This window comes from Carassius auratus, chromosome 10, assembly GCF_003368295.1.
Source record: "Carassius auratus strain Wakin chromosome 10, ASM336829v1, whole genome shotgun sequence".
NCBI lineage: Eukaryota > Metazoa > Chordata > Actinopteri > Cypriniformes > Cyprinidae > Carassius > Carassius auratus.
This window is the reverse complement of record NC_039252.1, coordinates 16972806-17039231: the sequence shown is the minus strand read 5'-3', so window position 1 is coordinate 17039231 and position 66426 is coordinate 16972806. Positions and strand designations below refer to the sequence as shown.

The following is a 66426-nucleotide window of genomic DNA, read 5'->3' as shown; positions in this document are numbered from 1 at the left end:
AAAATTAAACACTATTTATTCTTTTATCATATCTTGGTTTCATTGCAGATGTTTGAGAACAAATTATTTTAGAAATAACATTTTTTTAGAGATAGAGAAAAATAACTCTAAATTTTAGTTTCATAACTTCTTGATCCAAGAGAAGAAAAAGTAAACAAAAGCAAAAGATTGGATATATGTTAAAATAAATGATTTATTTAAAATAAATAACCATTTTTTATTAAGATACTTGACAAGAGCATTAGATCTAGGCAATTATTCTGAATAATATTATTCTGAAATAAACATTCTGAAAATATCTAATCAGAAAAGACACTGAATAAGTATGTTATCAAACAACAGTGGACCAAAAAGTATTTAGAGACTTGTAAGTCACACACATCATTGCACTAGATAAGAAAATATCAAAACAAGAGGAAAGAGTCTTGAATTAAAATGAATAAATGTTCTGATATCTTCACTACACTGAGTGTGTGTGTTGAGGCTGTGTGGATCGTGATGCTTGTGTTCCTTTCCTCAGAGAAAACTCTTCAAAAAACAGTCTTAGAGAAAGTTTAACATTGCTCTTAAAATCCTGCCCATGAAAACATACAGAATGAGGTTCAGACAGCTGTTGAAATACGCCAAAGAGAAGGTCAGCTGATCACTGCCAAAGCCACAGGGGAACTGCATTCCTCTCCTTAAGTTATTTTTCAAATGTACTATATGTCTATCTTTGTGACGAATAGTGAAGAGTGAAAAGGTAGCAAAGAGGTCAGCAATCGTTAGATTGAGAAACTTTACTATATTAAAAGTCCATATATGACAATTCATTTCAGGAACACAGAGGATAAAACGTCAGGTAGAAGAAGACCAGAAAAATCTTCTTCATAGAACTCCTCACTGTTTTGTGAAAACAAATGTTAAGTCTGTCTGGTTCATTCTCTATTATTATCTACTACTGAAGAGTCCAGATTATCCTGCCTAATATACATATTGTCAATGTAAATGTTTTAAATCATATTAAAATGATGTGTCAAATATCTTATTTCTTATTAAACTCGACTTTTGATGATCACGCCTTATTTCTGCTGATGACTATTATGCAACTCTTGCGCAGCATTGAGTGTGCAAGCTTGAAATGAACTAATGTGAATCACTAGAGAAGATATGAAGCAAACATCATACTTTCAATGTTTTCGGCCTGCACATGAAGCTGCTGCTGCTTTGGGTGACACTGCAAACAGATGACAGGAAAGTTATATTAGATAAACTACAGAAAATGAACCAGATAAGGCTGATACTACCCTACACGGAAACGAAAACTAAGTCGATGCTATTGTAGCATTACCCTAGTACATCAAATTAGTGTATACATTATCATTAACTAAACTATAAAAGCAAGGGATTGTTGCATGGGCGTAGGTTTAGGGGGGGACGCTAGGTACTAGTCCCTATCAATATTTTGAGATGACAATTTGTCCCCACCAATTTTTAGCAAGCTCCTTTGAACTGCTATTTGTATCTTTGCACTGCTATTTGGATCGATTCTAACGACCACGACGACAGTACCAGAAATGCTGTAATTTGATTGGCGCCGGGGTATCTGACAGGCTACACGCGCGGGCCGGTACTACTTTTGTGCTTGCACTAGCAGCGAGCCGGTGTGTGTGTGTGTGTGTGTGCGTGCGCGCGCGCATGTTGACGACTGCCGACGGTAAGTTACCAGGGCTGTCTCCACATACAAAGGCCAGTAAAAACATTTTAATATTCAGTTTTATTCTACTGTGGAAAATAGTATTAACTGGTGATAGTATGTGTTACCCAGGATGATAGAATGCTACGTTAGCAAGTAACTGAATGTCAATAGCCGTGTTTCCACTATCGAGCTAGGACCGGGCGTGCTAGTGCGTGCCAGGGCCAGTCGCATTTCCACAGTCACTTCCGGGGCTTGATCGTGCCTCGCCGGGGCTTCCTCGGGCCAACGGCCAGGTTTTTTGGCCCGACGAAAACCTTGGGCTAAAGCGGGCCAGCTGGGGCTAGAGGAGGGGTTATGAACAAAGGCGGAGTTTCTCCATGTCTGGAGAGCGTCAGCGCAGATCATTTCAGAAAGACAACAGCTTTAACACCAGCATTAAAGATGTTTTAAAATAAATTGAGCTTAAAACTCACTCTTAGTTAGCAGCAAGTGTTTGAAATAACTTGATCCGATGTGGATTATAATCACTAAACAAGGCAGAAATATTTATAAGCGATGTAAAAGACTATGCATGCTAAACATTAACGTTACACAGTAAAGATGTTAAATATGACTGCTTGGAGAAATCAGACGTCAGCTTCTTATTCTCTATCACAATTGTGTATTTATTAAGCAACATTTTATCTGTCGTCTCGTTTCAAAAGTTTAGCTTCACGTTGCATATCATCAAAATATAGCCTAGTAATGATTTTTGTTCGGGAGCTTTTATAAAAATAGCGAGACTGCACTGCGGATCATTTCAGAAAGATAACAGCTTTAACACCAGCATTAAACACTTTTTTAAATAAGTCGAGCTCAAAACTCTCTTTCAGTCAGCAGAGAGTGTTTGAAATAACTTGATCCAATGTTGATTAAAATCACCATACAAGGCAGAATTATTTATAAGCCATGAAAAAGATATGCACGCTAAACACATTACCATAGTAAACATGGTAAAATATGACCACTTGAAGAAATCAGACTTCAGCTTCTTATTCTCTATCACAGTCGTGTATTTATTAAGTAACTTATATTATCTGTCACAAGCCTCGTCTCGAGAGTTTTTCTCACATTGCCTATCATAAAAGAATATAGCCTAATAATGTTTTTTGTTCGGGAGTTTTCATAAAAATAGAGATATTATCATTAATTCTAAATGTGACGGCTACTGTGGCTAATAAACAGAAACAGACTCGACTGAATAAGCAGGCTATTTTCATAAGCGTTAAAAATAAATAAATAAATAAAATAGTAATAAGTGTATTTATGTGTGATTAATTATGAGTCCTGATAAATTAAATCAATTCTATAGTTAAAACATCGATGCTTTTGAATTTAAATATATATAACAAAGCATGCAAACAAACGGCCGCTTTTATTATGTTCGTTTTGTGATCGCGCATGTTCCAGTGACTTATTTCTTAGTTTTCTGATAACTTCTCTTTGTTGGTGAAATAATGAGGTTGCATGACGTTGTTCTGAGAGGCGTGTAAAGGGCGTGTTTTAGTGACGTGCAGCGGTGCTTCAAGCTCCACTGTGGAAACCCTGCGCTATTCTGGCCTCGTGCTACTGGCCCGGGGCTATGAGCCCCGCCCGGCCCGCTTTAAGCCCTGGCTCGCAGTGGCCCGACAGTGGAAATGCGGCTAATGAGCCTGTACCTTAACTTGGAATCTTGCAGTCAACATAAACGTGAATGTACTGGAGGGTAAATAGTGTTTATAACAGAAAAAGGGTTATTATATTTATTTATTTAGATTTGTTTCCTTGTGGCAGAGTATTTTTTGTTAGTGTAAATACTAATGTACATAATAATATATGTTAATAAAACGTTTGGTTGTTCAGCATTACACAGTCTCAGGTTTTTATTTGTATTTTTTGAGAGTGTATTTTTGAGATTATACAGTTACACTAGCTCTTTAGGGACAGTATACAGGATGATATATTGGGGTCAGGATACAATATAATGAGATGAAGTAGATGATTCACTTCTGAATTGTGATATTCTGGGGGGGGGGGGGTCTCCCGGGGTTTCCCCACCAAAGCTGAGACCAAACCTACACCCATGGATTGTTGGCATAAAAGAACAATGAGTGATTTCAAAGAAAAGGTTAATATTAGGTGACTTGCATTGTCTGAGTATAACAGTATATTGCCTGTTTCATCAACTAAAATAATTTAAAACAAACTCACAACTGAACTAAATCTACATGTTTAAATGAATCTAGTGAGTCAATTCTATTACCCATTCATAAAGACAATGAATCAGATTCCCTGAATGAATCAGCCATTTGAATGAATCAGTTTAATTAAGGATTCAGTGATAAAGTAATTTTCCGCCATCTACTGGTAGTTTTATTTTTATTTTTAAAGCATCTTTTCAGTTATATAATCATTGAATATTTTTATGTTCAAAATGTTATATTTAAAACATTAATCTAAACATGAATTTCTGAGGTTAATTGCACTCATGCCACCCCTGAGCCTCATTAAATGTCTGTAAATACCTACAAGCCACTTTTGTGTTTTATTTGATAAGTAACTTATTCAATTTGACATAAGAGATAACATATTTTGAATAAAGTTAGAAAAAATATTACCTCTGTAAATCTCCAATATCACGTTGTAATGGGAAGGCTAATTTTTGAATTTTTTTTTTTTTACTGTACTTCTATTTTTATTTTTTAAATTAGCAGAACAATGCTCCTAAAAATAAAAGTAAGTGTAGAGCCCTGTTTAGTGATTGTGGTGGTGGTTATGGGTGTTGCTCTGGGATGGGTGAGTATGAGACAGGGAGGGAAAAGTCACAGTATACTCAAAACTATACTACACCACTGATTAAATGCTACTTTTAGTAGAAAGTATATATAAAAAAAAGAATGTATACGAACATTAGAATAACTATATAAATGATCATAACTCACATCTGTCTGTGATGATTCACAGTTATCCAGCTCACAGTAGAAGGATCTAGTGCAGAATGTTTTATTATCTCATATTTAATACTTCTAATCACTTCATGTCAGAGATTTCACCAACACTCAGTTGAGTTGGGAAACATCATGGTCAACTAAAGGTGGTTGAATCTTGTGATATGACTCATAGGTTCGATTCCCAGTGAATGCATGAATTAAAAAAGAAAACATGTATAACTTGAATCCAATGTAAATTGCTTTAGATAAAAGTGTTTGCCGAATCCATGCATGTATTACATCTAAGAAATAGCATTTCAAAGTGTAAATAAACACATGAACATGAACCATAGTGCTTTTCACAATATTTTGTTGCAATAAAGTGCCAGCTGAAATTAGCAATTCATTCTGTGGTCATTCTGTTGTGGATTTTGAAAGCAGGTCTTCATTTTGAATTTCGAAATTCATTATCTCGACATTGTTGACAGTTTTTGGATGGTTTTTAACAATGTGAGTTAATGGGAGATTTTCAAACACCAATTTTAAAATATATATATATATATATATATATATATATATATATATATATATATATATATATATATATATATATATATATATTTACTTTCAAAACTAATATACATTCGTGTGGTGTCATTTTTGGGTAATGAGGTAACTGGGAAAGCTTCTTGAAGGAGGGAAGAGAGTTGAAGGACATGATCAGGTTGGAGATACTGACCTCTGGTGGTGAGTGGATGGATCAGCAGCATGTATGTGTGTGTCAGTCACATCGAATAGATATTTTACAAAGCATAATGAGATTTGTATAAAGTGGTCAATTGAAAGCAATGTTATTTTTTTATATATATGCTAGGTAGCAATCTTTTGTTACGGTAGGCTTGAACAATGAATTAGGCGCATTTGTCACAATATAAAACAGTGATCACAATCAAGTCACCAAGTCTCTGAAACTATTTTTGCATAGTTTTAATTTTGGTAAATTGGTTTATTCCGACATGCTAAAACCCATCTAATACCATTTTATTAATTTCTTTATAAATATTATGTATTTACCAGCTCATATTACCCTAATTGAAAGACTGTGGTTGGTGCTTTTACACTGCAAGACCATTTAGGTGAATTAGAGATGGCAGAATTGTGATTAAAATTAATTTAATTGAATTGAAATGGTGACCAGTTGCAGGTTGATTAAAACACATTGTGACTCAACCAAACTATTACTGCTGAGAGCGCGGCAGTGGCACTCTTAACTTAGCAAAAAGTGGAATAAATGACTGAGATAAGGGTTTTCTTCTGGAAAAGGAGTTATTTTTGCTCCTGTTCATTTAAAGTCTCATGTTGAATCTCGAATGCAGTGACACAAACTACTTTTAGGTGACTGGTGAAATTAAAAGTTCTAAATCCAAAGTTTTCTCAAATGGTAGAGAAGTCCAATTTCATACAAAATGAAATTTAAAAAAAGTAATTAATCCACATAGGACTCGCGACTTTTTGTTAATTTAATTTTAATACCGTCTGTCACGTTATAGGTTGCTTTTTTTAGCATGGCCAAGCGCACGTGCACCAAAAGGCACAAATTTCCAATAGAGTCTGGCTGCAGACATGATGCACTCTCAGCCGCGCATGTGCACTTAAAGCCGGTGACACTGGCTGTGTGGTGTTTATGCTGCATGTCAAGAGTGTGGCGCCTGCTTCGCGTTCCCTTTCAAGCAGTGCTTTAAGTGGCCCAAAAGAGGTGCCGGTACTCTATTATATATATATATATATATATATATATATATATATATATATATATATATATATATATATATATATATATATATATATATATATATATATAGTGTTTTTTTTTTTTACATATAATTGTGTAGTGGAGTATTTTTTGTACACAGTGCCGCGAACTGTCAATCACTCCTGTACGCGTGCATCACTGTCCTCCTCGCAGCTGCAGCAACTTGCGCTTTCTTCATCAAGCTTTAAAACAAAAAGGGGATAAAAAGGTAGATAAATGAATATCTAAATTCGTGCCTAGCTGCCTACGATATTTTTTTAGAAAAAAGATCCTGCAGCCAATGAGCAGCCGGCGGGGGCTGGTTGCAGAACATTTTTAATGTTTATCAGACAATAACTACTCAAGATTTTGCTTTAGTATAATTTTCGGGACACTTAGGGCCAGATTCGGGACAACAGTTTCGATTTCGGGACTGTCCGGAATTTTTCGGGACATCTGGTCACCCTGCCTGAAAGAGGTACTGCATTACTTTCATGTTCACTGTATTTTATTTTTTGTGCGCGACTGCGCGTTAAGTTGTTCCTGACAGCGACAAAAGCGACGCATGCGATTCTCACTTGTAAAAGTCAGGGGTTTGTGGGTGATGTAGTCTCTGCTCTCGGTGGGATGAATTAGGAAGATTACATTGTGAAGGGCGCTCTGAAAAACGGCAGCACTGGCAAAGGATTAAAACCTCTATTAAAACAGATGTCCAAATGAGCGTTCCGGTAAGCTAAAAGCACGTTCCTGGCGCGCGGAGAGGTGGCGGTACGCTCAAGAGCTATATTTGGAAGTGGCGGTACTGAGTACCGGTGCGTACCGGCCCACTTAAAGCACTGCTTTCAAGGGAACTCCGAACTGCGTCCTCTTAGGGGGTCGCTTTGGGGAACACCTCGTCGTGACCCGTGTATGAAGCATACTTAGAAAAAATGCCAACGCGTTGGCCATCGACAGCCTCTGAAGTCACTACCGGCGCGACTATAAATAAGCGACCGGAGAGCACGTCATTTATCTTCTTGCTATCAGGCTGACCTGTTGAAGGACCTGGATAAAGGCGAGGGCCTTTCAGCTGACCAGGTGGCCAAGCTGCGCCGCACCACAGACCTCTCTCTCCGTGCTACCAAACAGGCCGCCTCCGCCATGGGTAGGTCTATGGCTGCCATGGTAGTCAAGGAGAGACATCTGTGGGTGAACCTGGCAGACATTGGGAAGAAAGAAAGGGGCTTTCTTCCCGATGCTCCGGTCTCGCCTTCTGAGCTTTCCGGTACCTCCGTCGAGACGCTGGTCGAGAAGTTCAGGGAGGCAAGGGCGCGCTCAGCTGCCTTTAAATCCTTCATTCCACGAAGATTCAGGTCCGAGCCCGAACAACATAGGGGTCCTGGCCCGTCTCGTTCTGAGGATCAAAGACGGGCACAGAAGGCTAGTGTCGCAGCTCGCGCTCCTCCCCCACCTGTGAGCAGGGGCAAGAGGAATCGTGGGTCACGAGGAGGTAAGCAGGACCTGAGGGATGTGATTCAGACGAGGCAACGTTTTCGTCCGAATCAGAGCGATACCTAGGTAGCTACTCATTCCCTTTGGATGTTTTTAACTTCTGCTCTTATCCTCCCTTGCCTAATCGCCCTGTAACCACCAGCTCTCCACCTGATCAAGGTTAGGTGAGAAAATATTTTCTCTCATAACAGTCTCATATGCTGGACAATGTTTTTGGTTGGTTCTATATTCATAATAACCACCTTACAGATGGTCCAGACTATAAGGAGGCGCCCTGTGAGCGGGGTTCCAGTACAGGAGGGTGGGTGAGTATGTAACCCTTTTATGTATATATTATGGGTTAAATTGCTGGTGGTTATGTGTCTACTAAGATTCTGTGATTCTCTTTTACAGTGCTCAGTCGTGGCATCTACTAAACACCCGTCAGCACCGACCTTCCGGCCTCGTGTCCTCGGTATTAGGCGGCCGAGATAACGGGCTTCTGCGGGAGCCTCGCTGATCATCAGAACTGGCACGGCACTGCAGGAGATTTCATGAATGTCTGGCCAGGTCACCCTGAGGGGCCTCCTGGACGCTTATATGCGCTGTCACGTCCAGTGGGAAGGTGGAGGTGGTAGTTACAGAATTCTTCCTGTATATACTGCCTCAGGTGATGCTCCCCTTGCCAGAGGTTTGTAAAATTGGAGCCAGGGGATTTAAATCCTGCCATGATTCAAAACTGAAAATAAAGTTCTGAAAGGTTGAAACTAAGTGTTCGAAAACTCAAAATCTTACAAATAGAAGTTTTGCAAGATCTAAAAAAATAAGATTTGCAAGCTTGCACAAAGTAAAAAAATAAAAATATCTCTGCAAACATTATGTTGTTTTCGAGATTTCCTTCTTCAGAACTACAACATTCTTTTTATGATGTTGCGCAAAGAATTTTCCAGAATTTCACATTTGTCAGTGTTCTCCCACTGTAATAGATTGTTTTCCAGGTTTGAAACCTTGTAAATGGTGATCTGAAAACTGGTGTGCGAATGTGTGAAAACATTTTTTGAAACTCAGAAAACAGAGCTTTGCAGGCTTGCAAAGTGGTAAAAAAATTTAATCTCTTCAAACATAATTTTGTTTTTGAGTTTTCCTTTTTCTGAAGTGCAATACTCTTTGTAATGGTGTTGTGCAATAATTTTTTCAGAGTTTCGAATTTGTCACTGTTCTCCCAGTGTATAGTTTGCTTTCAAGATTTGAAACTTGTAAATAGTTAAAACTGGTGTGCAAATAGGTGAAAAAAAGTTTTGAAACTATGAAAACTGAGGTTCGAAAGGGCGAAACTTATTACATTCCATTACATTTGCACTCCTATTGCAGACAATTTTTTCAGAGCTGAGTTTACAACACCCACTTTGCGGAGATACACCCACACAGTTGCGAGCTTGCGACTCACGTGATTTGTGGCAGCGTTGTCACGCAGCTCTGCTCTGAAACTCAAACTCTGATTGAGCGAAAATGAAGCTTCGCAACCTCGCAACTTAAAAAAAGCCTGGAGGGAGGGCCTTCTGCTCTTGGCCAAAGCTTTGCTGTCTGCCGACATACAGTCCAATCACAAGTCGTATTTACTGGAAAGGTGGGATTGACTGGCTGCTCCGCCAATTACCAAAGAGCACAGGATATGCAAAATAAACGGTCCTAAAATTTAAAAAAGGTTACCGACTTGTCGCTGGACTTCACCATACAATTGCCAGCAGCCACTGAGTTTACCACTGATAGGCCGGCGGTGCATCAGTATACACACTCACCTCACGCAGCGAACTACTCACTTTCCTCAACTCAGTTTCTTTTTCGGGGGGCGGGGGGTTGGTCCTTTAGCTAATTTCACATAATGATTACAAATTACAAAACCTTGTCATGGATAAATAATGATGACAATAAAACTGCCAGTAGGTGACAGCAAAACTATGATTTAAGTATTTATTGAATCGTTCAAATCAAACTTTTCTTTCAAAATGAAGCAGTGTTGTTTTTGGCAGCCCTTTTAGTTTTAGTCTTAGTCTTTTGGACAAAAATGCTTTTTAGTTTTAGTCACATTTTAGTCACTTATAAACTTCATAGTTTTAGTCAAGTTTTAGTCAACGAAAACACAAAAAGGTTTTAGTCAAGTTTTAGTCGACGAAAACGCAAAAGGTTTTAGTCAAGTTTTAGTCAATTTTAGTAAAAACAAAAAAGTAGTCTTTAACAAATTAATTTAGATTAAAAAGTATTGGAAATGGACTTAGATTTGACAGGTTGTAACGAGTGTTGCAATTCATAAAACAACAGTTAACCTTGAAAGCTTTGCATAATAAACTAGACTTTCTCATTGATGGAGATGCAGTGCTGTCAAGCTGTACTTCATGGTCGCATTGGGCAGAAACCTTTTATCCACATATTTCAAGTTATTTTTCCATGAATTGATGCTCTTCTAAAATTTCAACACATTGCCTATTTTCACCAGTAATCACAGTTATAAAGGAATGGTTTTTACACACAGATAAAGTGGTAACAGTGGAATCACTGTTTTAATCCAAAAAAAGCCAGGAATAAAAACATTCTTACTTTGGCAATTGTGGCTTTATTTGAGAAATTGCTAAAGTGCAATGAACAACATGCCCAAAATATAAGCTATTGAGGAACACATACTTATGCTCTACAACTTGTGCTTCAACTTGTCTGCCAGTGCAACAACAAGATGCATAATATTTGTAAACACAAACATCATACAACCCTGTCTAATAAAAGTCACACAAACATTCAGGGATGCAAACACATGTATGGTCAAAAAAGAGAGAGTTATCGAAGCCCTCACCCCACAGCAAATATCACAATTTTATATTTATATATGGATGTCAAGAGCTAAGAAGTGAATGTATTTATATAGCCTACACTACACACAAATAATATACAATTAAATTATGCTCATTTTAAATATATTGTGTAGGCTAGGTATAAAAATATAGGCTTTTAATAATCTTTCAGTGCGCAAAACCATGATAATATTAAACGCTTCAAAACAGAGCGCACAAAGCGCGTATGCACATTGCGGGTGCAAAATGATGTGCTCAAAGCAACATGGAGTCACAGTGTGCTGTGCTGCTGAAGTGTGCATTTAAAAGTACGTGCAGCCCCGCCTTGATCTGCAGGCTGCAGCCGGGTGTTTCTCCAAAACAGGCAGAAATGATATGCATTGTGAACGTCAGACTTATAATCATTTTCGTCTCGTCTCGTCTTGTCAACGAAAACTCGAAAACGTCTCGTCATGTTTTAGTCACATTAGAGCCATTTTTAGCAATTCATCGTCGCTTTACCGTCATAAAAAAAGTGCGTTGACGAAATCATTTCATTGTCTTCATCATTGACGAAAACAACATTGAAACGAAGTGATAACATAGATTTCATTTTTAAACAGAATAAAAAAATTATATATATATATATATATATTAGTGGTGGGCCATTATCGGCGTTAACATGCTGCTTTAACTTGAGACTCTTATCGGGCGATAAAACAAATATTGCTGAACAGAGCTGCTGGTTACACGCGCGCTGTGTTTTAACATATGCAAACTGATCCATGATCCCTGGTATGCGATAAATAGGCCCAACACCATAGTAGGAGAAACATGCCCATATCATGATGCTTGCACCTCCATGCTTCACTGTCTTCACTGTGTACTGTGGCTTGAATTCAGAGTTTGGGGGTCGTCTCACAAACTGCCTGTGGCCCTTGGACCCAAAAAGAACAATTTTACTCTCATCAGTCCACAAAATGTTCCTCCATTTCTCTTTAGGCCAGTTGATGTGTTCTTTGGCAAATTGTAACCTCTTCTGCACATGCCTTTTTTTTAACAGAGGGACTTTGCGGGGGATTCTTGAAAATAGATTAGCTTCACACAGACGTCTTCTAACTGTCACAGTACTTACAGGTAACTCCAGACTGTCTTTGATCATCCTGGAGGTGATCATTGGCTGAGCCTTTGCCATTCTGGTTATTCTTCTATCCATTTTGATGGTTGTCTTCCGTTTTCTTCCACGTCTCTCTGGTTTTGCTCTCCATTTTAAGGCATTGGAGATCATTTTAGCTGAACAGCCTATCATTTTTTGCACCTCTTTATAGGTTTTCCCCTCTCTAATCAACTTTTTAATCAAAGTACGCTGTTCTTCTGAACAATGTCTTGAACGACCCATTTTCCTCAGCTTTCAAATGCATGTTCAACAAGTGTTGGCTTCATCCTTAAATAGGGGCCACCTGATTCACACCTGTTTCTTCACAAAATTGATGACCTCAGTGATTGAATGCCACACTGCTATTTTTTTGAACACACCCCTTTCAACTAATTCAACTAATTGCCCAATTGCACAGCCTTAAGAGCGTGCATATCATGAATGCTGGGTCTCATTTGTTTTCTGAGAATCTACTGAACCTACTGGTAACTTGTTTGCCACGTAGCAATAAAAAAATATACGAAAAACCTTGATTATTCTGGTTAGTCACATTGTACTGCTATTATTTTGAACGATACTGTATATATATATATATATATATATATATATATATATATGTATATGTATATGTATATATATATATATATATTAGTGCTGTCAAAATTAGCGCGTTAACGCATTTGATTAATTTGAAATATTTAACGCGTTAAAAAAAAATAACGCAATTAACACGGTTGCAGTTTTTTTTATTTCCGGTTGTGGCCTATGTGTGTTCAACGTGCAAAGAAATATGGATAAGACCAAGGAAGGACTTTTAGACGGAAAGTTTCAGTATAAAACTCTGCCGGATTACTCTTCAGTCTGCCACAAGAAACATTACTCTTCATTTAGTCTGCCACAAGAAACAGCAACATTAATATCATGAACTCAAATGTCATTGTTTAAAAATGACACCCATCTGGGTGGGATGAATTAGGAAGCTTGCATTGTGAAGGGCGCTCTGAAAATCAGCAGTGCAGGTAAAATATTAAAACCTCTATTAAAACAGATGTCCAAATGTGCGTACCGGTACGCTACAAGCACGTTCTGGGCGCACAGAGAGGTGGCGGTACGCTCAAGAGCTATATTTGGAAGTGGCGGTACTGAGTACTGGTGCGTACTGGCCCACTTAAAGCACTGGCAATGACTATACTTTGCAGCCCACTTAGAATTCAACATGGAAATCATTTTTGTTTTTTATTGACATTGATTGTTTTGAAATTCAAATGGTACTTACATGCCTGTGTTTTTATTTCTGTAATAAATATGGCTTTCAAGCCAACAGTTAATTTGGAGGATATTGATGGTTTATTGCAGGTATGTTGTTTACATGAGAAAATCTGTGTTACAAGTTAAACAAAAATTCCATTAAACAATCATATTTTGAATTTAAATAGTTTCTTTGTCTTGAGTTTACATTAATTATTTACATTTTACATTTACATATCCAAAAAGTTTCAGTCTTTTAATTGTGATTAATCGCGATTAATCGCGATTAATTTTAAAAAATTGTGCGATTAATTAGTTAATTTTTTTTAATCGATTGACAGCACTAATATATATATATATATATATATATATATATATATATATATATATATATATAAGACAATTATTTACATCAGCAACTAACCAAGCCAATGAAGAGATAAATAATTTTATGTTATCTGAAATTAATAAAATCAAACAGGCATTCATTAATGTTAAGAAAATACTATCTGAACACGATGACTAAATCTAACGGAGTAATAAAAAATCATTTACAAATCAACAATAAAAAAAATACTTTAACAATTGTATTCTGAATTCTATATGCATTGTAAAAAAAAATCTTGCTATACTCTCTTTCTTAGTGATTTGGTCGCTTGAATATGCAAAAGGTTATGGATCAAATTTATCTACACAAGAGTGTGGAAACTTTAACATGCTCAAACTTAAACGAGTGTGCAGCTTTCAGTGGAACCGTTTGATTTGTTTTGGTTGTAATAGTTTTAAGTGTAAAACAGCTAGACTTCATTTTTGTGTTGATGCTTCATGTGATCACACTTTTTGGACAGACACAAAGTTGCACTAAAATAAATATCTCAAAGGGAAAAACGGTAACTTAATTTCTTAATTTTCATTTATTCCTGTTATGATGACAGCTCACAAAGAGATGTCTTCACCTAAACACTTACAGTCCAACAAACTAATTGTGAACGGACGTCCAAAATCTTGATATGGCTAAATCTTGAGGTGTAAGAAAAATTTCATTTACAAAACATTGTGATTCTTAGATGTGAAACACCCTTGACATAATCTGTTGGTATGCAAAAATAGTCATAAATGTTTTAGCACAGCTATTTACACAAATAGTATGAGAACTGTATATTGTGTCACTTGCATAGAATCTCATTACCAGTTTATCAGAGTCAAAAGGAAATGATGATAGTTGAAACATCCTTAGCTTGTACATTTCTTTCAATTTGAAAATCACAGCTGCTGGTGCTTTAATTTTTTTAGTAAACCATTTAACATTACATGATGCCTACAAAATAGTCAAATAGTCAAAGTCTATGTTTTCTGTTCTAGGTAAGAACATTTACACCACGTGTTATAGGCCGGGTAAATAATTAGAAAATAGTATTTCTGTCGAATGAGAAAAGTTCAGTCATACATTTAAGATGTAGAAATGATGTGTTTGTCAAACACATCCAAAGAGTTTTGTACTCGTGTGAGAAAAGCACTTGTGTGCATAAATGATCCAAAGAAACAATGCTGGTCATTAGGTTATTTAAAAAAAAAAATAAGACAATAGACAGTGTGCCTTGCTTTAGTGACACACAATGTGTTTAAACGTTTAAAATTGTAAGTGTAGTTATTTTACTGACTTTAAGCAAAATGTATATTTGTTCATTTACAGTACACATACTATCTACAGATTAGATTATTAAATGAAAACATTTCTTACATAACAACACAAAGTAAAACAACAAATACAATTTTGCTCATAATTCACATTTAGTTTACTCAGTTTTACTGTGTGTGTGTGTGTGTGTGGTTCAGGTATACCCTCTGTTATGGGGAACAATGACGGCAATATCCAAAATCCTTGGGGATTATTTTTGTCCCCATGAGGAAACAAGTTTATAAATCATACAGAATGAAGTGTTTTTGAAAATCTTACAATGAACTACATTTTCTGTAAGGGGTAGGTTTATGTGTAAGGTTGGTGTATTGTGATGCAAAATACAATTTGTACAGTATAAAAAACCATTACGTCTACGGCATGTCCAATAGAACATGGAAACCCAGTGTGTGTGTGTGTGTGTGTGTGTGTGTGTGTGTTTTAAAGTTGGTTTTAAAATTAACATGAGATTTCAACTCCTTTTACACATCACATATTATGGATAGTATTTTCTTAACATTAATGAATGCCTGTTTGATTTTATTAATTTCAGATAACATAAAATTATTTATCTCTTCACTGGCTTGGTTAGTTGCTGATGTAAATAATTGTCTCTCTCACTCTCATCTCTCTCTCTTTGACTTGTCATAGAAGTCATAAAACCTAGTGTCCCACATAAAAGAACACATTGATGTTTCTAAGATGTTAAGTCGGTACTTCCTTTTTTCCTGTTGCATTTCCTAAAATAAAAATAAAACTCTCACCTGGAAAGACTCCAGACATTCTCCTCCTTTTCAGAGGTGGATGTAGACGGGGAGCATGTGGCCTGTAGGTGTCTAGGTATCAACATATACCATCAGAGGTGTCAAGTAACGAAGTACAAATACTTCGTTACTGTACTTAAGTAGAAATTTGGGGTATCAATACTTTACTTGAGTAATTATTTTTCAGCCGACTTTTTACTTCTACTCCTTACATTTTCACGCAATTATCTGTACTTTCTACTCCTTACATTTTAAAAATAGCTTCGTTACTGCTATTTTATTTCGGCTTGTTTTCATTCTGGCTTGTCATAATTGAGAAAAAAAAAATATCCAGATAAATCGCGCCATCCGGATGGAGTGAATTTGATTGTGGTTGGATGAGAAGTATAAACATATACCATTCCGACACCCACCCTATTGGTCTGTAGGCGATCCATCCATCGCACCTGCACATGACACAAATCACATCACACTCCAGCAAGGACATAGCCGGTTTTGGGTTCGTTTATCAAAAATTATATTTCTTAAAAGTAGGGTGGAACTGGCTTCCGATCGCCTCAGAGTCAGTCCCCTTAAATTTCATATGAATCCGGCGTCAGACCGCGGTCTCCTCTCTGTCTTTCAGCGCGCTCTGCAATCCGAGCTCAGTGATCAGCCGTGAAACAGTGATTCAATGCGAGCTCAAACAGACACAGAGGACACAAGGTGTGTGTTTCTCGATAGATTGTTAGAATATCTGTATCCGTGCAGTTCTTTGTCATAAATACAGTTTACAAAAGGTCACGAGTGAGCAGTCGGTTTCTCATGATGAGAATCTCATCTAGTACTATAAAGTTTTCGCTTGTCACCGCGCGCTCATCACAGCCGTTTCCTCCAGCGAAAATCTAGCCCTTAACACATATGAACGAACGCATACTTTAATTACTCTTATTTAAATATACTTAATACACTACTGTGCAAAAGTCTTAGGCACGTTAGTATTTTCACTTAAAAGAATGGTGTTCGTCATGATGGTGTGTCAGTATAAAATATCAGTTTATATTTCCTAACATCCATTTTGCCGTCGTCAAACTGCTTGTGCATTTAAAATCGCACTAGATTATTATTAAAATTAATGGCAAACTGATTTTTCCTAAGGACACACTACAGCAAAATATATAAATAACTGACTTAAAACACTCTTTTTGGGGTTAAAATACTATATTTTCTTTTCCATAAAACTTTTGCACAGTACTGTATTTTAAAAACGACATTGTTGCTACTTTATAAAGAATGAGCATACAGTAATTCACAGGACTGATTAAAGACAGTGACAGACAGCACTCATCTTAACTAAATATCAGAGTGAGTGACAGAGATACAGTAGAAACATTATGTGTGCTTTTGTATTAAATAATGACCCAGATTGTGAAATACATTTATTAGCCTTATTAAGGGAAGCACAACTTGGGAAATGAGAGCATCCAAGGTGAAAGCTATGGATTTATTTTAAATATTTATAATATTCTCTAATGTTATCCATAGTTTTTTTAGGTTTTTTTTTTTTTTAAGTATCGTTTAAGGCACCGTTTAGGCGCCGGTACCGTTTTAAAAGTATCAAAAAAGGCACTGGACCCTTCTTAAAAGTTATTATTTCTCACTGGCTCATTTACCAAATGGGGGCTTTCTCTTCATCCTCCACAAATTAAGCTACTGTACGTAGTTCGGTGGCGAGACGTTTTAATAAATTATCGTTTGCGAATGACGACGCGATTGACAATTTTGTGATAACTAGGCTTTACCAACTTTGTAACCCCGAACACTGGACATAGCAGACATATGTACCGAATACAGGAAGCTATCGATCAAGAAGGTATCAGGATTATGAGTTATTTTTAGTTTTTGATTAACAATGTGGATTAATCATTAATTTTGACAGCACTATAATATTTATTGTATATAGACAACCATACAAGGGTAATTGTTACTAAGCCTGCACCAATGTTCTTGTCCATTGCCCTCGCAGATTCATGCAGCTAAGCTTGGATGTACATTTACATTCCATTAAAAGTTATTGATGACATGCCTCTGAAGTTTGACTTTTTACCATAACAATAGTTATTGGCAACTAGTAATCATATCTCTAGCTCTTTAATGTATTTGCATTGTACTAAAATGCGTTCATTTTCAGTGGGCATATATGCGGCTGAAAAAAGGTAGCCTAGCCCTAGTGCATCACAAATATTTCAACATGAACATTTTAATATAACATTATAGTCATTATGGCCTTTAGAAAAAATTTTTTTTTTTTTGAGAGGTGGGGTAGTGCACAATAGGCCCCTCTGGCACGGCCCAAGCTTTTGTTCTTAATGGCATTTTTTCTTACATTACTTTTACTTTTATACTTTAAGTAGTTTTTTAAACCAGTACTTTTACACTTTTACTTGAGTAACAAGCTTGAGTTGATACTTCAACTTCTACAAAAGTATTTTTAAACCCTAGTATCTATACTTCTACTTGAGTAATGAATGCCAATACTTTTGACACCACTGGTAGTATTATAATAGAAGTAATAGTATAAATGTATAAACCTGGTGCGGGTACAAAACCAGTGTTACTGTAAGTGTTTGTTTTCCAGGCGGATGGAGATATGATTGTCACATTGGATGCAAACTTTGGCCTTGTGAGGAATCAAAGCTCTGGGACAAGTGCGGTTGATCCATTACACAGAACCCGCGTGTTTGTTGATGAAAAGGATGTAGAGGAATACCTGCTATCACATCTTGACAGCTCAAAGCCTCAAGAGGTTAATCATTGTTGCAGAATTTCATGGCCTGTGTCCATGAAATATTAATTAAACTTGTGAAAAAAGATCACTATTCCTCTCATAAATATATGTTTTCCTTAAATCTTTAGGACTGCAGTAAGCTGCTCTCATTCAAGGTATCCAACAGATATATAATATAATATAATATAATTTAATTACTTTACTGCGTTACTTGTGCAGACATGTTGTTTTACTAGGTCTGATCTATTTTAAAGCTTAGGCCCTGTATTTTAGCATACATATCCCCACTAGTCTGTCTGTATGAGTACAAAATTAAAAAATAAACTGTCTATAATTGTTACTGTACAAGCACAGTAAAATATTTCTATAAAAAATATTGCACTACTGTTATTTTGCATAGAATACATTGTTCAACAATATTTTTGCACACTCATCCAACTGCATTTATTACCACTGTTCTCACGTTCCTGCTGTTCATAACATATATATAATCCTTCATTGCTCTGTTCATAATGTACATACAATCCCTACATTGCATTCATATTTATATTCTGTATATACTCCGATCAATATTGTATATAGCAACTCCACTGTACTTTCTGTATATCATAGCTTTACTTACTCTGCACTTTTATGTATATAAAACACTGTATTCTTGCACTTCTGGTTAGATGCTAACTGCATTTCATAAGCTCTGTACTGTACTCTGCATAATGACAATAAAGTTGAATCTAATCTAATCTAAAAAAAAAATGTGTTTACCATAATGTAATATGTTATTTACTGTAATGTACAAATGTGGTCAATGTGTGGGAGGTGTTTTGTTTTTTGTGAGCTCACCATCAAAATCCCCTTCGACTGAGTTGAAATGACAATACATTATTGGATCTTGAATCCTCTGAAGCAACTATGAGTTTGTAAAAAAATAAAATAAAAAGGGAACATAGTATTGACTCTACGAGTTACAGCCATGTTTTTGGCCATGGTGCTCTGCACTTATTCACAGCACATTTAAAGTCAATGAAAAGTAATTTACTTAATAAATAACATACAATGAATTTACAGACAAAATCCGTATGTGACAGTGTGCCACATACAGTAGGTTCCTACATAACTGTTATTGGCTTGAAATTCTCCAGATCCAAGCCTATGTAATTTAACACATTTTTTCTCTTCTTCCCATTGGCTGTTTTCGTTTTATTTTCACATTCTTCTTTCATTGAATGTATATTACATTTAGGTTGTTCGTTGCCATGGTGGTTACGCTGCTATCGCTGAAACCACGTGGCTTGCATAACGTACTTCCGCCCAAAAGTATTTTATTCACAAGACACTTTTTTTTAAATGATGAATTCAACATTTGTCCACGAAAAAAACAACAACAAACACATAACTCAACGATACGATATGTTAATATAACTTTTGCACATTTCTCCTTCGATTCAGAGAAACACATTTTTGGTAGCAGAAGGTTGCGGAAGTGCATTGTGTTGTGGGCGGGGTTTGCGGGTTCTACGTTTCGGCTAAAAAGTCTTAAATAAACAAATATATTTAGATTTTCTTAACGTAAATCATCTAGATGCAGTGTAATTAATAGATTGGTTGTACTAGATATTTGATATATTCAGTAGATATATCTTTTTACAACCCTAATTTCCAACCCTAATTCGCAAACCAGATACTACAACTGCAGTGCTTGATTTGTATCAAGCTGCACTGAGTAGCTATAGGGAATTGTAGTTTTTAACAAAATTGTGTATTTCTTAGAATTGGATATTGCAAATAGTGAGTTGAGAGTACAGTGTGGAGTTAAATTTTAAATGGGTTCAAATTACTTTTAACCCGATTTGACAATATCCCAAGCTGTTGATTATAGTCACATCATAAATGAGGACAAGAGCTCTCTATAACAGTTAGTCCCATGTGTGTAGCCCTTTTTATTGCTTAATTACAAGCCTTCAAATATGCACCAAGGTGATGTTTCAAAGGTCAGTATTTCAAAACAGGAGCCATGTAGAATCTTCATACTTACATATGTTACTCTCTGGGTCAAGACCTTTCTAACAATGTATGTGGTTTAGCTCTTCGACAAAGTTTAAATTTTCTCATTTCACATGCACAAGCCATCTCAGGTGTAGTTTCACATAGCTATTTGAAGGCTCAATAGCCATAGCCTATATAAAAAGAAGCTATTTGCTTGTTTGTTTGTTTCTGACTTTGTAAACAGATTTATGAACCCACAACATGACAAATATCCTGTCCGCACACACACACACACACACACACACACACAGAGAGACTCATTTTGCATTTCTGTTTGGTACACACATGGCTTATATATATATGCTATCTAATTATGGGATGGTTCACCCAAAAATGAAAATTCTGTCATCATTTACTCACCCTCATGTCATTCCAAACCTGTATGAGTTGCTTTCTTATGTTGAACATAAAATAAGATAATTTGAAGATTGCTGGTAATGGCTGGTAAAAGTTAAAGTTTTTACAAGGTTTCTGAGCAGAAGATCATTAAATGTTTTCTCTGTCCATGTTACCAAAACTCATGTGTCATTTAAAAAGCATGTTTGAAAGCATGTCAATTAATTTCTTTGCATTCATCTAGAGGCAATGTAATTAATAGTTTGGCTCGACTAGATATTTTATATGTTCAGTAAATATATAATTTTACAACCCTAATTTGCAAACCAGATAAACTAAACAGATTTTAAATGTATAATTAATTATATATAATAAATATAATTGACCGACAGCACTTTGAATTGAAATGTAGTCTACCAACCGCAGACAACTGCAAACAAAAGTGGAACACACCAGTCCTCCCTCACATAAACTGACAATAAACTTTATTTATCTGAATCCAAGGAGAAACAATTGATATCCTTAACACAGATAAAATGATACCCTTCACATTTTCTCTTAAATGTTTATCATTAAAATAAAACCATAACAGTAATTGTGAAGAATATGCTTCATATATATATATATATATATATATAAACATGTAGACTCAATTCAGTACAATATAACTTTATTGGTCCCCACATAAGTCCTATATAAAGGAGAACACATTGATGGTGCCAACAAACAACAATAAATAAAAATTGGGGTGAATGAAAATAACAAATGAATCCTGTTTCCAAACCTCTAACTTCAGCTTCTTTAAGTGCATTGTAATTCGGGCATCCCTCACCTCAGGGTTTAGGTCCTGTGCCTACCCATGTGCCCTCAGTGCTGCTGCCTCTTGAATGTATTTTTGCTTTGCATCTTCCTTAATATCATTCATTGTGCCTGAAGAAAAAATAGATGCACAGAAAACTTAACGCATTAGTCAGCATCTCCTTTTTAAAGTAAATTCATACAACGACAATCAGTACTTGGGTTGTGAAAACCATTTATCTGTAACAACTCTGTAAAAACAAGATAACGTGTAAAGTAGATGACCTGATGATTCTTTTCAATACACTCAGCATTCTTAAGCTGATGAATGCAATTTGCGTGAGTGAAGTACTTCCCAAATACAATCATGAAAATCTGTTTCATGACGCTTCATGACCCTCATAAACCTTGTCAAAAAGGCCATCATGTATGGAAAGAAACAATTTAGTATAAAAAAATAAAAACAGTCTTTAAATTTTGTTTCTCACCTTTGTTTTTGAATATGTCCCTATAAAAAAGATTGTAAGGCGACAGCTCTCTAATGTGAACTTTGGCCTTTGATGACCGGGGCTCAGACGAAGCATTAGTCATTTGTGATCTTTTGTAATTACCTATCCAGTTCTGAAAAACAAAAAAATAGCAAAAGGGTATTACACCAATTAAACCGAATGTTAACAAAACACATCATTTATACAAGCAGTGCAGCAGAATGATTTATTTATTTGACATGATGTTTGTTAGTGTGGCACAAAAGTAAACCTTATTTCTACGACACTGGTGTCCAAACCAGTAGCTGATGCAGCTCTTGGTAATAATTCTGAACCAACTCGTGTCATTCCATCCTCAAAACATGATTTCAGGGATTCCTTTTGATTCCCATTAATGGGAGTTCTCTCTTGTTGAATAACAACAAAGAAAGAAATAGATAGTCAGTAATAAATCAGTAATAAAAAAAGACAGTGTTGCAGATCACACCATCGTTCTCAGACACTCTTGCCTAATGCTTCTAGATCAGTAACTGTACGGCTTACCTCTCTCGGCCATCTTCAACCTAAAACACAGACAGAGAGAAACTTGCACAAGACAGATTTGTGAACAATAAATTCTAAACAGCCCAAAACCAAATTTTGGATAGTTGAACAAAGACATAGAGCATGGAAGTAATAAAACAAACTTGCCACAGAAGTCCTTGCAACCAGCTGGAAATGTATGCTGTAAAGGGAGACAAAAAAGTTAGGTAAAAAGACATTAATGTAACACAGGCAGAGAGACAGCTAATCAGAAAGACAGACCTTTGGGTTTTATTTTTCAAGTTCAAGTTCAAGATAGATAGATAGATAGATAGATAGATGATAGCTAAATATATATATATAGATAAATTATATAAATATATACACAGCTAGCAAGCTTTAGAGAGTGAGAGAGAAAGAGAGAGACAGACAGATAGACACAGACAGACAACTAAATATATATATAGATAAATTATATAAATATATACACAGCTAGCTAGCTAGCACAGACAGACAGACAGATCCAAAGATCGATATGGGTTACATTAAGCCTATGATCTGGCTTCAGTGAGGAGTTATCGAGCATACACAATAGCAAAAGTCATTTTGACAGTTTAACTAGAAACTTAATTCCCCCATTAGCTTCAGGCGTAAATACACACTCATATTAGCAACGTTAATGCTCACATAAAGCATGCAACGTTAACATAACGACACGCTAATAACGTAATATTGTCTAGCGATATCGTTTGCCGACACATCGCAATACGGTTATCTCATGTCAACAATCATGACACGCAATACGAGTGAATGTATTGTTTTCCGTTACAGTTTAAATGCTGAGTTTTATCATTTTAATAGTCTTACCTGAAAATATTAAGCAGGAAATATCGCAACGTTGCCGCATTCGTCCAGTAGACTTCCGATTACCGGTGAGCAGGAATTCTGGGATTGGATCTGGAGTCTTCTCTTGTATATTTGTGGGTGATCAACCATTTGGATGGATGATCACGGCCTTCTGAGCCTACTAGTAGGTGCAGGAGGCCCCTCCTGGCCCATAGCTATGGGCTGATAACCGCTGATAACGCCCCATTCAATCGAGTGATAACGTTCGAATCGGGTGGTGGACCACGGAAGATGAGTGTCATTGACTTGCGTTAGAGTTATCCGTGATCTCAGCACAGACTCACTCCGTGCTCCTATCACAGATTTTAGTTCTGACTATAGCCAAAATGTGTGTAAAACGCCATCAAACTGGATTGTATGATGACAGGACGAGAAAAAATGCCAAGTTAATTACTTGCCATTGCAACAGAGTCGACGAAAAGCTTATAAATTCCTAAACAAGTGAGTGAGGTCAGGTTGTGGAGGTCCGTGCCATCACGGGACTTTCTAACTGAAACAAACTGAAATTTTTATGATGACAGGACAATGCAATAACTACAACAGCTGTCTGGTTAACGTAATTATGGCATTTGATGTTGGAAGAAACAAACACTTCAAATGTTGCGTTTCCAAATGAGAAAGCACGTCCGTTCAGCGAGTTCTGTACTCCGTCATTGAAACGGGTATCCGTGTGTGGACCACGGAAGGTCAGTGTCATTGACTTGCGTTGGAGAAATATCCGTGGCCGCGGCACGGAATTTGGGGCAATTCCGTGATGGCTTCACGGGTTTTGAGTTAAGGGACCGTGGACATTTCACGGAATTCTGTGAGACCCGGTTGGATCGAGAGCATGAGAGAGCAACAAATAAGAAGAACTCAGAGGGTTCAAGAGATTTTGAAAGTTTAGACGGCTTGAATGATTTTAAACCAAAAGCACTTCTCTAATGGATTTCCTAAGAATGCCTGACATTATATATCAGTATGAAAGTCTAGTTCTTTAACTTGAGTTATAGAGTTTTTTGATGCAGCCTTTGGGACAGAAAGACGCTGTTACAGACATACAACATTAAACTCAATCTGATCCTGCATTCAAGCATCTGTCTTTCAGATAAGACTCATTGGGTTACATAGAATAAAGTCTTGTTTTAAATTAAAGTTTAATATCACATATTTACTGGGCTTTTAATGATTTATGCTTTTTCTGAGAAAGACACTATTCACAATTAGTCATGGTTGCTCACTTGCTGTTAAACTCTGTTTTACGACATGTCCCTCTTTAAGAATATCCTATTAATTTGCTATTTTGCCATCATATGAGACATAATGTGATAAATCATTTGCACCTCATGGGTCAAACACATGTAGGTTCTCAGTATTTTAGACTTAGCAAACTCAAAATACAAATATGAATAAACTACTCTCACTATTTATACAACAAAAGACGTGCAGAATTAATACTGCTGAACACTGATCCAGAATCAGGTCACTTTTCAGGTCAAGTTTTATAAAGAAAACATTTTCACATTTATTTTATTTGATAATGCATTTGGCATGCAGACCTTTCAGTCTGTCATCTGTCATTTATTTGACCAGTTTCTCCAGAATAAAAAAGGAAAAAGAGGAACTTCATGTTAAGTTTCTTAGCAGTTGCTGGTTTTAGTAATTGCAGTTAAATGTGTGTCACACTGATGTAATGTTCATATACATTTACAGCAAAGTATTTGGAATCTTAAAATCTGTTATCTGTCATTTAATTTAACACATGTCTCCTTGTCACTTTCCTGTCGTGATGAAAAGGAGGAAGTTGTTTTGTTGCAGCCTCCAAACGTGTCCTCATTTTCAATAAAACCAAAAATTTAAATACAAGTGAATTGAAGGTTCAGTGAACATTACAATAATGATAACATTTTACATTTTGCATTTTATATTTAAATTCAATGTTTATACATCATACACTTTGCTTCTGAGTAATCAACTACATAACTCCATAACACTAAAGTAGAAAAACACCAAAATGACTAAATCACTGAGATAAGGCAGAGTAAAATAAAAGCTGTTTTTGATATATTCACAATTAAAAGCTTTAAATTATTTTTGTTCTTCATGAATTCAGCATAGAAACCAAATGCCATTATTGGTGAAATATTACAAGCTTTTTAGCGACCAAAAAGTGAATCAAGCACCAGTATTCAATCACTGTGATGTTAAGCTTTGACGATAGTTCACAAATCACCAATCACTGAAAATACATCAACAATACAGAGAGAAACACAGGAATAATGAATAAGAGTTAGATGACTTGCTGATTTCAAGTTGATGAATTAAAAATGAAATAATTAGAACAACATTAATAGAATAGTAATAAAAATAAACCAGAAATCTCTGAATAAATGTTCTGATATCTTCACTACACTGAGTGTGTGTGTTGTGGCTGTGTGGATTGTGATGCTTGTGTTCCCTCCTCAGAGAAAACTCTTTCAAAAACACGTCTTAGAGAAAGTTTAACATTGCTCTTAAAATCCTGCCCCATGAAAACATACAGAATGGGGTTCAGACAGCTGTTGAAATACGCCAAAGAGAAGGTCAACGGAAACACTGCCCAAGCCACAGAGGAACTGGATTTCTCTCCATAGATTTTTAACAAAACTACTATGTGATATGGCAGCCAGCACAGAAAAAAGGCCACGATTACAGCAGACATGATACGAAACGCTCGTCCAGAGTGAAATTGACTCCTGCCTAACTTGTGAGCGATGAATCCGTAACATGTTGTGATGCATATGAGAGGAACTAAAAAGCCAAACACAAATCTGATGATGCTAAAACTTCTATGCAAGTCAATCCTGCCAACATACATGCAGTATGTTTTGTTATCAAATGTGAAAGTATTAGTGAACATAAAAGGCACACAAAGAATTGAAGCCAGAATCCAAGCTGTTGCACAGGACAGTCGTGCGATGAACAAGCTGCGATGATTCTGAGCCCAAACCGGTGTGATCACCAGAGTAAACCGATCCAGACTAATAAAGCTCAGTGTGAAAACGCTGGCAAACATGGTGATGTACATAAAGAAGGGGAAAATCTTACACATTACGGATCCAAATGGCCAGTTGCCGATAGCCCTGTTGGTAATATGAAGAAGAGTGGAAAGGCAGCACAAGAGGTCAGCAATCGCTAGATTAAGAAACCCTGCTGTAGTAACAGTCCTCTTCATCTTCAATCCAGCAACATACACGACAAATGCATTTCCAGGAACACCGAGGATCAAGGTCAGGTAGAAGAAGACCAGAGAAATCTTGTTCACAGCATTGCTCATCATATTAAAACATTCTGGACAAAAAACTTCATACAAATTATTATATTCGTTATCAGTATATGTCTGGTTGATTCTGCTTGAGTTGCTGCTGTCCACAGTGCTCTGCTTGCCCTGTAAATATAATATATTATCAATTAGCAGATTATTTTATACAAAGTGACTTACAAACAATGTTCCCTCTGAGCTGTGCAGTCGTGACAGAAGAAATAATGTGACTGGTGCAAAAATGAATTGGAAAAGCCATTTAACTGAATTCTAGTAAATGCAAAATAATTGCAAACCACTATAGAGATGTGTTGCTATAGAGTTAGAACTGGCGAATACGGTTTACAGGTTTCATGGAAAGACAAGAGCTGCGCCAAATCAGTCACTGTAGAAAACTAAGTACTGGAAATAGCAGGTGATGTGCACAGAACAGTAACAAAACTCTAACACATTTACAGGTGTAGCAGTGTGCAAACTCTAATATACTTTTGTTTTAAATATTTATAAAAAATATATATTTCCAATAGTTTATAGGATTAATAAATAGTTGATCTCAAAAAGGGAATTCTGCTTCATATTTTCATATTAGCTATATATTAATTATATTATATTACATTATTATAAATAATTTAACTGTTCTGTGTACGTTTTATTATTATTATTATTATTATTATTATTATTATTATTTATTGGTGGCACTGAACTGTAAAAAGTGCTTTCTCAAAGATTTGTCAATCAAATATAAAAAGCACATTAACGTTTAAAGTTACGCACTTTATCTGTGTGTGTGCTGTACAGATATAAAGGTATAAAGAATGTTTTTGCTCAGGTTGCCAAAATATCTGACCAACAGAGAAATCTTTTGCCCAGCAAGAAAAAAAGGAGGAATAGAAGGAACATTGCTTACATGTGTGGAAAATAAGCGATTTGACAAAGGAACTCATTATTATTAACCAATTAAAATTATTTTTAAATAAACATTACTTGAGACATTTAATTTAAATCATTAACTATGCAGTCACTTGTATGTCAGTGATCATATGTTTATATAGTTTTAAATCACACTTGAGTTTTACAGATCAAATAATGCCTTACAAACTTGTACTCACCTCACCAGCTGATCTGTACTAACTAGTGGTATTTGCCACTTCTTATACTTAAAGCAATTTTAAATTAAAAGAACGTCAGATACTTTGATCTTTCGAGAAACAGCCAACACAATCATACACAGACACCCCCACAGAGTGAAGGTGCAGGAAACGCCTCTCTCATATATGCATCAGTTCCTTCTCATCCCCTTCCTTCCGCTTACCCATCCTCCCTTTACTTGGTTCACTTAGAATGTTCAGTAGTATTATGTTCTACATGGATGCAAGTTATAGTTACAGTCCAGGTTTACCATCATTTGAATTGTCTCAGGGTGAGTGGTACGATGGTCTCAATCTTACAGAAGTAGACTAAAAGATGATACAGTTATTTTTATAGTTTTCTACAAAGTCACTCCTCCCGACAAGCGCAGTTTGCTCCAAGTGGTATATATATATCCGGGATAAAGATTTTTTTTAAAAATTATCTTCAAACTACGCAGAATAATAATAAATAATAATTATTTCGACATTTATTCATACACTGAACCGAGAACCGTTTCTGTCAGACGCGTCTGATTCGAGAACCGAAGAGCTGATGATACTGCGCATGTGTGATTCAGCATGAAGCAGACCGACACACAGAGCGTCTGAACCGAACTGATTCTTTTGGTGATTGATTCTGAACTGATTCTGTGCTAGTGTTATAAGCGCGGGTAAACCGAAGGCTTGAATTAAATGCCCTTTTGTCAAAGCAAAATTTCCTCAAATTTTTTTTGTAATAAAAAAATACCCTTTTGTGAATGCCTGCCCACACCCAATCATAATATTATTACAATTTATTAATAATAATTTAGCCGTAAATAAAATGACCAACAAAATTCCTCACGCCACACGCGCATTTTTTAATTGCTAAAAGATATTTTCAACACCGTGGCAGCTGGTAAGTGGTGTTTCATTCTCAGCAAAGTGATTTTGATGTTTATATACTTATTATTATTTTACAAGAACGATGTGATGTGAGAACATGCAGATATGTTGCTGTGTGTAGCCTGTAGCGTAGAAGTAACGCTAGCGTGCTGTTTGAGGGAGAAAAGTTTCACAGGCATCGAAGGGTCTGGTCTTTTTTATGTTATTTGACTAAACTTTTATTATATTACAGTACTTATTCATTTTTTAACACGCTGAGTGCCTTAAAAATAAGTATCACAACACTGGTAAGGCTTATTCAGATTTTCTCATTCTCTGAATTATCATTATAAAAATAAAAACTATTCAGAAATCAATTATATAATTATATTTTAAATGTGACGCAAATATATATTTTTTCTACAATAGCAACAGTGTTTACAACAGCAAGACCACTTTAGCCTGTAAACTCAATAATATATCTCTGGAAATAAATGTAAAAATATCAATGTCAATAAAAAATGCATAATATACCTGACATCAAAGTGCAGTGTGAAGGATATGAATAACAAATGTAGCCTGTCATTTGTTTACATTGCAAAGGTGTTCAATATTAGACAATAACCACTACAACAGTAATAATAATATTAAATCACTATATTCCAGTGTATCAATTTTTTTATGTTTTATATCAATATATAAGGTGGACTTATTGATTAGGTGCAAGAGTAGTAGTGATGGTTAGAATAATAGATTAATGCTGAAACAGAGAAGAAAAAGCCATCAGGTTGGGACAATTTAAGACATTTCAGTTTTTAATCCCAGAGCTATTATTATTTTAAACTTAAAATTATCTTCTCTATTGTTTCTTTTTCAAAACTGCATCAAAGCATTTGCTGCTGTATCAATACATAACCATCCATATCGATACGTGAATCAGCAAGGAATGCATCACAATATATTGCTGTATTGATATTTTGAACAGAACCATTTAAAGCCTTTTTCCATGTGCTCCTTTAATACCCCTCCAAAGGTCTCTGCACAGCCCTGTTCAGAGGGAGTGTCAGCCACGTTAAAGGGGGGGTGAAATGCTTGTTTTCACTCAATATCCTGTTAATCTTGAGTACCTATAGTGTAGTACTGCATCCTTCATAACTCCAAAAAGTCTTTATTTTTATTATATTTATAAGAGAAAGATAGTCTGTACTGATTTTTCCTGGAAAAACATGAGCGCCTAGAGGCGTGACATGTGGGCGGAGCTAAAGAATCACGAGCGCGAGTAAGCTTTTGCGTTGAGAGCATTTGGAAGCTGTGACACAAATCCAGAGGCTGAAATTTAACAAGAGCAGCATCAGCAAAGGCGGTATGCTATGTGGTATGTTTTTTTTTTTTAAGCTGTACATGTGGAAAGTGCAGTTTGATGACAACATCGCATGTTGTTTACTTTATGTGCTTACGCGCTGATAGCTAAGATAACAACACAGAGATATTTGAAGCAGTTTTACTCACCGCCTGCGGTTCCGGCACACGATCGTGACCCTTTTTCGTTGTGACTGCATCATCCTTAAGAAATAAACGATACGCAAATCCGGCATCAAACTGGGCCTTGTTTTTAAAACAAGCATCTTCGAAATGCAGGGAACAAACAAAAACACTTGCACAACTCCGTTGATGCTCTGTAAAAATAAACTCCATCCACTGGTCGCTTAATGCTGTTTCTCTTTTGGTAATCTGCGCAGGGTTGTCTTGCCCCGGCAACCAAAAACACACTTCTTTTGTGACATTTCGCGACGCTCTCGCTCTGATCAGTGAAGTCTTTTGTGCTCTCAGTGCTCTGCTATACAGGAGCGCGCGCTCTTCCGGCAGAAGTGCCTTAGGACCCATATAAGGAAATTCCGCTCCATTTAACGTCACACAAAGCCATACTCGAAAAAAACTTTCCGAAACTTGTGACAAACCGGAAGAGGTTTTTTTGGAACAAAAATACTCCTTCAAACGTACAACTTAATTTTTGAAACTTTGTCCATGTTTAGCATGGGAATCCAACTCTTTAACAGTGTAAAAAACTCAGTATGCATGAAATAGCATTTCACCCCCCCTTTAAAAAAGTTAACCGCTTAAGTCATTTGTGGATTAATGCTTATTGGAGACTTGAAATGACCAGGACCCCCCATTGCCCCCACCAATCAAAATTGTCTGGAGCCGCCACTGGCAAAGCCAAAATAACCTCCTCTCTTAGGTTGTTGAAACAGTCATCCAAAAAATGCATTGCTGTTCTGTTGTAAGTAATCTTAAAGATACCTAAATGCATCTACTTTCAGAAGGCCAAATAAAGTGCTTTTGCTTTCACCTAGATACACACACATCTCCCTGACCTAGCTGCTTCAACACTAACTGCGTTACTGAAACCATGCCTTCTTTCTTTGCATGAACATTTGGGTGGCATTATCCAAATATTTCCACATAGTGATGTAGACGTGTGGGGGTGTGTTTAAACAAGGTGTTTTAGGGGGCGTGGCAGAGTCTTAACTTTGATAAAGAATATCTCTTTGGATTTTAGACTTTGCAACTTTACAGATCTTCTTCATGCACCAAGAGCTTGTAAAACTAAAAAGAGAAAGGAAAAATTTTAATTGCAACATATGACCCCTTTAAGAGACTTTTTGCTAACTGCAATGGGAGAGCTCTTTCCCAAGGCCTTCTATGTAAATTACTTTCTGTTCCCATTGAGGTGTAAACCTGGCTTAATGCAAATTCTATTTTTTTTTTTTTTGTACATGCCTCCATTTTGGGGATGTTTTATCTTGGTGTTGTATTTAAAAGATTGCCGCCAAAGGATCTGGGCTTTCTGTAGCCAGAATGAGCCCATAGTATAAAGTGTGTCCACACACTTCATTCTATGTATTTTCCTAAAAGCCAGATATGAATCTTACTCTTAGATTTATCTTTGATTATTTTATGTCTTTTATTTATTTGATATCTTTGAATTGGTTTTCTAATTGCCATAATTCATGGTTACCTAAATGATAATAAATTGTTACATTTGATTCTATTCTTTTTTACTCTGTAATCACTGACTCTAGTAGATTACGCTTTATCCTTGCTACCACATTTCCTGTGGACTAAAATTCAGTTGAGATGGAGCATAGGGCACACCAACTGCATCTTTAGAAACCAGGCTAACACTTGGTTTTAGTTCAAGTGTACTTAGATTGTAAGGGCTTATAGGGAATTTCCATTTAGGTAAATTGGATGTTTTTCGACCCAATGCTTATCAGCCTGCCACACTCCTGAAGCCGCCCATCAGCCTGCAGCACCCGTAGCCAGTTACCCAGTACCAGATCCCTGCAGGTGAACTTCATAAGGCTCTCTCCATCTGAACATGCTCGTCGCCTGGAGGCAGGTCTCTGCCTCTACTGCGCGGCCACCGACTATTACATCGGAACCTGCCTTGTCCAACCCACATGTCCTGTGGTGAGTACACTTTAGTTTAAGTGTACTGGCCCCTGGCTCATTCTCCAATCTCCAGAAATCAGATGAGACTCGTGTGAGGTAACACACTGGAGCAAGTAATGTCTACAACACTGTATCTCAGCCATTCCCAAGCCTAATCAAAGTGCTTGCACCGCTCTATTATCCTCCACTCACATCGAAAGTTCTGTTTTATTGGAAGTACCCACTATCCCATCTGATTATGTGCCATTCCAGGATGTTTTCAGCAAGCAGACTGCCACTCACATACTACCTCACTGGCTGTGGGACCGCACCATCGACCTGCTGTCTGGAAATAAACTCCCCAAAGGTTGAATATATCCCCTGTCCATCCCGGAGCACAAAGCTATGGAGGAATTAATTCAGGAGGCTCTTTCCAAAGGTTTCATTCGTCCCTCCACATCACCGGCTGCATCCAGCTTCTTCTTCATGGTAAAGAAGGACAGGGGATTGAGGCCATGTATCGATTACCAGGTACTAAATTCCCAGACTGTGAAAGTGAAAGTGACATGACATACAGCCAAGTATGGTGACCCATACTCGGAACTCGTGCTCTGCATTTTACCCATCCAAAGTGCACACACACCGTGAACACACACCTGGAGCAGTGGGCAGCCATTTATGCTGTGGGACCCGGGGAGCAGTTGGGGGTTCAGTGCCTAGCTCGAGGGCACCTCAGTCATGGTACTGAGAGTGGAGAGAGTGCTGTACATTCATTCTCCCACCTACAAACCCGTCAGGCAATGAGTGGAAGACGGCCTTCATTACCCCATCTGCCCTCTAGGAATACCTTGTCATGCCATATGGCCTTTCCAACACCCCGTCCGTCTTCAAGGAGCTTTTAAATGAGGTGTTCTGGTAGTTCCTTAATAAATTTGTTATTGTCTACATCAATGACATACTCATCTACTCCCAGAATCTAGCCAACCATTGCAGTCACATGAAGCAGGTCTTCAAGAAGATTCATCAACTCCACCTCTTTCCTGAAGCTGCAGAAGTGAAAGTTCCATTGCCCCACCGTGCAGTTCCTTGGGTTTGTTCTCGTCCAAGATTGAATTCAAATGGACTAGGGAAAGGTAAAAGCCATTACAAAAGGGAATCGTCCCCAGTCGGTGGAAGAGCTCCAGAGCTTCTTAGGATTTGCTAACTTTAATCGATGTTTCATTGCAACAAGGATTTCAGATGGCTCTCAGCTCCATTAACTTTTTTGCTCTGAGGTAAGCACATGTCCCTGTCATGGAACCCCAAAACTGGCCCTGGAAGAGTGGTGGCATTGGCTGAAGGGAGCTAATCATACTTTTACTGGTGTCACAAATTACAAGAACCTTCAACATAGTTATATAACCTTCGTGATAGTTATAGGCTCAATCCCTGTCAAGCCCGCTGTGCGCTATTATTCATTATGTTTCAATTCACCATTACTTATTGGCCAGGAAACCAAAACTGTAAGGCTGATGCATTGTCACACATGCACTAACCAGATGCACCCACTGAACCAGAACCTATTCATTAATTTTCTGTAATTCCTGTCAATAAACCTCCTTACCCTTAACTACCTGTTGTCTCTGGCTTTAGCTGTGACAAGTATAGGGACAAATTCTCACTATCAACCAGTTGCTTATTAAATTAAATTAAATCAAAATGTATGCATTTAGCAGAAGCTTTTATCCAAAGTGACTTGCACTTGACACCATGGTATAATGAGCATACTCTCACCCTAAAGAGAGCATCCTGAAAAATGGAGCACAACTGGAGGAAAACAAAACTAGAGGTATTTCGTATTGCTTGGTGGGAAAGTAACCTATCCTACAGAAAAGCATTAAAAACTTACTTTTCTTTTCTTTTAGAAGAAAACAAACATAACCCCAGGTATTTATTCAATACAGTGGCTAAATTAAGCCTCAACAAGTTTTGACATTTCCCAACACCAGAGCAGTAATGACTTTACGAACTACTTTACTTCTAAAATCGATACTATGTAAGGGAAACAGGTCAATTTAGCTCAAAGGGAATCATTTAAGATTTTAAAGGGAATTTGAACAGGATCACTGTTTCACGGCTGATCACTGAGACGCCCTGCGATTCATTGAACGAGCCGTTTAACATCAAATCTGCGCTGGATATTAATATCCAAACTATAGTGAAAACAATATCAATTAGCAGTAACAAGATCGGCAGTTTAAGACATTAACTTGTAAGCACAAAACACAAGATACTTCTCTTTGGATATTAATATCCAAACTATAGTGAAAACAATATCAATTAGCAGTAACAAGATCGGCAGTTTAAGACATTAACTTGTAAGCACAAAACACAAGATACTTCTCTTTTCAATATGAATAAGGCTTTATTAGATTAATCTAAGACATATAAACTAATCTAACACATGAACGCACTCACTCACACATTCACACAAGTTGCAGGAAGGTCGAAAGTTAGGGAAAGATGAGTTTAAGAGAATGGAAATGTGGAATCCCAAGTTTACAGCAATACGTTAAATTGCATAGACATGAACAGCCATCAATCACTTGAGTTCCTCAATGAGGTTAAAATTATATTAGATACACCAGTACAAATGTCTGAAGGTACATTGCCTGTGTAAACAAAGTTGTCCCTTTGTTGTCGTTGAAACTGGGTTTCCGATGTTGCTGATTGGCTGGAAGTTCAGTAGTCGCTGAAGTGACATCTTGGGAAGCCCGTGGTTGGGCGTTGGCTGAAGATGCAGAGTTGTGTGGCTGGTTGAAGTTGAACTCGACGTTACAAAACTTAACTCAGAACACGAAATTCTCAAACGGAAAATAAAAAAAGTAAAGTTTGAAAGAGACTAGGCGGTGTTTCTTCTCATCGTGGCTAAGTAGCAGCAGGCAGGCCGAAGCACGCTGGAACCGCACTCAAAGAATAGTGATGACTAACAGCATGGCTAAAAGCTAAAGCTAAGAAGCAAAGCTAAAAGCAGGCATGACTAATAGCAGAAGCATAGCTAAAAACTAAAAGCAAAGATTTTATGGTGTCCTAAGTATTTAAACTGGCCTGTTGGCCACACCTCAAATGTTGTCTTGACCAATCAGATATTGTCTTTGCTCGGGGGTATCATAAATCATATGTTATCTTATCAAGCATGTGGTCCGAATTTTCCCGCTCTTGCAGTGTATAATTTTGGACATGATTCCTATAACAAGAATATGATACATTTGACAAATAACTGATGGTCAGGACTATTTCAGGCAAGCAGATTCAATCACACACATACAAAATATAATTATGAATCCTTAAGCTACCCAATAGTTATTAAAAGACATACACAATAAGTGATTATAACATGATAGTCAAATGTGTGGGTTACATAGAAATGAATATGATACATTTGACAAATAACTGATTGTCAGGACTATTTCAAGCAAGCAGATTCAATCACACACATACAAAATATAATTATGAATCCTTAAGCTACCCAATAGTTATTAAAAGACATACACAATAAGTGATTATAACATGATAGTCAAATGTGTGGGTTACATAGAATTGAATATGGAGTGAAGCGATGGACTGATATTCATTTATAAGTCTTTTTGAGTTCATTTTGGTCCATATATGTATATGTAGAAAAGACAGTTTCTTTGCCATTCTCTTGACAAAGATTTCTGTGGAGACCAGAGGTTCAAAGCCCCCCCACCCCCACCCCCCCCAGGAAGTTCGTGTTTCAACCACAGTCCCGATCGACTCTTTAATTTGTCTGGTTCGACTCATTTCTGCTACCAGAAGCGTAGCAAGCTTTTCAAAAGTGCGGGGGATGGATGTGGTTTGATTATAAACAATAAAAACTGTGCCGGATTTCCGGCTTGCAGCGTTTGGCTGGGGAAAAAAAATAATCCTACATTAAAAAAAAAAAAAAAATAGAATAGGGGAGAAAAAAACACCCGCATAAAGCGTTTTCTCTGGTGGTATAAATAATGTAACAATTTACTGTTTTTAAACATTAAAATAATATACACTTTTCTTTCCTAGTTCTTCAACAGGTATCCAAACAATGTCATCATTTCTTACTTTTTTCTCCTCAACAGGTAACGTTACAAAAAAACAAAACAGGTATCCACAAAATAGGGGTGTAACGGTTCACAAAATTCACGGTTCGGTTCGATACGATACACTGATGTCACGGTTCGGTTCGGTTCGGTTCGATACGTTTTAGATACAGCAAAATGTAAAAACATCTCAACTTTTCAGAATGCCGCAAGCGCACCGCGGGTCATGTGACAAGAACTAACCAATCAGCTTCATCCTTTCCCGTAACAACGTTGAGAGCTCAGCCAAGATGAAGGATCAGCTGATCATAGTTGTATATGGATTGCAATTTTGAAATAAATTTAGTAGCAGAGCTACTGCAAGCGATTTTTAGAGCTGCAAATCCATTTATCCTTCGCTGAAATTTCCGCGTCTCATGGAGAGAGCACGTCATTGTTGCTTAGCAAAGACAGACGCCTCATGAGCGCTTCTGCCCAAGCGCTTTGGAAAGGAGGAGAAAGACGCGCTTAGCGTTTTCCATGCGTTTTTAGGCACGATATGTGAACGGCCCCTAAGGCGCTCGCTCACTCAGCACGCGCTGAAGGCTCGTTGCAAAATGTCGAATGCCTTTAACAGACCAGAAATATAAGATCCTAAAATAACCAACAGGTCTGGTGTTTGGGTTGGATTCCCTGTAAGCTATAGTTTCTAAATGCTGCAGGGATAGTTTGCTGCGTGCATGTTTCTCCTTTTTTTCGTCTTTTCCCAGATAGTACTGACGCATATATCCCAGATATTCCCGCTGGTGTTTTTTTTTTTTTTTTTTTTATTCCCGCTGGTGTACCCTGTCATGTTGCAGATGCGACATACCGTTGTTTTTTTATCCACCACTCTCTTGCCATCACCATTATAGCTTAAAGGGAATCCAAAGTGCACCCAAACACCAGACCTGTTGGTTATTGGAGGATCTTCTCATTTCTAGTCTGTTAAACGCATTGGCTATTTTGCAACGAGCCTTCAGCGCGTACTGAGTGAGCGAGCGCCTGCTGAGTAGCCTAACATAAACATATAAGATGGTGTTTTTTTCTTCTTCGGGAGTGTCAGGGGCGTTGCCTGTTACGTTGTTTGGGTTATTGGGCTACCTTGTTGAACGCATATCATTATATTTCTCTCTCTCTCTTTTTTTTTTTTTTCAAATATAATTAATTAGTCCAACGAACCGTTCGGTATACATAATGCGTACCGCGTACCGAACCGAAAGCGTCGTACCGAACGGTTCAATACGAATACGCGTATCGTTACACCCCTACCACAAAAGTATTCAGCTAATCAACAAACAATGCTCAAATATCAAAATCAGTCGCACTGGCAATAAACCCATAAATACACTGCTTAACAATGGCAGTTTGTCCCCCCTCCTCATCAATTCCCTTCTTCATCACAGTTATGTTGTACATTGCATGCCACATAACGTTACATAACCAAATTTAGCTAGCTGCTGAACAATATCCCAGTAATAGCAATTAGCATTAGTCTAAAAAACGAAATATAATACCGAAAACACTCGACATGTCAACAAAACGATAACAGAACATCTTCTCAAACTAATATCAAGCTTATTTGAAAAACCTCGAAAGCATAAACACTCGTTCAAAGTACCTGGAAAAGGGAGATGTAAATAACCATAACTATAAGTTCCCACCTCCTCAGCACGAGCTGACCGATAACACTCCAAGAGAGGCGGGACTTAAGGCAGAACAGCCAATTATCAGCCGGTCACACTCACAGCAGGTGTCATGTTTGAGAGGGAGGGGGGAGGAGGCAGCAGCAGCGAACGCGGACACAGAGCGGCCAGAAAAAATGGAGGAGCGACTGTAGTAAGGCATTTGTGCAAAACTGCGGAAAAACTGCAGAAAATGTGCGGGTGTTGAACCCTCTCACCGGAAAAAGTCGGGTGCGACGCCCCTGTCTGCTACAACTATTAGAGATAGAATTGCAACCATTCAGCTGTCAGCTACAGTATCGCATCAGACAGTGCACTATAGACCCCCTGAGGAACAGTTCCACTCATTTTCTACTATAGGAGAGGAAGAATTGTATAAACTTGTTAAATCATCTAAACCAACAACATGTATGTTAGAACCTATACCATCTAAGCTCCTAAAAGAGGTGCTTCCAGAAGTCAAAGTTCTCTTCTGACTATTATTAATTGGTCATTGTCATTAGGATATGTCCCCAAAACCTTAAAACTGGCTGTTATTAAGCCTCTAATCAAAAAACCACAACTTGACCCCAAAGAACTAGTTAGTTATAGACCAATGTCGAATCTCCCTTTTCTGTCCAAGATACTAGAAAAGGTGGTGTCCTCACAATTAAATTCTTTCTTAGAGAAAAATGGTATATGTGAGGATTTCCAGTCAGGATTTAGACCATATCATAGTACTGAGACTGCTCTCCTTAAAGTTACAAATGATCTACTCTTATCATCTGATCGTGGGTGTATCTCTCTATTAGTTTTATTGGATCTTAGTGCTGACACAATTGACCACAACATTCTTTTGCATAGACTTGAACACTTTGTTGGCATTAATGGAAGTGCATCAGCATGGTTTAAATCGTACTTACATGACCGCCATCAGTTAGTAGCAGTGAATGAAGATGTATCATATCGATCACAAGTGCAGTATGGAGTACCTCAAGGCTCAGTACTAGGGCCGCTACTCTCCACGCTTTATATGTTACCCTTGGGAGATATCATCAGGAAACATGGTGTTAGCTTTCACTGTTATGCTGATGATACTCAGCTCTATATTTCTTCACGGCCCCGTGAAACACACCAATTTGAAAAAATAATGGAATGCATAGTCGATGTAAAAAACTGGATGACGAGTAATTTCTCACTGCAAAACTCTGAAAAAAACGAGGTGTTAATTAAAGGACCTGAAAACTCTGCTTGTAATAACCTAGAACACTGTCTAAGACTTGATGGTTGCTCTGTCAATTCGTTGTCATCAGTTAGGAACCTAGGTGTGCTATTTGATTGGAATCTTTCATTAGAAAGCTACGTTTCTAGCATTTGTAAAACTGCATTTTTCCATTTCAAAAATATATCTAAATTACAGTCTATTCTCTGAATGTCAAATGCAGAAATGTTGATCCATGCATTTATGACCTCAAGGTTAGATTATTGTAATGTTTTATTGGGTGGTTGTTCTGCACGCTTAGTAAACAAACTACAGCTAGTCCACAATACAGCAGCAAGAGTTCTTACTAGAACCAGGAAGTATGACCATATTAGCCCGGTCCTGTCAACACTGCACTGGCTCCCTATCAAACATCGTATAGATTTTAAAATATTTCTTATTACTTTTAAAGCCCTGAATGGTTTAGCACCACAGTATTTGATTGAGCTCCTTTTACATTATAATTCTCTACGTCCGCTACGTTCTCAAAACTTTGATTAGAATATCAAAATCAACTGCGGGCGGCAGATCCTTTTCCTATTTGGCACCAAAAACCCTGGAATAACCTACGTAACATTGTTCGGCAGGCAGACACACTCTTGCAGTTTAAATCTAGATTAAAGACCCATCTCTTTAACCTGGCTTACACATTACATACTAATATGCTTTTAATATCCAAATCCATTAAAGGATTTTTAGGCTGCATTAATTAGGTAAACCGGAACCGGGAACACTTCACATAACACCCTATGGACTTGTTACATCATTAGAAGACTGGCATCTATGCTAATATTTGTCTGTTACTCTCTTATTCTCAGGTCACCATAGCCATCAGATCCAGTCTGTATCCAAATCAGAGAGTCTCTGCAGTCAGATGGTGGATCAGCACCTAGAAAGGACTTCTATTGCCCTGAAAGACAGCGGAGACCAGGACAACTAGAGCCCCAGATACAGATCCCCTGTAAAGACCTTGTCTCAGAGGACCACCAGGACAAGACCTGAGGAAACAGTTGATTCTTCTGCACAATCTGACTTTGCTGCAGCCTGGAATTGAACTACTGGTTTCGTCTGGTCAGAGGAGAACTGGCCCCCCAACTGAGCCTGGTTTCTCCCAAGGTTTTTTTCTCCATTCTGTCACCGATGGAGTTTCGGTTCCTTGCCGCTGTTGCCTCTGGCTTGCTTAGTTGGGGTCACTTCATCTACAGCGATATTGTTGACTTGATTGCAAATAAATGCACAGACACTATTCAAACTGAACAGAGATGACATCACTGAATTCAATGATGAACTGCCTTTAACTATCATTTTGCATTATTGACACACTGTTCTCCTAATGAATGTTGTTCAGTTGCTTTGACGCAATGTATTTTGTTTAAAGCGCTATATAAATAAAGGTGACTTGACTTGACTTACAGTGCATTCAGGCTATCAATTTTTACCTACCATGTGTCCCCGGGGAAACGAACCCCCAACCTTGACAACGCAATGCTCTACCTCTTGAGCTACAGGAACACTATTAGCATGCATATAGGCTGTTTATTACAAACCTGATTCCAATAAAAGTTGGGTCACTGTACAAATTGTGAGTTAAAAAGGAATGGAATAATTTACAAATCTCATAAACTTTCTCATAGTGATATTTTAATCACTATAGAATATAGATAACATGTCAAATGTTGAAAGTGAGACATTTTGAAATGTCATGTCAAATATTGGCTCATTTTGGATTTCATGAGAGCTACACATTCCAAAAAAGTTGGGACTGGTAGTGATAAGAGGCCAGGGCCGTTTGAAGGAATTTGGGGGCCCCAAGCAAAATGGACATAGAGGCCCCCGACCCCCGCACGCACGCAAAGCCTACAGGAACCAAAGCATAGCCATGAAGTTTAAGTTCACCCACACTTTAAATAAATAAAAAAGGTTTACAGTGCAAATACTGCTTGAAAAAATAGTTTGGTGGGAATTCAATAGTGATTTGCACTGTTTTTGTTTTCTAATAATATGACAGCACACACTTGTCAGTTTAAACTCTGGGCTGTGCAGGATATCAAGGTACATGTGGTACCTTGGCTATATAGAGGAAACATCAGCACTGAGAAGTGATGCATCTGTTGATGTTGAGGATGAAGTTGATGGTGTAGCTGGGAAAATAATTGAAAAAACAATTCTGAAATTACCTGTGAAGTACGTTTTACCATTTCACTGTTAGCATATTGTCAGAGGTCACTATTAACAGCTCAGGGGTGCGTTTCCCAAAACCATAGTGGATGAGTTAGATGGTACTAGACACTTTGTAATAACAACCATTAATGGTAGATGGTAAATTGCTAGTTAATTAATCTTTAATCTTTGTCATTTAACTGTTAGCAAAAAGTATTTTTACTTATTATAAAGTTTACCGAAAAATTTAAGATATGTTAACATTTCCATATTTTGATATTAGAAGGTAAGGGATGCAGGCAGCTAGCCTGACTACGTCAGACTTTCTACTTCCGCTCAATTTCATTCCGCTTCTGTACTCAGTCTGATACAGCGTCAGAGCTTTCTGTTTGCCACCGGTCTGGAAACAGCCGGGCCAATCAACGAACAGAGGGCGGGCTGAGAGCCGTGACGTAGATGCTAATCGCCGAGTTTTATATTGTAGGTTAGAGAAATCGAAAACCGAAACGACCGCGGAAATGGGAAACGAGACACGGGATGCAATTCGCTCTGTTATGGAGAACATTCAACTCTTTTTCAAACTGAAGCCAGAACAAGAAGAGTGTTTAACAACAGGTTTACAGTGGAAGTTCAATCATAGATTTGAGTTCGATGCATGATGTCTGTGCTTCGATGCGGCTGTACAGGCGCATAATAGTATAGCATGCTATTTGCTATGCCACTTTCATATAGGGCTGTAGCTATCAAATTTGTTAGTAATCGAGTATTCTACCAAAAATTCCATCGAGTAATCGGATAAAATGTGTTTTTGCTTATTAATATTAATTATGCAAGAGAAAATAACACTCCTGGGTCTCTTAAAATTAACAACTAAGTTTCCTTTTTTAGAAAATTTATATATTTTTTTTATTTTTAAAGGCATAGAATGCAATGCATACATCAAAAATAAACATTTAATTATTATCCATTGTTTCTCTGTATGTACTTGTACTGTGAACAATCACAATAAAGTTGACAGATTAATTAAGTGCATTTAAGTGCCATTCAGTTGGGGTTTTAAATAAAACATTTTCTGAGATGCACATTAACATAAACACAAAACATTAATTTAATTTATATTTTAATTATTGAAAATTAAGCAAACTTAGCTTTTTGGTAAACAATGGGGATTTACTATTAAAAATAAAACATGGAAGAAATTTTGTGTGATTAAACCTTAAAAAAAAAACGTTAGATTTTTTTTTTAGTAGTACTATGTACATTCTGCTGAACAATAGTAATACATCTCTGGCAAATACTTGTCCAAAACAGGACTTTTATTTAGACGGGTTGACGTACCTTTACAGTTCTGTATTTGTGATGTGACGCTAGTTTTACTTAAATCAAACGGTCAAATGCTCATGAAGTGACTGTCAGAGCAGTTCTGGAGATCTTGTTCATGTGTTCTCGTCTTATTTAGCGAGACAGCAGACGCTGAAATTACCGCGAGCCTCACGTGCGCTTCAGTGTGTGTTAATAAAGGAAGTCGCGCTTCTGCTCCATTCATTAACAGAGACACGCAGAACATGCAGGATTCATATTTAAATAGACTGTTATGGCTTAATATTTACAGATATTAGTCCATCACGTGAGATCATGTGGTTGGCTGGCTGCTATCAGTGACTACTGAGAGGGGCCCCCTTGAGGGGGATCCCGATAACAGTGTCATTACACATTACTGCATTGACGATCAAAGAGGCGCTCACACAGTGTCTTTGCATTTTATTCTTAACCAGTCGTTGTCTTGGGGCCCCAGGCCAGCTCGGGGCCCCAAGCAATTGCTTGCAATTGCCTTGTTGCGACGGGCCTGTAAGAGGCCAGAAAAGTTAAATCTACAGAAACAGCTAGAGGACCAATCTGCAACTTGTTAGGTCAATTGGCGGCATAACTGGGTATAAAAAGAGCCTTTCAGAGTGGCAGTGTCTCTCAGAAGTCAAGATGGGCAGAGAATCCAATTCCCCCAATGTTGCGGCGAAAAATAATGGAGCAATATCAGAAAGGAGTTTCTCAGAGAAAAATTACAAAAAGTTATCATCATCTACAGTCCATAATATCATGCAAAGATTCAGAGAATCTGGAACAATCGCTGTGCATAAGGATCAAAGCCGGAAAACCATACTGGATGCCAATGATCTACGGGCCTTTAGATGGCACTGCATCACATAAAGGAATGCTACTGTAATGGATATCACAACATGGGTTTAGGAATACTTCCAGAAAACATTGTCAGTGAACACAATCCACCGTGCCATTCACCGCTGCCGGCTAAACTCTATAGGTCAAAAAAGAAGCCATATCTAAACATGATCCAGAAGCACAGGCGTTTTCTCTGGGCCAAGGCTCATTTAAAATGGACTGTGGCTAAGTGGAAAACTGTTCTGTGGTCAGACGAATCAAAATTTGAAGTTCTTTTTGGAAAACTGGGACACCATGCCATCCGGACTAAAGAGAACAAGAACAACCCAAATTGTTATCAGTGCTCAGTTCAGAAGCCTGCATCTCTGATGATATGGGGCTGCATGGTATGGGCAGCTTACACATCTGGAAAAGCACCATCAATGCTGAAAGGTATATCCAAGTTCTAGAACAACATATGCTCTCATCCAAACGTTGTCTCTTTCAGGGAAGACCTTGCTTTTTTAAACATGACAATACCAGACCACATACTGCATCAATTACAACCTCATGGCTACATAGAAGAAGGATCCAGGTACTGAAATGAAACATTTGGCGCATCATAAAGAGAAATATGCGACAAAGAAGACCTAAGACAGTTGAGCAACTAGAAGCCTGTATTAGACAAGAACGGGACAACATTCCTATTCCTAAACTTGAGCAGCTTGTCTCCTCAGTCCCCAGACGTTTATAGACTGTCTTAAAAAGAAGAGGGCATGACACACAGTGGTAAACATGGCCTTGTCCCAACTTTTTTGAGATGTGTTGATGCCATGAAATTTAAAATCAACTTATTTTTCTCTTAAAATTATACATTTTATGTTATGTCATCTATGTTGTATTCTGAATCAAATATTGAAATTTGAAACTTCCCCATCATTGCATTCTGTTTTTATTCATAATTTGTACAGTGACCCAACGTTTTGGGAATTGGGTTTGTAGTTAATCAGTTGTTAATAGCGAGAATTGAACCTTAAAATAAAGTGTGACCAAATTTTCTACTGTATATATTATTGGTTAAATGAGCATGTAAGCAGGAAAGTTGTGTATATGTATTTAATAGCAAATTTCACAGCAAATTAAATGAAACAAATTAAAGGATGCAGCATCTAGTTGACAAGCTAATTACTTTATAATGATATAAAAAAAAGTCACTGTATTTTAAATAAATAATTATTTCAAGACCACTTAAAGAGTATGTTTTATGTACTTTTAATGTGTGTTGTATGGATGTAATCTGGACAGACTACATTTACATATTATATTGCGATAGGTATTCTTCTGTGTTAATGTTGAATCAAGACTAGTTAATGCATAATTTACAATTGAAATGAGTTTAATAACAGTATTTTGTTATGGTTACACTTAAATTGGTTACAAAATAGATGATGGATGGTAAAACATAGTTAATTGTACCCAGCATATACAGTATGTTAAATGTAACTTGAGAAAGAAAGAGAGCGAGAGAGCCCAGAGCCCCAACAAAGATAGATCGAAGCAAGAAAGAAAAGAGAAAGAGCAAAAATTATAATTTTATCCCTTTCTAGACCATGCGTCTAAAACCAAATCTGATATGTTCAAACCGACCAATCAGCAGATTACATCTTCGCCGAGGGTCTAAAGGTGTGACAATTAATGTATGTCATGTATACAACAGGCCTTGATCACTAACAGCAGCACATCTTTGCCTTCAGTAATGCCAAATGGCCCTTTTTTACTCAAGATAGGTTTGTTACAGGAAAGAAGAAGTCTTTAATCATTTTCAATATTAAAAAAAAAGAAAAAAAGAGGTACATGTTGGCACGAAGTTTCTTAGTAACTGCCTGTAAATATGTGTGTCTAAAGATAAGAAGCAATTAGTCAGCAGAGAAAGCAGTAGCGCATAAGTGCTTGCTTAATACTTAGTTTTTCTGTTGTTTATTGTTGCAACATAGGCTCATTGGAAATACATGCCTCTACATCAATGGTTTTCAAGTTTTTTAATAGCGATCCTATTTTTTTATTTTTAAATTGACCCAACCTATACAAGTAGCATGCAAAAGTTTGGAAACCCATTGCAGAATCTGTGAAAATGTGAAGAATTTGTACAAAAAAAGAGAGATCATACACTATACATGTTATTTTTTATTTAGTACTGTCCTGAGTAATATATTTTACATGAAAGATGTTTACATTTAGCCCACAAGACTCTTTTTTAAATTATTAAAATAACCCCATTCAAAATTTTGGACACCCTTAGTTATTAATACAGTGTGTGGTTACCCGGGTGATCCACAATTGTTTTTTGTTGTTGTTGTTGTTGTTGTGTTTTGTGATGGTTGTTCATGAGTCCCTTGTTTGATCCTAACAGCAAAACTGAGCTCTGTTCTTCAGAAAAATCATCACGTCCTGCAGATTCTTCAGTTTTCCAGCATCTTTTGCATATTGAACCCTTTCCACCAATGACTTTTGAGATCTAGCAACAAGGATGGCAGTATTAAATGGAAAAATATATTTATAGTATATCAACAAAATAAGAAAAAATGACATCTCAACCCTTTTCTTAGGAAGCAAATTAATCTACTTGCATGTTTACTGGAAGACAAATTAAGTACAATTTACCTTGATCTTCAAATTCCAAAAGTTTTCACACCCACTCTTAATCCATGGTGTTTCCTTCTGGAGCATCAGTGAATGTTTGAACCTTTTTTAATAGTTGTGTTTGAGTCCCTCAGTTGTCCTCAGTGTGAAAAGATGGATCTCAAAATCAAACAGTCACTGATGGAAGGGGTTTAAATATGCAAAGATGCTGGAAAACTGAAGAAGGAGCTGGAGGATGTTTCAGAAGAACAGTTCTCAGTTTAACTGTTCAGAACAAACAAGGGACTCATGCACAACCATCACAAAACAGAAAGACAGTCATGAATCATCCAGGTAACCACACACAGTATTAAGAACCAAGGTTTCCCAAACTTTTGAATGAGGTTCTTTTAATAATTTCAGATATTGTTTTTTCTTGTGGACTAAATATAAACATGTTTTATGTAAAATATATTACTCAGGACAGTACTAATTAAAAAATAACATGCAATTTGTATGATCTCCCTTATTTTTTTAAAAATACTAAAATGTTCATAGATTCTGCAAGGTGTTCCCAAACTTTCACATGCCACTGTACACACATGGATATACACAAACACACACACAAATTCACACTATATATATATATATATATATATATATATATATATATATATATATATATATATATATAAGGGCTGGTAAGAGATTAAATTACATGATGTGTTGATTAATTAATCAAATTAATCGCACATCAATTTTGGAGAAATTACTCCCAAAAGATCATTTTAAGTCATTGTTGTGTAAAGCATCAAACAGGCATTACAAGAAACGGGGTTCAGCAATAAATATTTTGATTGATAAAATTTATTACATATAGTCTATTCTTTTGGACCATGTGAGTAAATGATGACAGAATTGTCATTTTTGGTCGGATGAACTATAACTTTAGTAATTTATTTTCTTAATTTTATTATTATTACTATGAAATTATTTCTTTAATGAAATGATACTCTATATCAGTGGTTCTCAACCCGCGGCCCGCGGGCCACGTGTCCCATCACGAATTCAAATGCGGCCCGCCATATGCTGTATAAAAAATAAAAATAAACTTTCAGTTTTACAATTAATTTTATTTTTTACATTAATTAAAAAATGTAGGCTACTATTGAAATATAAGCTATATCCTAATGTTTTTATGTGAAATTATTTTGTTTTTCATATATTATTTTCAGACATGAGCAGACCTACTCACATAACATTACGCATTTAAGGAACACATACAAGCGCGCACTTTGGCAGAATTCAATTCAAATAGTCATCAACAGCCATCAGTTAAGGTACAATTGAGCATCAGAATGGTCAAATTTGTTTTTAAGGGAGAAAAAAAGAAATGAGAAAAATGCCAGCGAATGAACACGTACAAACAACAATGGTCGCAGTAGTGAAGGAGAAGTGCTGGATTTTCGGTTTGCCCCGCAACTCACTTGAAGTTGTTCAGGCAAATAACACCATATACTACGTAGCAATCCTTAATTGAAGAAATATGGCAAAACATCTCTGGAGAGAACCTCATATTATTAAATTCGAAAGTGATTTACATATTTGGATCAACATAGGCTACATTTGTGAATGCACATTTTCTGCAATGTTGCGCGTCAAAGTCATGCTCCCGTGCGCGTCTTACAGACTGCATCTTAAAGCCTCTGTTAAACTTTCTGCGTCCCTGAGTCTGCTATGGACCGCTAGGTAGGTATGACGTAAAAATCGCCATCGGAGAGTGTGTGCCGAGGCTCTGAGCAGATGACGTGCGCGTGGTCAGTAGGCTTCAAAAGCACAATTGCACTGTGCAGGCAGAGTGAAGAAGACCATTGCTATTCGAACCTGTGCAATTCGTCAATAAATAAATTTAAAGACAGCGATGTGCAATAATTCTGGGCAATTGTTTGATAACCCTTTTTTTTTGCAGAGCGAACCATCAGCCTGCGCATTCAGAAGAAGTCTGCGTCCGGAATGCTCATCCGGAAAGTATAACACAGGCTTTACAATCGCAACTTCTTTGTGCTGTTACTCCTTTCGAGCTGAACCTCACATAACTGGTTAGCTCCCGACAGCATCAGGTGCTTTATTTATGGGGAGTAGAATTATTTATTTATTTCAATGAATGTAATAGATTAGACAGGGCCGTGCACAGACCTTTTGAGGGGCATGTGCTGAAACCAAAAAAGGGCACCCCCCTCCCTTTTTATTATATCAAGATTATTTAGTAAGCCAGCATAAAAGGAAGAAATGGTCACATCTTCATGACAAATTCAATAACACAAAATAATAGTCTCAAAAGCTTTAGATTTATTCAAGATAATAACAACCATAATAATAATATAAGATAATTAGATAATATATATTATCTATAGATAATATAGACTCCCTCTTTTTTTAAATTGCATTTATATAGATATAAAATACTTGACTCATACATAAACATGTTAACCAAATAATACAAATTAGCTTATAAAACCAAACAGAAACCAAAATCTTTTTTTATTGAACTTTATCCACTTTTTTTATGAACTTTGCAAAGAAAAAAAATTATATATTCTCTTTTTTAGCTATTCTGTTTGGTTTTATAAGCTAATTTGTATTATTTGGTTAACATGATTATGAATGACATTGAGAAGAGGGGAAGGTGAGCAATGAATTAAGTATTTTTGACAAACTTTTTTGAAATATAATTTAAGTAATTATGTCCAACTCAATTCCAGATTACAAGAAACTATAGCCATACCGTTACTATAACATATCCAATATGTATCCGCCTAACTGGCAAAAATTTGATACTGTGGTGGACCAGGGATGTTGGTCTCTTGAAGGTCTCTTAACCACTACACTTTCCCTAAAATAAGCCAGCAATGAAAAAATAAATAAAAACAGTGTGAAAAGTACAGTTGCAGTGAAAAGCATTTCTGAAGGATCACGTGACACTGAAGAGTACTGATGTAATGATGCTGAAAATTCAGCTTTGATCACAAAAATAAATTACATTTTAAAATATATTCAAATAGAAAATAGTTATTTAAAATTTTTAAAATATTAAACAATATAAGTGTTTTTGCTGTATTTTGGATCAAATAAATGAAGCCTTGGAATGAATCATGAATTACATTCTGCATGATAAACTATAAAGATTTCACAGTGATCTTCTGTCATTTTTTTTTAGTTACTACTACATTACTGTAGTAAAAACATGTTTTACTACATTTTATACATGTGAGGACGAGCGGAGAGTATACCATAACATGATTAGCCTAAATGTTAATAAATTAAGTGTATCAGCAATCATAAATCAAAGAAGAAATTTCTTAGAAATATGTTATCTAGGTGACGAGGATCACTCGTCGCTTTGTGTAAGTTCCAGTTCGAAACAGCGCAGGGGCGCACCTGTTATGATTTTCCGATGGTAAAAACAAATTATATGTTGTTGTATCACTTACCAATATATTTAGTTTTTGACCAGCAAATGTGTGCAAATGTGAATTTTTTTTTTTTCGTCATTAAAACGGCGATGGCACCTGCCGCTGCCGGTGTCCTGACATTTTATCCTACCCTGTCAGATTTTCCTACCCTGGTTTACTGCGCACGCGCACATCAATATCGCGTCCTTTGTCACATCACATTTTCATCTACATGTTACAAACTAGTTTTTGTAGCTATATAGACGGAGCGCTCGGTTTTTCCTGTGGTAAAATGCATTTGGCCAAAATCGCATTTTATAAAAGATGAAATGCTACTGTACGCACAGGCTATTTAAGTGTTGGCTATCTATTGGCTATGACTAGATGGCAAATGTTAGCCCTCTCTCTCAGGCGATGTCCCACATGTCTCAGTCAGTCAGACAGACATCCAATAAATAAAATATGAGCCTTTATAGACAAGTGTTTAGTAGTACTTATTCAAACAAGAAGATATTTATTTACCCTTCGCAAAACTGTTCAGCTCAGCTGGTGTCTACTGTGCGGCTGCTGTAAAACTTCAGTTGATTCAATGAATATAGAGGGGGCGGAGTTATCAGCTTACTGACAGCTTGAGGATCGAAAAAGATTTACACAAGCTCGTTTTAAGAACTTTCATTTGCGAAATATTTGTACAACAGAAAGACAGACGTAAAAGGTTACCAATAGCATTGATTTAAAAAAATAAATCAATAATAATAAAAAAAAAAATTAAAATAAAGGGCACTTCGGAGTGTAAGGGCAAAAAGGGCATGTGCTCTGCACAGGTTGAGCCCTACCTGTGCACGTGCCTGAGATTAGATATCATAATATTTAGGCTATAATATTATAAATCAGGTCGATTTGTATTGGTGACGTAATATGTAAATTATATGCGAGACTTGCACTGGACCATCGTGCGGCCTGCTGGAAAAAAAAGGTTGAGAACCACTGCTCTAAATCATGGGCCGGCAACCTACGGTGCTAGTGCCAACAGTGGCACGCAGAGGAATAATCACTGGCACGCGAGCCATAGGAAAACAGCATACTCATGTACATTTTGAGGTAATAACTTCTCATAATCACACAGCCTGTTAGGAGCTATAAATACTATTAAAGTGTGAGAATTAACTTGCGCTAGTCTACGGATGCGCGCATGAACGCTGCACGTACTATAGGCACTTCAGGAAAAAGTTTCAGCGGTCTAACAGCGCTCGTCAGTGTCAAAATGACTGAGGTGGCTCTTTACTACTAGCCCTGTGTAAATTGCTAGAATTATTTTATGGTGTGCTTCAGACTTATCCCTTGATAAAACATGAACAAATACATGGTGAACTACTGTATCTATTACAGCATTTGTATTATCTGGCATGAATTTGACAGTAATATTATTTTCTTAAGCGAAAAAGAACTTCAAATGCAGCCAAAAATCTAACACCACAAACTAAAAAAGGTATTTTAGGTTTACAATATAACTGTATAAAAAACTGCAACAAATAAGTCTAGGAATATAAAAAATTCTATATTAATCAGATAATCTCTTTACAACAATACAAGTAAAAAAATAAGCAACCGTCTAGGCATAATTATTATTATTAATAGAGACGTATTATTACTACATAGAGACGTAGCTAAATCTACTGTAGGCTACAACAGTAGCTTAATATATTGTCAATTTACTCGCCATGAAGATCTTTGAGTGTCTGTGTTTATGATATGACAGTTTTCTCAAATGAAACGGTAAATTCTCATGAAGTGACTGTTTATGTGTTCGTGTCCTCATATAGTGACACACGGCAGAGACTGCAAAACAGCGAGCTCCCGCGCATCTGCGGCCGTCTCCCACAGAGATGTAGAATTTGCAGGAGTAATATTTAAATAGTATTTTGTAGTTTAATATTCACAGACACTAGTATATATTCGGCTTCAGTCTGGAGCCCTGCTCTTAGACTAACACGGAAGTGACTGAACGCAACTGCGGGGATCGAGTGTACTCGGGAGTCGGTAACTTACTACTGGTACTACAGAGATGCTGCTATCATCACATTTTTACATTTTCAGCACCGATTTGATAGAGAAGTGCCAGTACTTGTGGCATCCCTAGTCGCCGTTTTACTGTCTGGTTGGTCCAGTCTGAAATACTGCTAAACAGCGGACATACTGCTAAATACTGAACTATAATATAGAAGCGGCTTTACTGTCTGTTGGTAGTTTAGAACGCGATGAGCGATCCAGTCATAGATCAGTGCTGCTAACACGTTTTCATTTCTTCTTCGCTGCTCTAAACAGGGGTTGCTTGTGGCAACACAGCACAACTTCCTGTGTTTGCAATGCATTCTGAGCAGCGAAGAAGAACCGTGCAGCGGTTAGGCAAAGCTAGCAGTCATAACTAGGTCTTGAAAATGGTATCGGATCGGTATATGGGTTAATTTACTTGCCAATGCCGATGCCAGAATTTGTTATGGTATCGGTGATATTTCTGATACTAGAATCGGAATCAGAACAACTCTAAAGATAAGTATCACATTTATCACTTCCGGTTACTTTTAGGGGAATCCTACGCTTCCTGGATGTGAATGCAGCACCTAAAACTTTATGCTCTATCCTTAACTTCTTGTCTAGGTGATATATGTCCTTTCTCTTCCAGGCCAGCATGTGCTGCCTCTTCTTACCCCTGGTTATCTGATGTTCTTCGTGAGCATCGGTCCAAACTCAGGGCAGCAGAAAGAAAATGGCACAAATCAAAAGATCCGTCAGACCTGATTATGTATCAGTTTTTGCATTCATCTTTCTCTGCTGAAGTCCATATACTGCCAAATCTTCATACTACAGACACACGTAACCTCTTCAAAACATTCAATTCTCTTCTCTGTTCCCTCCATCACCTCTTTAACAGCTGATGATTTTGCCACATTCTTCACAGACAAAACTAGAACAATTAGCAGGCAGTTCTCCACTCAACGCACATATGAACTTTAGCAGTTTAGTGCAGGGCAACAATATATACTGTATATATATATATATATATATAAAGAGAGAGAGAGTACACTCTTAAAAATAAAGGTTACAAAAGGAAGTTTGACCATTGTGAAGAACATTTTTTTAAATCTGAAAAAAAAAAAAAAAATTCACTAAAAAGAACATTTTCTGCATTTGAAAGGTTCCATTGATTTTTACGTTTCTTCATACAACCATTGATGTCAATATAAAGCTTTATTTTTAAGAGGTACAGTATGTCGTGAGGAAAAAGAGGAAGTTGTTTTGGTAGAAAATTACAAGTCAGTTTTATCAGCAAACGTGCATGTGTTTAAAGATTTAACTGATTATTTTTTTACTCTTGAGTTTAAAGCATATCTGTTTTTGTTGTTGTTGTTTTTAAGAGGTTTAGAATTGAAAACATTAGGCTTGACCCAGAGAAAACTGTTGTTAGCAACTATTTGCACTAATTATAATAATTTTCACTCAAAATTAATTGAATGTTTATTGTACAGTCCAATGAACTTACATTTAAACATTATTATCTTTGCACTTTATATGCAAAACACCATTTATACATAACAGACTTTGGTTGTAATTTATGACCATATGACACAAAAGTGAGAGAAAAAAAACATAACTGGAATATGAAAAATTTAAATGTGTTTTAGGCTGATGATACACAGGCAACATTTTGAGGACATTTTGCCAGGCAACTTTTTTTTGAACAACATTGCTAGAGCACTTCCCATTGAGAATGGGTAATATTTCTATCTGGATATTTTAGATCAGTTGTGAGCCCTGTGTCTAACATGGTTGCCTGTTGACAGCAACATTTCCCAAGTTATCCTGTGTATCATAAACCTTAGTTTTTTTCATAAATGCAAGCTTTAAATTATGTATATACATCTATTCTTCTTAATCCATTCATTATAGAAACCACAAGCCATTATTAGTGAAATATTTCAAATTTCATCTAAGCTGACAGCAAACAAAATACACTATAGCATAATATTCTATTACTATAGTTCATCAAAAAACACTGAAAATATATGAACAATACAGAAAAAGAAATCATGAATAAATGTTAGATGACTTGCTAAGTTTGACTTGATGAATTTTGATGAGAAATAGTTCAATAGTTTTAGAATAATAACACAAATCAATCAGAAAATAATAAATTAGTCGATATCTTCACTAAAGTGAATGCAAATTCTGTATATATATTTTTTTTCTTAATGAATTCAGCATAGAAACCACATGCCATTATTATGAATTAATATTACAAGCTTTTTCTAAGCTGATAGCAACCAAAAAAGTTAATCAAGCATCAGTATTCTATCGTTGTAAGATTAAGCTTTGACGATAGTTCACAAATCACCAATCACTGAAAATACATCAACAATACAGAGAGAAACACACAGGAATGATGAATAAGAGTTAGATGACTTGCTGACTTCAAGTTGATGAATTTAGAGAAGAAATAATTAAAACATCATCAAAATAGTAATACAAATCAATCAGAAAACAGAAAACAGTATATATAGTATAAATGAGCTGATATCTTCACTACACTGAGTGTGTGTGTTGAAGCTGTGTGGATTGTGATGCTTGTGTTCCCTCCTCAGTAAAAACTCTTTCAAAAACACGTCTTAGAGAAAGTTTAACATTGCTCTTAAAATCCTGCCCCATGAAAACATACAGAATGGGGTTCAGACAGCTGTTGAAATACGCAAAAGAGATGGGCAACATATTCACTGCCAAAGCCACCGGGCGACTTGATTTATCTCCGTACATTATTATCAAACGCAATATGTGATACGGCAACCAGCAAAGAAAAAAGGACACAATTACAGCCAACATGATACGAAACGCTCGTCCAGAGTGAAAATGACTCCTGCCTAACTTCTGTGCGATGAATCCGTAGCATGTTGTGATGCATATGAGAGGAACCAAAAAGCCAAACACAAATCTGATGATGCTCAACCTTCCATACAATTCATAATTGTCTTTATCAGGTTGATAAAGCCGGCAGTGTGTTTTATTATTTTTTGTGTAAGTCTCTCTTAACATCGTAAAAGGCAGACTGAGAATTGAAGCCAGAATCCAAGCCGATACACAGGACAGTCGTGCGATGAACAAGCTGCGATGATTCTGAGCCCAAACCGGTGTGATCACCTGAGTAAACCGATCCAGACTAATAAAGCTCAGTGTGAAAACGCTGGCAAACCTGCTGATGTGCATAATGAAGGGGAAAATCTTGCACATTATGGATCCATACACCCAGTGTTCATTAAAACTCCTCTCGGTCACATAGTAAAGAGTGAAAAGGCAGCACAAGAGGTCAGCAATCGCTAGATTGAGAAACCCTACTGTATTAACAGTCCTCTTCATCTTCAATCCAGCAACATACACGACAAATGCATTTCCAGGAACTCCGAGGATAAAAGTCAGGTAGAAGAAGACCTGAGAAATCACACTCGTCCAATTTCTCAAAATTTCATGATAATCCTCCATTGCTGTGATTGAGTGGAAGGGTCCAGTTTACCCTGCTAATATCACATATTGTCAATGTAAAATCATGAATCATATTTAAAGTGTTGTGTCATAAGAAACTTTAAGAAATTAATATATGATCAGCATAGATTAATTATTATAACAAATATGCATTTACCATTACTTTAAAGTACATTCAAATGTTTAAAAATCATATCAATAGCTCTACATAAGTAATCATGACTCACAGTGTTATGATTCGATTCACAGTTATCCTGGCAAATGATTTCTTCTCTAATGTTCAAGACTTTATACCACTTCTTCAAATTTATCACGTCATCAGGCTTTACCAACATTTCAAACATGGTTAAGCTGTGAAACATCATGACCAACTTTATGGCACTTGGTATGTGAACACACATACACACAAAAATTGAGGGCAAGATTCGAAAAAGCTAAGTGACCATACAAAAGTAGTTACACTTATTGTCTTCTGTCAAAAGTGGAAATGAATGGGAAATGGGGAAAATACAGAATATTTTGTGTGTACAATCTACAAATCCCCCACAACGCAAACAAAAATTGCAGTGCAATGAAGGGGTGAAACTCTAAAATATGAGTGCAAGATCAACACACCAACTCACACATGCGCTCACACACACTTACACACACTCACAGACACACACATACAGAATTATACATACTCAAATGAATTGGTAGGGCTATAACCATATAGACAAAATGATCCAGAAGACTGGAATAAGAAGTTAAAATCAGATCAGACCCAGAAGGATTAACCTCTGATTTGGCATAATTTTTGTTACATTTTATACATTTGTAATGTATTGTGTAACAAAATGCTTCCTGTGTTCAGGCTTGACTGTAATTATGTAGTAAAACAAATACAAAGACCCATACTCAGAATTCAGAGCATGAATTCTGAGTATGGGTCACCATACTTGGCAGTATGTCACATCACTTTTTTACTTTAAATATCGATTAATAAAAGTCGCGTGGCAGCTATGACAAGATTATGAGCTTCTGAATGTTACTTTTTGCACAGCATGATCTCGGTGTGCGAGGTGAGTGTGTGAGTGAGTGTGTGTGTATTTGTGCACATGTATCAATTATTAAAGCAGCACATTAACAGTGATTAAACTGATTTTTAATGGATTGACCTTGTCACACACACATATAGCACATTGTGTATCTGTTATTAAAACAATTTATACAAAAATATTCAGAAAGTATTTGCATCAAATAGTTTTTTTTTATCATATTTAAAAATGTCTATGTACCGTTTAAATACAGAATACATTAAAACAGGGGGTGGGGTGGGTTGTATTGGCACTGTCACCAGAAAAATTTAAAATGGCAAGCCATTCCAAAATGTTTGGCGACCCCTGCTCTAAATAATAAACTAAAGCTGCCATTGGGTGTTGGTAAATGTCTTAATGATTAAGTCAACAAGTCATTTATTCATTTATTTGATTCGTTTAAATAGCTGATTCATTCAGGAGTGAAGTAAATGCTTCTTTATGAATGGTTCATTGAATCCTTCGACTTGTTTGACTTGAAGTGGGTCATCACCATCAGACTGAAGGGTGTGTGACATCAAAGTAGCGCAAGAGCTTAGAGACCAGACGACTCCTTGTGCTTTTGAATCGCTCTCGCGGTCCTTTGATGTCAGGCACCAATTGGTCTGTGCAGCACCACTTTTAAAAGCCTTCGAACTTCATTCAAAATGTGTATTAAGAAATTAAATGCTGCTGAGGGTTGCTTGGAGATCTTCTGTTCTTAAATAACAATAATACATTCTAAATTAATTGTTGTACAAGATAAGTAGAGATGTTCTGATACCCTTTTACTCTTCCCGATACCGATTCCGATACCTGGGCTCAGGGTGTCGGCCGATACCGAGTACTGATCCGATACCTGGGTGTGTATCTGTATATACAGCTGTATATACTACTAGCCCTGTGTAAATTGCTAGAATTATTTTATGGTGTGCTTCAGACTTATCCCTTGATAAAACATGAACAAATACATGGTAAACTACTGTATTTATTACAGCATTTGTATTATCTGACATGAATTTGACAGTAATATTATTTTCTTAAGCGAAAAAGAACTTCAAATGCAGCCAAAAATCTAACACCACAAACTAAAAAAGGTATTTTAGGTTTACAATATAACTGTAGAAAAAAACTGCAACATAAGTCTAGGAATATAAAAAAAATCTATACTAATCAGATAATCAGATAAAACAAGTAAAAAACAAGCAACCGTCTAGGCATAATTATTATTATTAATAGAGACGTATTACTACATTGAGACGTAGCTAAATATACTGTGGGCTACAACAGTAGCTTAATATATTGTCAATTTACTCACCATGAAGATCTTTGAGTGTCTGTGTTTATGATATGACAGTTTTCTCAAATGAAATGGTAAATTCTCATTAAGTGACTGTTTATGTGTTCGTGTCCTCATATAGTAACACACGGCATCCCTAGTCGCCGTTTTACTGTCTGGTTGGTCCAGTCTGAAATACTGCTAAACAGCGGAAATACTGCTAAACAGCGGACATACTGCTAACCACTGAACTATAATCAGTGTTGGGCAAGGTACTTGGAAAATGTAGTGAGCTAAGCTACCAGTTACTCTACAGTAAATGAAGCTTCACTACACTGAAGCTACCCCCCTGGGAAATGTAGCAAGCTAAGCTACATTAACAGTAGCTTGCTACATCTAAGCTACTTTTAAAATTACATTTTTATGTTGAACACGTTTTATTACAAGTCAATGCTATCTCAGTGCTTAAAACTGTCAGTCAAACAGATAGGCAGGTGTAATTGTTTAGTTTAATAGTTTTGTGTTCCTTATCAATTTGGCAACAAAAACAATCAAAATACATGTAATTAACAATGTGCGCACAAGTAAGTGTATGCACCTGTTGCATGGGCATGCTTAATATTCCGCAGGACTTTGCAGAACAAAATGCAAGACCTCCAAACAGTACAAAAAAATGGCCAGGCTGGCCCTTATGAAACAAAAATATATTGCAGTATATTGGAAAATATAATGTAATATATAAGGCATATATTCTTATATATATTTATTTTTTCCAATATATTGCAATATATTGAAAGCGGCAATCATTTGTATATTTTGCAATATATTATATAATATATGTGTCATCAATATATTATTAAATGTATTCAAATATATAAAATATTAGAAATAAAAAGGAAAATAATATATTACAATATATCACAATATATTTTAGGTAAATATATTTTCCTTTTGTAAGGGGAACCCTGATAATTTTTACAAGCAGCATCTGAAAACATATTTTCTCTCTGCTATCTCGGTCAGTGTCATGTACTTGTCGAGGTACGGCCACGGCGACTCACTCCTCGGGATTAACTGTTCTCCGACCTCATCATATGCCATCATTTCATCAAATAATTTTTGCGTGACTGGCCAAGGAGTGGTACCATCCGGTGCAGAAGGTGGCGGTAATGCATCATAAAGATGGCTGGTTGTGATCCACCGTAAACACGAACAAGATGAAGTAGCGCCGTCGCGTCACTACTTATCCGGGATCAGCGATCTTAGCAGTTGTATTTCCTGATTTGAGTTTGAGATTCAGAAATGCTTGCGAAAATGTAGCTTGTGTGGAAGCTACCGCACTACTTAGTAAAAAAAAAAAGAGCTTCGCTACTGAAAAGCTATTTGATTCAGAAAGTAGCGAAGCTACGACCAAGCTACTGAGAAATGTAGTTAAACTAGTAGCTTCGCTGCTTGTAGCGACGCTACTGCCCAACACTGACTATAATATAGAAGCGGCTTTACTGTCTGTTGGTAGTTTAGAACGCGATGAGCGATCCAGTCATAGATCAGTGCTGCTAACACGTTTTCATTTCTTCTTCGCTGCTCTAAACAGGGGTTGCTTGTGGCAACACAGCACAACTTCCTGTGTTTGCAATGCATTCTGAGCAGCGAAGAAGAACCGTGCAGCGGTTAGGCAAAGCTAGCAGTCATAACTAGGTCTTGAAAATGGTATCGGATCGGTATATGGGTTAATTTACTTGCCAATGCCGATGCCAGAATTTGTTATGGTATCGGTGATATTTCTGATACTAGAATCGGAATCAGAACAACTCTAAAGATAAGTATCACATTTATCACTTCCGGTTACTTTTAGGGGAATCCTACGCTTCCTGGATGTGAATGCAGCACCTAAAACTTTATGCTCTATCCTTAACTTCTTGTCTAGGTGATATATGTCCTTTCTCTTCCAGGCCAGCATGTGCTGCCTCTTCTTACCCCTGGTTATCTGAAGGTTCTCCGTGAGCATCGGTCCAAACTCAGGGCAGCAGAAAGAAAATGGCACAAATCAAAAGATCCGTCAGACCTGATTATGTATCAGTTTTTGCATTCATCTTTCTCTGCTGAAGTCCATATACTGCCAAATCTTCATACTACAGACACACGTAACCTCTTCAAAACATTCAATTCTCTTCTCTGTTCCCTCCATCACCTCTTTAACAGCTGATGATTTTGCCACATTCTTCACAGACAAAACTAGAACAATTAGCAGGCAGTTCTCCACTCAACGCACATATGAACTTTAGCAGTTTAGTGCAGGGCAACAATATATACTGTATATATATATAGAGAGAGAGAGAGAGAGAGAGAGAGAGAGTACACTCTTAAAAATAAAGGTTCCAAAAGGATGTTTTTGCAGTGAGCCACAGAAAAACCAATTTTGGTTCCCAAAAGAACCTTTCAGTGTTCATGAAAGAACCACTGTGAAGAACATTTTTAAAATCTGAAAAAAAAAATTAACTAAAAAGGACATTTTCTGCATTTGAAAGCTTCCATTGATTTTTACGTTTCTTCATACAACCATTGATGTCAATAAAAAGCTTTATTTTTAAGAGGTTACAGTATGTCGTGAGGAAAAAGAGGAAGTTGTTTTGGTAGAAAATTACAAGTCAGTTTTGTCAGCAAACGTGCATGTGTTTAAAGATGTAACTGATTATTTTTTTACCCTTGCGTTTAAAGCATATCTGGTTTTGTTGTTGTTTTTAAGAGGTTTAGAATTGAAAACATTAGGCTTGACACAGAGAAAACTGTTGTTAGCAAACTATTTGCACTAATTATAATAATTTAAACATTATTATCTTTGCACTTTATATGCAAAACACTATTTATACATAACAGACTTTGGTTGTAATTTATGACAAGTCCATGTAACACAAAAGTGAGAAAACTCTTAACTGGAATATGAAAAATTTAAATATGTTTTAGGGTGATGATACACAGGCAACATCTTGAGGTAATTTTGCCAGGCAACTTTTTTTGAACAATATTGCTAGGGCACTTCCCATTGAGAATGGGTAATATTTCTATCTGGATATTTTAGATCAGTTGTGAGCCCTGTGTCTAACATGGTTGCCTGTTGACAGCAACATTGCCCAAGTTTTCCTGTGTATCATAAAACTTAGTTTTTTCATAAATGCAAGCTTTAAATTATGTATATACATGTATTCTTCTTAATCCATTCATTATAGAAACCACAAGCCATTATTAGTGAAATATTACAAATTTCATCTAAGCTGACAGCAAACAAAAGAAGACACTATAGCATAGTATTCTATTACTATAGTTCATCACAAAACACTGAAAATATATGTTTTAAAAAAAAAATCTTATTGAATTCAGCATAGAAACCACATGCCATTATTATGAATTAATATTACAATTTTTTTTCTACGCTGATAGAAACCAAAAAAGTTAATCAAGCATCAGTATTCTATCGTTGCAATGTTAAGCTTTGACGATAGTTCACAAATCACCAATCACTGAAAATACATCAACAATAGAGAAAGAAACACAGGAATAATGAATAAGAGTTAGAAGACTTGCTGACTTCAAGTTGATGAATTTAGAGAATAAATAATTAAAACATTAATAGTAGAAAATAGTAATAGTAAACAAAATAGTAATATAAAACAATCAGAAAACAGAAAACAGTATATATAGTTTAAATGAGCTGATATCTTCACTACACTGAGTGTGTGTGTTGAGGCTGTGTGGATCGTGATGCTTGTGTTCCATCCTCAGAGAAAACTCTTTCAAAAACACGTCTTAGAGAAAGTTTAACATTGCTCTTAAAATCCTGCCCCATGAAAACATACAGAATGGGGTTCAGACAGCTGTTGAAATACGCCAAAGAGATGGGCAACATATTCACTGCCAAAGCCACCGGGCGACTTGATTTATCTCCGTACATTATTATCAAACGCAATATGTGATACGGCAACCAGCAAAGAAAAAAGGCCACGATTACAGCCAACATGATACGAAACGCTCGTCCAGAGTGAAAATGACTCCTGTCTAACTTGTGTGCGATGAATCCGTTTCACTAGTTCACGCTTACATATAATTAGCTGAGGTATGGTATGCGTATTTGGCGTGCTGTCTGGGGAAGGGCTCCGAGCTCGGGAATTGCCCGAACCTAGAGTACCCCCCCTTCCCCGTATATTGTAAAGTGAACTTGAAGTGAGGAGATGGGGTGGAGGAGGGATGCTGATAAACCGTCAATGGATAGAGGTAAGTCAGCGATATTTATACTATGGGATTGATTACTTGATTATGGTCCACCTGTGATGATTAGGCTAAGTATCTGACGCGCTCCTCCCGAATCTTCATTGATAATTACATAACATGTTGTGATGCATATGAGAGGAACTAAAAAGCCAATCACAAATCTGATGATGCTTAGCCTTCCATACAATTCATAATTGTCTTTATCAGGTTGATAAAGCCGGCACTGTGTTTTATTATTTTTTGTGTAAGTCTCTCTTAACATCATAAAAGGCAGACTGAGAATTGAAGACAGAATCCAAACCGATACACAGGACAGTCGTGCGATGAACAAGCTGCGATGATTCTGAGCCCAAACCGGCGTGATCACCTGAGTAAACCGATCCAGACTAATCAAGCTCAGTGTGAAAACGCTGGCAAACATGTTGATGAGCATAATGAAGGGGAAAATCTTGCACATTATGGATCCATACACCCAGTTCTCATTAAAACTCCTCTCGGTCACATAGTAAAGAGTGAAAAGGCAGCACAAGAGGTCAGCAATCGCTAGATTGAGAAACCCTACTGTATTAACAGTCCTCTTCATCTTCAATCCAGCAACATACACGACAAATGCATTTCCAGGAACACAGAGGATAAAGGTCAGGTAGAAGAAAACCAGAGAAATCTCTGTCATCCAACTTCTCAAAATTTCATGATAATTCTCCATTGCTGTGATTGAGTTGAAGTGTCCGGTTTATCCTGCTAATATCACATATTGTCAATGTAAAATCATGAATCATATTTAAAGTTTTGTATCAGATAAGAAACTTTTAGAAATTAATATAAGATCAGCAAAGCTGAATTATGATAACAATAATATGCTGATATAGCATTCCTGTTAATTTTTGTTACAATTTGAAAAAAAAAATTAATGTTGTATGCAACAAAATGCTTTCAGTCTTCAGGTTTGAATGTAGTAATATTAATGCAAAAACATCCACTTCAAATCAACATTTAAAACAACAACAATTATAAACCTTGACAAAAATAAGTTACATTTAGATCCACAACCTTATAAAAGTAAACAAATAAATATAAAAACAAGAATATTCACAAGCCTCTCTTTACACTCCTATACAGGAATCTAGTGATTATACCAAGAAAAAAAAATTATATTTTCAGTGGGAAACATTTTATCATAATTATTGCATAAATATTAATTAGTATCATAAAAGTCTCTCAAAATACAAAAGAAAACAGAAAAAAATATTATGACCTAAAATATATTAGACTGACTTTACTAAAGAAAAAAAAGTTCCCTTTCAGTCGGTCACGTTCCACGTTCTACATCAGAAAGAGACTGACGAATGGGGTCTCGCCCGAGAGCACAATCACCTTTGAGTGGTAACAAAACGAGCCAGTGGTACACAGTGTACCTTGGTCTGCGGGATTGCATTGCGAGCTCTGCCCCACTGTGTGGGTATATAAGGAGTAGCGCAAGCAACTCGCATTCAAGTTTTCGCTTCACCGGAGTGTTTGCAAGCAATTCATCGGTTCGTCTGAGCTTCCTGCATTCGGCTCCCGCGTTTCTGACGTATCTGAGGGTTACCATGTAGGCTTCCCGGATGAGCCAGCCTCCTCGGGCCACACCCCTTTCACAAATGCTGCAGCCAGTTGAGTTTTCGGTTGAGTTTGCCGGACCCTCTCAGGCTCCTGACATCTCATTTGGGGCTCGGGGGAGGAAGATCGCCAGCCCCCTCCCCTGTGTCCTTTCTTCCCGAAGGTGCACCAGGAAGTGGAGAGTTCATGGAAGGCATCTTTAACTGCCCGAAACCGTTCTGGTGCTTCCTCCTCCTTCACTGCCCTCGATGGCGGAGCAGCCAAGGTGTATGCTGGGATTCCCCCAGTTGAGCTTTCTGTTGCGATGCAACTGTGTCCTCAGAGCACCTCCGCATGGCTAGGTGGTCCCAAGCTTCCCTCCAAGACCTGTAAGTTCTTATCCATACTTGTGGCCAAGGCTTACAGATCTGTTGGTCAGGCCTGCCTCAGAACCTTCAACCCGTGATTGGACCACTCATTTCTATGGGCTGGCGTTCCCCTAAAACCAGTGTCCAGACATGTTGTGGTGTCAACAGATGCCTCAGCCACAGGCTGGGGTGCCATTTGCAACGTACATGCAGCGTCAGGTTCCTGGACAGGACGCCAACTTCAGTGGCATGTCAATTGCCTCGAGTTGCTAGCAGTACAGCTTGTTCTGCACTGCTTCAGGGCTCTGCTGAAGGACAAGCATGTTCTCAACACTGCATGTGGACAACACTGCTTGTGGACAACACTGCGACCGTAGCATACATCAACCGTCAGGGTGGTCTACGCTCCCACTGCATGTTGCAACTTGCTCGCCATCTCCTCTTGTGGAATCAGAAGCACCTGAGGTCGCTTCATGCCATTCACATCGTACCGTGCAGCTGATGAGCTTTTACGTCAGCAGTCTCTCCCCAGGGAATGGAGACTCCACCCCCAGTCGGTTCAGCTGATTTGGGAACGCTTCGGAGACGCTCCGGTAGACCTGTTTGCCTCTCCAGAAAATTCCTGCTACCAGTTGTTTTACTCCCTGACCGAGGGTACCCTTGGCACGGACGCTCTGGCACACAGCTGGCCACTGGGCCTGATCAAGTATGTGTTTCCCCCAGTGAGCCTTCTTGCACAGACGTTGTGCAAGATCAGGGAGGATGAGGAGCAGGTCCTCATGGTTGCCCCTTTTTGTCCCGGCCGGACCTGGTTCCCCGAACTTGTACTCCTCGCGACAACCCCACCCAGGCCAATTCCTCAGATGAAAGACCTTCTTTCTCAGAGACGGGGCACCCTCTGGCACCCACGTCACAATCTTTGGAACTTACATGTGTGGGTTCTGGACGGGTCACAGAATGTTTAGGTACCTTGTCACCTCAGGTGGTGGCTACCATCACTCAGTTAGAGCCTTTGCTTTGAAGTGGAACCTCTTCATCACTTGGTGTTCTTCACGTCATGAAAACCCCTGGAGATGCCTGTTCGTGTCAGTGCTTTCCTTTCTTCAGAAAGGTCAGAATGAAGGCTGTCTCCTCCCACCCTAAATGTCTATGTGGCCGTCATTTCAGCGCACCATGACCCTGTTGATGGTAAGTCTCTTGGGAAGCACAATCTGGTCATCAGGTTCGAGAGAGGGGCCAAGAGGCTCGCAGTGGTTCTATCGGCACTGCATAGAGCTACCTTCTAACCCTTGCTTTCTAATCCTGACAGCTTTGACTTCAGTTAAGAGGGTCAGGGACCTGCAGGCATTTTCAGTTGACGAAGCGTGCCTGGAATTCGGGCCGGCCAACTCTCACGTTATCTTGAGACACCAGCCTGGATATGTGCCTAAAGTTCACACCACTCCCTTTACAGATCAGGTGGTGAATTTGCAAGCAGAAGGGAAAGGCTATTGTCCTGGTTTATCAGGCTCAAAACCTGCCATTCCCCCTAGGGGTGAGAGCTCACTCAACTAGGAGTGTAGCCTCCTCCTGGACACTGGCACATGGTGCCTCACTAAGAGACATCTGTTGAGCTGTGGGCTTGGCGACACCTAACACATTTGTGAGATTTTATCATCTCCGTATACAGCCCGTGTCCTCCCAGGTAATTGCCCCTTTGGACCAATAAGGACCTGCTCTGTGTCAATCCGCTTGCTGTGCTATTCTCCTCAGGTGAGCTTCTCAGTTCCGAACCCTGGGTTCCTCCAGCACTGTTGATGTCCAGCACTTGCATGCATGCCCTATAGGTCTGCCCTGTGTGGGACTAGGTGTCTCCATGTGTTGTAATTCCCCTTTTCTGGGCAATCCCACTTGTGTATTTCCACAGTACTGTAAGTCTCTTGGTAGTGTGTCTCGGCTGGTATGTCTACCTGCCTTTGTAAATCCTCCTATGAGCACGCAGCCTGCTAGCATACATCCAGCTGGATTTTGCTACCCAGTGCATTCTGTGTCAGGTATAGGCCTTCACTCATGCTGGCCTCACAACAGGGTGCTATCACTTACACAGGTCACTGGAAGACAGCCATGTGGCGTTTTGTAAGGGCCCTGATTCATCAGTCTCTTTCTGACGTGATGTTGAACGTGACCAACTGAAAGGGAATGTCTAAGTTACGTATGTAACCCTCATTGCCTGAAGGAGGGAGCAGAGATGTTACGTCCCCTTGAAACATGACTGTTCCGCTGAACGGCCGGGTGACTGGGCTCGGCTGCTGAGCGAAGACTTGCGAGTTGCTTGCGCTGCTCCTCTCTGGCGATAGCCCATTTACATTTACATTTACATTTAATCATTTAGCAGATGCTTTTATCCAAAGCGACTTAAAAATGAGAACAATAAAAGCAATCAGATCAACAAGAGAACAACAGTATGCAAGTGCCATGACAAGTCTCAGTTATTCTAGTACAGAACACATAGCCAGGTTTTTTTATCTTTTTATATGAAAGACAAGAAAAAAAGAAAAGTGCAAGTATTAGTTGGTTAAGTGCTGGCGTAAAAGATGAGTCTTTAGATGTTTCTTGAAAATGAGTGAAGACTCAGCTGTACGAATCGAGATTGGGAGGTCATTCCAACAGCTGGGAACAATCCAGGAAAAGGTCCGTAAGAGTGATTTTGAACTTCTTTGGGATGATACCACTAGGAGTTCACTTGTTCACTTGCAGAGCGCAAACTTCTGGAGGGCACATAAGATTGAACTAGTGAGATTAGGTATGTGGGTGCAGTGCCAGTGGTCATCTTGTAGGCA

General features: G+C 37.4%; 2 protein-coding genes, 1 long non-coding RNA gene and 1 pseudogene across 3 annotated transcripts; all 4 read right to left on the bottom strand.

Annotated features, from left to right (window-relative positions):
- Nucleotides 1-21375: 21375 nt before the first annotated feature.
- Nucleotides 21376-23424, bottom strand: LOC113110109 (uncharacterized). The gene is made up of 4 exons (XR_003293063.1): nucleotides 23378-23424; nucleotides 22260-22712; nucleotides 21989-22121; nucleotides 21376-21632 (listed from the first exon to the last, which is right to left on the bottom strand). It is a non-coding gene; the product is annotated as an uncharacterized LOC113110109 (long non-coding RNA).
- Nucleotides 23425-25315: 1891 nt separating this feature from the next.
- LOC113110097 (C3a anaphylatoxin chemotactic receptor-like) lies at nucleotides 25316-28238 on the bottom strand. The gene is made up of 2 exons (XM_026274111.1): nucleotides 27806-28238; nucleotides 25316-26822 (listed from the first exon to the last, which is right to left on the bottom strand). Exon 2 carries the CDS (start codon nucleotides 26712-26714, stop codon nucleotides 25803-25805), a length of 912 nt encoding a protein of 303 aa, XP_026129896.1. The 5' UTR covers nucleotides 26715-26822; nucleotides 27806-28238; the 3' UTR covers nucleotides 25316-25802.
- A 25593-nt stretch (nucleotides 28239-53831) lies between these two features.
- On the bottom strand, nucleotides 53832-55081 carry LOC113110095 (C3a anaphylatoxin chemotactic receptor-like). Its single transcript, XM_026274110.1, has one exon. The coding sequence runs from the start codon at nucleotides 55059-55061 to the stop codon at nucleotides 54114-54116; it is 948 nt and encodes a 315-aa protein (XP_026129895.1). The 5' UTR covers nucleotides 55062-55081; the 3' UTR covers nucleotides 53832-54113.
- A 6021-nt stretch (nucleotides 55082-61102) lies between these two features.
- LOC113109498 (C3a anaphylatoxin chemotactic receptor-like) lies at nucleotides 61103-62334 on the bottom strand (annotated as a pseudogene).
- Nucleotides 62335-66426: the final 4092 nt, after the last annotated feature.

Excerpts from the sequence above, each read along its gene's own strand:
- LOC113110095 (XM_026274110.1), bottom strand. The coding sequence starts at position 55,061 with ATGGAGGATTATCATGAAATTTTGAGAAATTGGACGAGTGTGATTTCT.
- LOC113110097 (XM_026274111.1), bottom strand. The coding sequence starts at position 26,714 with ATGATGAGCAATGCTGTGAACAAGATTTCTCTGGTCTTCTTCTACCTG.